The sequence below is a fragment of the Triticum urartu genome, chromosome 3A, assembly GCF_056163025.1.
Source record: "Triticum urartu cultivar PI428250 chromosome 3A, HENAU_Tu73, whole genome shotgun sequence".
NCBI classification, from domain to species: domain Eukaryota; kingdom Viridiplantae; phylum Streptophyta; class Magnoliopsida; order Poales; family Poaceae; genus Triticum; species Triticum urartu.
The window spans coordinates 678,536,080-678,592,942 of NC_141875.1; the positions used below are offsets into that span (position 1 = coordinate 678,536,080).

The 56,863-nt window shown below is 47.2% G+C and overlaps 3 protein-coding genes and 1 pseudogene across 3 annotated transcripts; 1 reads left to right on the top strand and 3 right to left on the bottom strand.

Annotated features, from left to right (window-relative positions):
• Window positions 1-3,959: 3,959 nt before the first annotated feature.
• On the bottom strand, window positions 3,960-6,479 carry LOC147981487 (cytochrome P450 711A1-like). The gene is made up of 3 exons (XM_087517127.1): window positions 5,664-6,479; window positions 5,459-5,554; window positions 3,960-4,295 (listed from the first exon to the last, which is right to left on the bottom strand). Exons 1-3 carry the CDS (start codon window positions 6,453-6,455, stop codon window positions 3,960-3,962), a joined length of 1,224 nt encoding a protein of 407 aa, XP_087373253.1. The 5' UTR covers window positions 6,456-6,479.
• Window positions 6,480-22,839: 16,360 nt separating this feature from the next.
• Window positions 22,840-27,433, bottom strand: LOC125547187 (cytochrome P450 711A1). Its single transcript, XM_048711169.1, has 5 exons — window positions 27,219-27,433; window positions 26,992-27,144; window positions 24,532-25,342; window positions 24,327-24,422; window positions 22,840-23,175 (listed from the first exon to the last, which is right to left on the bottom strand). The coding sequence occupies exons 1-5, from the start codon at window positions 27,431-27,433 to the stop codon at window positions 22,840-22,842; spliced, it is 1,611 nt and encodes a 536-aa protein (XP_048567126.1).
• A 12,937-nt stretch (window positions 27,434-40,370) lies between these two features.
• On the bottom strand, window positions 40,371-41,676 carry LOC147981488 (uncharacterized). The gene is made up of 2 exons (XM_087517129.1): window positions 40,573-41,676; window positions 40,371-40,399 (listed from the first exon to the last, which is right to left on the bottom strand). Exons 1-2 carry the CDS (start codon window positions 41,267-41,269, stop codon window positions 40,371-40,373), a joined length of 726 nt encoding a protein of 241 aa, XP_087373255.1. The 5' UTR covers window positions 41,270-41,676.
• Window positions 41,677-49,958: 8,282 nt separating this feature from the next.
• On the top strand, window positions 49,959-51,087 carry LOC147981489 (F-box protein At5g49610-like; annotated as a pseudogene).
• The last annotated feature ends 5,776 nt before the right edge of the window (window positions 51,088-56,863 follow it).

Here is a 56,863-nt window from a genome sequence, read left to right on the forward strand (position 1 = left end):
TTGAATCTGTAGTACTTTGAGTTTTGAACAATAGTTAGAATTTATTATTAAGCAGCAGGCGATCGTGTTTTTCACAGGATTTCTCGTTACTCGTGTCAGCATTCTCACTTCTGATATCTCCAGGTCTTGTCACCAAAAACCTTACCGATTGACAGAACGACGGAACGGAGCGGTTATTTTTCCTGACTAGCAAGTGGACAGGCTCAAATGGTGTAGCTGATGTCTTGCTAGGTATCTTTTTTGGCCAAGTCAGGCAGGATAGTCAAGTCCATCTGAGCCAGAACGAATCCTAGTCAAATTAATCTCTAAATGCTTTTGGCATTCTTTTCCCTCGCATTTCCCTAATTATTTTATTAATATGAGGATGGGAGCAAATGAGGAGGCATCGGGTCGAAGAAATGAATTGCTCTTTCAGAAGCGAATGCTTTGGAATATTCCATTCTTGTAGCAGCCACCACTTCGGATCCTGCTCCTCTGCAATTTCTGGCCCCATATTCAGGGTGTGCCATGGGGGAATATTTCCACGAGCAATCCGGACCGTATTGAAAAGGTTCCTAAGACACAGCCTCTAGAGTGGACGAGAAAGAAATGATTTTTTCTCAGAGCAACCCCCAGGTTCCAGACCCAGGAGTTCACTTTCCCGCATGAGCATTTGGTACATATATAAGTTAGTGGAAGAGTCAAAGGGTCACCACTACTGAGGATCTCCCCCCTTATCTTAGAAGGGTCGTCTGAGGGTTTGCCACGGTTCATTGTTGTGCTTACACACTAGGCTACCCTTCTCCGAAAGCTCCGCAGAATCTGCTATTGGATTAGCCATTTTTGTTATTACTTTTCGATTCTGATTTGGGTCCTACATTCTTCACTACCTTAACTACTATATTTATTGAGGTGAAGGTCTTACTTAGTAGGCAAATTCGAGCTGTTATTTTAATTCAGAGACCAGCCGACTTCAATACTGTTGCTTCTATGGCCTTGACGCAGACATAAGCACATTTATATTATGAGTTATTAGGCGTGCAACTTCCAGCTCTATGCTATGTATGGTAGTCATTTGACTGAGAATCCCTGATAAAAGCTTTTAGTCCGTGCCTGGCAGTTTCAGCCGTGGTCCAGTCCAGCACCCTCTTTTCGATCCAAGAGTCGCATGAAAAGAAAGCTTCCAGATTAGCTTCAGTTAGTGTTAATTAAATAGAACGGGAACCTCGTAACTATGCCAAGCCCGATCTTGGTTCCAATGCTGCAAGAGATAGAGCCGCCTCGCTATGACTCAAAGATGGTCAAAAAGCTAATAGATGGGCCACAAAAGGTAGAGGAGAGGGGGAAAGAAGAGTAGACTTACTACTGGATACAAGATAGGGTATACAGCTAAAAGGGTGAGATAGAGGAATGAAATGAGCGTATGGCAGGGCCAATGATATATATGCCCTTCTCTTCATTGCTTTCCTGAAATGCGTAAGTAATCACCTTCGAAATGGTACCAAAAGGCCGGATCAAATTGTCTATTACAGCCTAGTGGAACCTATTCTTTGACTACTTCTTCCTTCGACTAGTGTGCTTAGATAAAATACAACGGTACCTATATCGCTCGCTGTTGAAATTGTAGTTTAGGTGGACTGTATGTCTTTACATCTTCTCCGGCCGATCGGGATCTCCAAAGTAAGCAAAAAAAGGAGTATTGACAGCCATCTTATGTTGTTTGTCGGGATTCATTCTAAACAGAGTGAGCTCACGGGCCACCTTTGAACGAAAGTGAACTCTCTTCCTCCGATCTCCATAATGGGTCTAGTAACTGCTTTAGCTGCTCGTCTCACAATTAAGTTGGTGGGTGGTTGGTCCATCTTCTTATTCCAAACCTATTCACAGCTACCACCTTAACACCAAAGAAGAGTTCGACCCGATGCTTTATTTCTGTCTTAGTGAATCCCGGCAAGGTCGGCTCAAGAAATGGAAGTTGTGAGATGGAAAGAAAACCACGAAAAAAAGAACTGAATTAGGGATCAATCCATACGCGACTTGCCTTCTCCCCTTCCCTTACGTAAGGATTATATAACCCCCAATTTTTATGAAATACAAGATGCTCATTGAATGATAAGAAATTCAATTATACTTGGAGCAGATTCAATTAAGCGAGATTCGGAAGCTATAATTTCGCCTTTCCCATCAATAGGTTTAGCCAGAGCATTTACAACACGACCCAAGTAAGCCTCCATACCATTCATCCTCCACCTCCTCGTCCATGAAGTCCGTTGACTTTCTTTTTCCGGTAAAGACAACATATGCCCTAAGAGCCTATTTTTTCACATCAAGAGGAAAGTCCCACACACAACCCCAAAAGAATAAACTGGATGGACCCCTATTCGCGCGGACTCGAAAAACGGATCTGAATTTGACTGAAATGCATGATCTTCACAGGGTCCCAAGGAGAGGACATCACCATGATGTACGCAGTAAACTTATAATACAGTTGGAAAAAAGCAAGTCAAATGTACATGCTGATATATGACTGGTTATCATTATTCCATGTAGACTATGTGCTAATTGCTCAAATTTAGGCTACTCAATAGCCCATTCTCTACCGTATATGACCCTTTCAGGGTTCCTGGGTACATTTTGCAGCATCGACATCATAGTGTGCTTGGTATATGGACCACATTTTGTGCTCCTGGATCCGGGGTTGCAGTTCTACCAGTGCAAAGCTGGCTGCATCATCAATGTAATATAGAGGGAATGGTAGCCTCAGAAGAGTCAGACTTGTTCACCATTACATCGCCAAAATAGTTGTACGCGCATCACCGTTTCTTCCACATTGACGCGGACTGTTGATCTCCATGAGCTTGCCAAGGATGTGTAGGAGCCAATCCGTTCTGGTAGGTGGCCTCTTGGTCACATCCGGTAGCCTACAGTGTTCTGCCATCGCCTGCCACAGAGCCACCGCTCACAGACATATGCAAAATGCACGGAACATGTCGTTGCACTTGGTCGCACACACTGTCTGAGAACGTGTCCACAAAATTCATATATCTGCTAATAGCTTGAGCCAGACCAGTTGAGCTGAACCCGACTGCGCCCGGCGTAGCAGGCCGAGTGCTATGTAAAGGGAGGAGAGGCATGCGGCTAGGTATCGATGATCAACTGAAGCATGGCTACATTCCCCTCCACCCTTGCTCTTCATCCTTGAATTCCCTTTTGGATTTGTATGCCTATTGTATCCAAAGTGTAATCTGAATCCGGTGTGAAAGAATGAGTCGACGTGAACACAAGCCGAATCCGATGCTACAACTCCAAATGGCTTTGTACGTTGCTGACTGGACAGAGGAAAGGCGGTGATCCATGTCGACGGCGACTCTACGCGGTTAAATGTGTAGCCAGAATGGTAGAATCTCCTGCCCGTGACCCGCGTGCACCACGAGTTATGTTCTCCTACTCCCTCCCATGGTCTCACCGTCCAGCTTGAGGATGCAAAATTCACTAACATCACTTGGTTCGGTACAAGAAGGTTTCCACTTCTATATAGATTAGTGGAACTATTGATTTAGGGTTTAGGAAAAGTTTACAAATTAGCAAATTTTAATGGAGGTTAAAGGTGGAGGTTAGAAGTTACCTTTTTCTATCAAAAGGGTAATATTGTTTAGCTTCCAAATAAATCTATTCAAAACGTTTGATTTGCATGCTAATATGGCGATAGCCTTTTAAGTAACTTTATTATTCCTGCGAAATATTTAATCAGGGCCCGGGTAGACCCCACTAGAAAAAAGGCGTCACAAAGTCACAGTACATTTCACCATACTTTGAGTTTCGTCGTCACATTCTCAATGTTGATATTCCAATAAGTTTTACACATAAGGACGCATCTCAGGTCAACTACGCAGTAATTATACATATTGATTTTGCACAGATTCATATACATTGGACCATTACCTATCATGAAGAAGTAGAGATTCATCACCAAACCATATTTAATCCTTGTCCCTGTGGATGACCTGAAGCTTGACCCCATGTTTGAAGTTGAGCACGATCCCATACTGAAACTCTAGCGGTGACTCCATGGCTTTTGAGTGACGAAACACGTAGTGGCTATACAAATGAATGATGGCGAGCTTGATCTCTTGGATCGCAAACTTCTCCCCGATGCAGGCCCTTGGACCAATGCCGAAGGGGATGAAGGCGTAAGGATGCCGACACTTCTCCTCATTGCCAGCAGGGTCAAACCGCTCTGGCCTGAATTGCTCTGGCTCCGGAAAGTTAATGGGGTCCTTTGCAAGTACACCAGGTGCCAACCACACCCATGTGCCCTACATTCATAGAAAGAGGTTGAAACTTTTGGTTCTGTTAGTATCTAAGAATTCGATCACATTCTACATGTCAACAATTAAGTAACATATAAATTGAGTATTGTAAAAAAAACTATATACAGGGAAAAAGGAAAATGAGTGAATGACAGGTTGAAACTCTAAGATGCATACATACATACATACATACATACATACATACATACATACATACATACATACACTCGTTTTCCTTTTGGTTGCCGCTACACCTCCCGAAAGAAAGGTGTCAGAGTTTATTGGTGACTTGGAGATACTCATTTCTGAGTTGGCTTGGTGAAGGTGAAGAGACCATTATTTTGGTCCGACACCTTTGCTATCAAGGATGGCTGTCAGACCAGGTTATGGAAAAATATATTGTTGGGCAATGCCCCTCTAGGACACCAATTCCTAGTTTGTTTCATTTTATGCACACTAATCATACATGATGCAATCAAGGGAAACCTTAGTGTCTCCTCCTAAGGTTGTCATTCAGGCAGGGACCTAATTGGTTTGAATCTGGCGGCAAGGAATGCCTTACTTCAACGCCTAGCAAATGTTAACTTGCCACGGTGAAACAAAGAGTTATTATGGATTTCCAGCATAATTAGGCAATTTTCAAGCTAATTCTATGTGCCTGACTCTTGTACGTTCTGACGTAATAAGTAATAATAAATAACCTAGAAACTAAAAATCACATTAAAGTTTAAATATATAGGGTAATTTTAACTAGTAGAGAAAATCATGCTAAGTGGATCTATCATGTGAGTAATAAGTAGCTCTTTTTGTTACAAAGACAAAACAATAATTACACGTCTTTTCTTTGAGTGGCATATTGCTCATAATGCATTGCCTGTCACTCATGTTGCTTCTAACCCGCGACGGGGGATTATATGAAGCTCATATCAAAGAGAGTTGTTCATAGCGGCATGTAAATATGCCATTGCTGTGTAGACAGCCAAAAAGGTGTATGCAGCATGAATGGCGGTTTGGTCTTAATTTGGACCAGCTTAGATTTTTCTTTCTCTCGAGGATACATTTGTTCAAGACGTGTATGTATTCCCATATTCCATAGGCTGTGTGCATGAGTTGTATTCAGAGTGCAAAGCTTTGAATCAAATAAAATTGGTTTGATCGAAAATGTATACCTTGGGATGGACATAGCCACCAATCTCCACTCTCTCCAATGTTTCTCGGGCCACCAATGGCGACACCACGTAGAACCTCATTGATTCCTTGACCACCTGAATTTCATGACAGGTGGATGCACCACATCAATCAAACTTAATAAAATGAGCTCATCAACTTCATTAATTAATGAACATGCCAGTGATCACGGCCATGAGTGCTTGCCTGATCGAGGTAAGGGAACCTGGTCTTGAGATCATCGGCCGTGGGCACGCGACCGCGGGGGCCGAACGCGTCTATCTCCGTGAGCAGCTTCTCCTCTACCTCCGGGTGCTTGGCGACGAGGTAGACCACCGAGGACAGCGTGAACGACGTTGTCGCCGACCCGACGAGGAGGTGCTCGTAAGTCAGCGCGCTCACGTAGTCCGGAGTGAGCAGCTCCTGCACTGCCGCGCCGCCCCGCTCCCTCGCCCCGAGGACCACGGACAACAAGTCCTTGCGCTGCTTCGACGCCGGCTCGCGCTCCCTCGCCGCCATCAGGTCGGCGACGATGACGTCCATCTGGCTGCTGAGCTCGTGGTTCACATGATCGATCTTCCAGTCGGCCGTGCCGGGTATCCTCTTGAGCACCTGCCGGAACGGCTGTTGCAGGAACGGCACGAGGTTGCCCACTATGATAGACAGCGACCCGGACAGGTCCATCTTGAGCGACGTGGTCGCGTGCAGGTGCATTTTCACGAACTCCTCCGACACCTTCACGGCCGTTCCGCCGTTCTTGACGCCAGCGCCAGCCTTGCCATCAATGTCTGTCGACACCGGCTCTCCGGACAGGCCAAAGTCTGCGCCAAAGGCCGCGTGCCCGATGACGTCGGTGAAGAGGGTCAAAGCCAGCTTTGAGAAGACGACCTCGTCTCCTTCATCGAGATTCCTCGCCGCGCGCTCGATGTAGGACTCCATGGTCGGGATGAGGCCGGCGAGGTGAGACGGTTGGTAGAGGGAGATGATGATGTTACGCATCGTCGTCCACCTCAAACCTCTGACATACAAGCACACATGCATTATTTCATTTCCTGTGGTCCTACCGGCACTACCGGAACAGGGCTCTAAGCCGACAGCCAAATGTATGCCGACGGCCACCGTCGGCCTAACCTGAGCTATGCCGACAGCTAGGTCCTGGCCGTCGGCGTACAATGGCCGTCGGGCTATCCCCGTCTAAGCCGACAACAGCCGTCGGCACATAGCAGCCGTCGGCTTATCCCAGACTACGCCTACTGCTGCCGTCGGCATATATAGGCCGTCGGCATAGATGCGGGCCCGCCGACAACACTCATCACGGCCGGCTAACGACGTCAATTCTATGCCGACGGCCGTGACGGGTGGCCGTCGGCATAGATACGGGTGACACGTCACCGATCCAGAGCGCACCGACCAGGACATATGCCGACGGCACCCGTCGGCATAGCTGACACGTCATCGATGCGCGGCGCTGTCCATCTGCCCTGGCCGCAGCTATGCCGACGGCTTTGCCGTCGGCATAGTTTTTTTTCTTTTTTTCTTTTTCCCATATAATAATATTATTATTATTATTAAGCATACAGTATGTGTTAATAAGCATACATATAGATTGTGTTAATAAGCATACATATAGTATGTGTTAATAAGCATACATACATTATTTTTCGGTTCTGTACAGAGCGGTGTGACCCTCCTCACGAACGGTGCCGCCGCCAGCCGGCAACTGGAATGGGGAACAACTGCATCGGGTCTATACGAAGGGGACTTTGCTCCAAGTGTTCATATATATCGAATGACCTACCACAATCAGATGGTGTTATGCCATGTCCGAAGAGGCGGCACGCATCTCCGGGGTGTGGCCCCGTCACGGACGGCGCCGCCGCCGGCACCTGGAGGGGGGGAACGGACGCGTCGGGTCTACATGGAGTGGATGTATCTGTGGGTTTGGCCCGGATGTTGCTCCCGGGTGTCCTTATGGGCGGACCTGACACAACCGGGTGGAGAGGTCCACTGGTCAAAGCCCGTCCGTGCAAAGTCAAAGGGCTAGATCCCGTGGTCAAACGCTACAGGGTTAGCCGGGACGGGGGCCCTGGGGGGTAGCAATGCCACCGGAGCGTCGTACCGGGCCCTCATACATGCGGGGTGGTGTTGTGGCATGTCCGAAGAGGCGGCACGCGTCTCCGGGGTGTGGCCCCCGTCACGGACGGCGCCGACGCTGGCACCTGGAGGGGGAAACGGACGCGTCGGATCTACACGGAGAGGATCTTGCTGTGGGTCTGGCCCGGATGTTGCTCCCCGGTGTCCCTTTGGGCCGACCTGACACAACCGGGTGGAGAGGTCCACTGGTCAAAGCCCGTCAGTGGGAAGTCAAAGGGCTAGATCTCGTGGTCAACCGCTCCAGGGTTAGGCGGGACGGGGGCCCTGGGGGTAGCAATGCCATCGGAGCGTCGTACCGCGCCTCATACATGCGGGGTGGTGTTGTGGCATGTCCGAAGAGGCCGCACGCGTCTCCGGTGCGTGGCCCCCCACACGGACGGCACCGCCGCCGGCACCTGGAGGGGGGAAACTACCGCATCGGGTCTACACGGAGTGGATTTAGCTGTGGGTTTGGCCCAGACGTTGCTCCCCGGTGTCCCTCTGGGCCGACCCGACACAACCGGGTGGGGAGGTCCGCTGGTCAAAGCCCGTCCGTGCAAAGTCGAAGGGCTAGATCCCGTGGTCAAACGCTACAGGGCTAGGCGGGACGGGTGCCCTGGGGGTAGCAATGCCACCGGAGCGTCGCACCGGGCCCTCATACATGCGGGGTGGTGTGGTGGCATGTCCGAAGAGGCGGCACGCGTCTCCGGGGTTTGGCCCCCCTCACGGACGGCGCCACCGCCGGCACCTGGAGGGGGGAAACGGACGCGTCGGGTCTACACGGAGGGGATCTTGCTATGGGTCTGGCCCGGATGTTGCTCCAAAGTGTTCCTATGGGCTGAGCTAACACAACCGGGTGGAGAGGTCCACTGGTCAAATCCCGTCCGTGCAAAGTCAAAGGGCTAGATCCCGTGGTCAAACGCTACAGGGTTAGGCGGGTCGGGGGGCCCTGGGGGGGTAGCAATGCCACCGGAGCGTCGCACCGGGCCCTCATACATGCGGGGTGGTGTGGTGGCATGTCCGAAGAGGCGGCACGTGTCTCTGGGGCGTGCCCCCCTCACGGACGGCGATGACACGGTAGTAGACGGATCAGGCACTCGCATAGTTACCGGATCAGGCACTCGGTAACGGTACCCCTCAGTCAGTTGCTTTCCTATGTATCACCTTTCACGAGACCATAGAAAAAAATATATGTGATATTTTAGAAAATTGTTGTACAATATAAAAAAAGATCATGTCATTAAAAATAATGTTTCAAATTATTAAAGAAAATGTATGGTACATTTTAAATAATGTTCTGCATGTAAAAAATATGTATAAGAAAACATTAAAATATTTATAAAAAATAAGAAAACATTACAAAATTTATACAAAATAAGAAAAGTAAAAATAAAAATATGCCGACGGCAAAGCCGTCGGCATAGCTGCGTCCATAGGGAAGCTTATACGCGGATCGGTGACGTGGCTAATAAAAAAAAGTATGCCTATGGCTAAGCCGTCGGCATAGGTGCCACGTGGCGCCCTGAGCTATGCCGACGGTGTTGTCTATGTATCCACATATGTATCTGAGTTTCCCATCAATACAATTATAGCATGGATAATAAACGATTATCATGAACAAGGAAATATAATAATAACCAATTTATTATTGCCTGTAGGGCATATTTCCAACACCTACGGGCGACACCGAAATGTTGTCCCAACAGGTTCCAAACAGGGAGGAGGTGGTCCTGGAGGCGCCGCAGGGCGACCTCCCGGACTCCAGGAGTAAAGGGGAGGAAACACCCCAGGGCTCCAAGTCCGGCTTAAGGCCGGGCACAGCTCCAGAATCTTCAAGGGTTCCAGAGTCTGGCAGGCGACCTCCTTCCAAGAGGAGCAAGCCTACCGTGCCGGTGACCTCCGTCCAACCGGAGGCGCCGGACAATATGTTGGAGGCGCTCCAAGGTGCCTCCATCGACGAGGGGCACCGCACATTTATGAGTGCGGTGATCCAGAAGGTTCAGTCTGCCAAAAGCGGACTGACTGAAGCTTGTACAAGCCTTTTAACAGGCTTTGAGGTAAGTAAAGAATGTTTGAATAATGTTACCGCATAGACAGTAGCCCCTGATGCTCTGTTGGGCATTCGGGAAGAAAAGACGAATAGAGGATCAAAGCATTCACAGGAGTCTAACAAAAGGAGTCCATATGCGTATGCAGGCTTCTCTGCTAGCGTCCGCCGCGCTGACTGCGGAAGTGGACGTGCTGAAGCAGAGCCTCGAGAAGTCTGAGCAAGAGCTCTGGCGTGCCAAGAAGCAGCTCAAGGAGAAGGAAGGTAAGAAATACCCTGTTTGAATATGTATATAAAAAGGTGCAATTGCGAAAAATGACAGGAGTATCGTGGCTATTGTAGGGGCCACGTCGGAGGTGGCGACCCTGAAGCAAGCGCTGCTCGAGGCCGAGAAGAGGTCGGCCGCGGAGCGCACTGAGCAAGAGAGGTATGAGGCCGAGGTTGGCAAGGTGCGGCAAGAGCTCCAGGCTCTCATGGAAAAACATGAGAGTTTGGAGCGTGACTCAAGGACGCGAGCGTCCGAGCTCGCGGAGGCTACTGAAAGTGCCAAGTCTGCCAAGGCCGAATCCCAGAAGACCCTCCAGGAGTTGGATGAGGTGAAGAAGATAGCGGCGGTTAAGGCATTCTTTATGCAAAGTAAACACATAAGCGTGAGTTACTTGTCACTTAACCGAATCCGGAGTTCTCCAGGCGTGTTCGTAGATCTTCCCCGGAGTATATCTGATGCCGCCGCATTCTATCGAGTCGAGGAGGGCAGCTCGACGGAGAAGGTGTTCTGGTCTCAGTACGCTGAGGCCGGACACCCCGTGCCCCTGAGCGACCAGTTGAAGCAACTGGTCGAGCTCCACAAGGCGGCCGAACAGGCCATGAAGGGCCTCATAGTTCAGCTGTGGCCTGGAGAGGCTCAGTCTGGGAGCTATTTCGGGCTGGTGCGGCGGATGGTGGAGGCCTGTCCAAGGCTCGAAGTCATCAAGCGCTCCGTCTGCATTGAAGGTGCCCGTAGGGCCCTTGCCCGTGCAAAGGTGCACTGGGGCAAGCTGGATGCTGAGAAGCTTGTGAAGGACGGGCCACCGCCGGGGAAAGAGCATCGCAAGCCCGAAAATTATTATAAGGATGTTCTGAAGGGTGCCCGCCTTGTGGCGGATGAATGTTCTATGGATGTGATTTTTGAATAAAACTCGCTCGTTTTGTCCCGTGCGCTGAAAAACTTGTTCATATGCGCTTAAGCAATGCTATTTGAATTTAAAATATTACCTTCTGTGCGGCTGTTTATCAATACTGAGAGATGGCGAGTCGTCGGCTTCTGCCCCCTTGCCGCTAGTGCTGGGGTGTTCGGGGATAAACCTGGGCGCTCTTTTTCCCATATTTGGGTCCTTCGAGGGAGGCGCTCAGCCCAACGAACGAGGCAATCGAACTATAATGCATGAACACTCTCACTTAGCCATAGAATTCTATAATTTTAAATTTCGGCGAAGCCCCTAGTATTCGGAAGACCGAGTTCGGGGCGCTATCTACGCCTTGGCCGGACAGAGCCGACTCCTCGCCCTAAGCGGCATAAGTCTTTAAGGACTCGAAAAGACCTCTCGAACAGCGACCAGCTCTCGCCTCATCATGACGGTCAGTTTTAGCTTTCTCCACTGAGGTGCTCGACCCAGCTTAACTGGGGCACAATCGCAGTGGTTCTCCTAGTGCTACCTTAGCCGATATAGCGGAACGTAAGGCACCAAAACATAGGAGCCGGGCAAACCCAACTATTGACCCAAGACATGATTCGGAGCCGATGCATATAATGCTATAAGTTCGGGGTGCCGCACTTGTTAAAGTGTTCAGACTTCTTACACCGTGTTGAGGGGTACTGAAGCCCCTGGCGTATTTTGGCCGTACCAAAGTGTACGGGTGCAACATGTCATTAGGGATAAAAGCTATGCATTGTTCATTAAAATAGCTGCGATCAAAGCAGAACGATACAAGTAATGCGATAAACGAAAAGCTGGACTATTTAACATGTCTGCTCCAGGGGCAAGCTACGGAATAGTATGCGAAACAGGTATATTGCTCGTGATAGAGATCACCTGTGATTTCCGTAATGCGGCATGGCTTGTCTGCTACCCTGGTTCTTGCTTCGTTTGTGCGGCAATTAAACTGCCGAACAAGCCTTCCGAAGAGTAGAGTCCTGGAAGTAAGAGAAAAGTAAAAAAAGTTCGGCAGCCCCTGGCGCGGTTTAAGCCGTGTTTTGGGCATGCCGTGATGGTGCCCCTTCCCTTATGCCCATGGTATTTCCAGAGCGTAGTTATGGACGTGAAGTACTGGCGTTGCCTTTTTGCGGGGGTTGGGGTTGGGGCCGCATTGCTACACCTGCTCGGAACATGCCAGGCGGTCTTGTTGTAGGTTACTCCGGGCGCGCTTGACTGTGTCCGGACGTTTAATGGCCGGACTAGAGAACTGCCTGGAGAGGCTGCTTTGTACTTCCGCTGCAAGGGCCGCCGTGTGCTCCTCCGTTCGGAGGGAGCGTTCGGTGTTTCCATTGACCGTAATTACTCCTCGAGGGCCTGGCATCTTGAGCTTAAGGTATGCGTAGTGCGGGACCGCATTGAACTTGGAGAATGCGGTTCGCCCGAGCAGTGCGTGATAACCACTGCGGAACGGGACTATGTCGAAGATTAACTCCTCGCTTCGGAAATTATCCGGAGATCCGAAGACCACTTCAAGTGTGACCAAGCCTGTGCAGCTGGCCTCTACACCGGTCATTTTGGTGGGCTTAATCCTCGAGGGATCTATGCCCATTTTCCGCACTGTATCCTGGTAAAGCAGGTTCAGGCTACTGCCGCCGTCCATAAGGACTCTAGTGAGATGAAATACGTCAATGATTGGGTCGAGAACCAATGCGGCGAATCCGCCATGACGGATGCTAGTGGGATGGTCTCTTCGATCAAAGGTGATCGGGCAGGAGGACCATGGGTTGAACTTTGGGGCGACTGGCTCTACCGCGTATACGTCCCTTAACGCGTGCTTCCGCTCCCTTTTGGGGACGTGGGTGGCGTATATCATGTTCACCGTCCGCACTTGTGGGGGAAAACCCTTCTGTCCATTGTTGTTCGGCGGTCGGGGCTCCTCGTCGTCATCGCTATGCAGCCCCTTGTCTTCATTGTCGGCACTTAATCTGCCTGCCTGCTTGAACACCCAACAGTCCCTGTTGGTGTGATTGGTCGGCTTTTCGGGGGTGCCATGTATTTGGCACAAGCGGTCGAGTATTCGGTCCAAGCTAGACGGGCCCCTAGGATTCCTTTTGAATGACTTTTTCCGCTGACCGGATTTAGAGCCTCTGAATCCGGCATTAACTGTTGTATCCTTAGCATTGTCGCCATTGATGCGGCGCTTCTGCTGGTTGCGACGCAACCTGCCACTAGTGTCCCTGGTGTCCGAACGACCAAGGTTCTTGGTCATATAGTTGCTACGAGCAAGCCAGCTGTCTTCTCCCGCGCAAAAGCGGGTCATGAGTGCCGTGAGTGCTGCCATAGATTTCGGCTTCTCCTGTCCTAGGTGCCGGGCAAGCCACTCATCACGGATATTATGTTTGAAGGCTGCTAAGGCCTCTGCATCCGGACAGTCGAGTATTTGATTTTTCTTTGTTAGGAACCGTGTCCAGAATTTCCTGGCCGATTCGTCTGGCTGCTGAATTACGTGTCTTAGGTCGTCAGCGTCTGGGGGTCGCACGTAAGTGCCCTGGAAATTGTCGAGGAATGCGGCTTCCAGGGCCTCCCAACAGCTGATTGACCCTGTTGGCAGGCTGTTAAGCCACTGCCGGGCTGGTCCTTTAAGCTTGAGTGGGAGGTATTTGATGGCGTGGAAATCATCGCTGCGGACCATGTGGATATGAAGGAGATAATCCTCGATCCATACCGCGGGATCTGTTGAGCCATCATATGATTCGATGTTTACGGGTTTGAAACCCTCGGGGATTTGATGATCCATTATTTCGTCTGTGAAGCACAAAGGGTGTGCGGCGCCTCTGTACTGGGCGATATCATGACGTAGCTCCAATGAGCTTTGTCTACTGTGTTCAGCCCTACTGAATTTGTGGCTGGCGTGACGGTTACCATTGTTGGAAATATGCCCTAGAGGCAATAATAAAAGCATTATTATTATATTTCTTTGTTCATGATAATTGTCTTTATTCATGCTATAACTGTAGTATCCGGAAATCGTAATACACGTGTGAATACATAGACCATAATATGTCCCTAGTAAGCCTCTAGTTGACTAGCTCGTTGATCAACAGATAGTCATGATTTCCTGGCTATGGACATTGGATGTCATTGATAACGGGATCACATCATTAGGAGAATGATGTGATGGACAAGACCCAATCCTAAGCATAGTACAAAGATCGTGTAGTTCGTTTGCTAGAGCTTTTCCAATGTCAAGTATCTTTTCCTTTGACCATGAGATCGTGTAACTCCCGGATACCATAGGAGTGCTTTGGGTGTATCAAACGTCACAACGTAACTGGGTGACTATAAAGGTGCATTACAGGTATCTCCGAAAGTGTCTGTTGGGTTGACACGGATCGAGACTGGGATTTGTCACTCTGGATAACGGAGAGGTATCACTGGGCCCACTCGGTAATGCATCATCATTATGAGCTCAAGGTGACCAAGTGGTTGATCACGGGATCATGCATTACGGTACGAGTAAAGTGACTTGCCGGTAACGAGACTGAACAAGGTATTGGGATACCGACGATCGAGTCTCGGGCAAGTAACATACCGATTGACAAAGGGAATTGTATACGGGGTTGATTAATCCTCGACATCGTGGTTCATCCGATGAGATCATCGTGGAGCATGTGGGAGCCATCATGGGTATCCAGATCCCGCTGTTGGTTATTGACTGGAGAGTTGTCTCGGTCATGTCTGCTTGTCTCCCGAACCCGTAGGGTCTACACACTTAAGGTTCGGTGACGCTAGGGTTATGACGATATGTATATGCAGTAAACCCGAATGTTGTTCGGAGTCCCGGATGAGATCCTGGATGTCACGAGGAGTTCCGGAATGGTCCGGAGGTAAAGAATTATATATAGTAAGTGCTGTTTCGGCCATCGGGACAAGTTTCGGGGTTATCGGTATTGTACCGGGACCACCGGAGGAGTCCCGGGGGCCCACCGGGTGGGGCCACCTGTCCCGGGGGGCCACATGGGCTGTAGAGGGTGCGCCTTGGCCTTCATGGGCCAAGGGCACCAGCCCTACTAGGCCCATGCGCCTAGGGTTTCCACCACGGAGGAGTCCAAGTGGTGGAAGGCACCCCGAGGTGCCTTGGGGGGGGGGGGAAACCCTCCCCTGGCCGCCGCACCTAGGAGATTGGATCTCCTAGGCTGCGCACCACCCCCCTTGGCCCTCCTATATATAGTGGGGGAGAGGAGGGATTTCATACCTCAGCCTTTGGTGCTTCCTCTCTCCCCGTTACGTCTCTCTCTCGTAGTATAGGCGAAGCCCCGCTACTGTGACGCCCTGCATCCACCACCACGCCGTCATGCTACTGGATCTTCATCAACCTCTCTTCCCCCCTTGCTGGATCAAGAAAGGAGGAGACGTCATCCGTTCCGTACGTGTGTTGAACGCGGAGGCACCGTCCGTTCGGTGCTTGATCATCGGTGATTTGAATCACGTCGTGTTCGACTACATCATCCCCGTACTTTGAACGCTTCCGCTCGCGATCTACAAGGTACGTAGATGCATCTAATCACTCGTTGCTAGACGAACTCCTAGATGGATCTTGGTGAAACGAGTAGGAAATTTTTTGTTTTCTGCAACGTTCCGCAACAATCATCTCGAGCCATGGGGCGTCTACGCGATCCTTAGATCGATCTTGTTTGCCTTGCCTTGTCCTCCAACATGTCTCGTAAGTCCGGCACATATTCCCGTGCCTTGGTACGGGGTGCGGCTTGGGTGGAGGGCCATGAGGCCTCTCTGTCGCGGCCACGAGGTGGCCTGTCGGCCGCGTCGAGTGCTTCCTCCTCTAATCGGGGTAGCAACCTGCGCTTCGGGTAGCACTTGGAGGGGTGTTCGGGTTTATGCTCTTCGGCCGCAAGGACTTCAGTCCATCTATCGACTAGCCAATCTTGATCAGCTTTAAGCTGTTGCTGTTTTCTCTTGAGGCTTCCTGCCGTAGTCATAAGCCCGCGTTGAAAACGCTCTTGTTTGATGGGACCCTCCGGCACGGCGAATTCGTCGTCGTCGAGGCTTGCCTCGTCTTCGGAGGGAGACATATAATCATCGTCCTCGACCTCTCTGTCGGCCGCTCTCTCATGAGGGCTGGTTTCTCCATCCTCCTGTGCTAAATCTTGCCTGGGGGGATGTTCTTCGGCGCTTTCCGGGGTATTATTATCTCCCGTGCTGGAATCGCCGTTTTTGTGTTGGCGGGATTTTGAGCGGCGCCGCTGACGCCGGCGCTTTTGCTGTTTCTTGGAGGGGTCATCCTCCGCTGTTCCATCGCCCTCTCCCTCTTTTGGGGTGTCCACCATGTATATGTCATATGATGAGGTGGCTTTCCAGGGCCTAGTAGGCGCTGGTTCTTCATCATCTCCTTCATCGGTGTCCATACCGTCGATGTCTTCGGAGTCGAAGTCGAGCATGTCTATTAAGTTGTCGACAGTGGCTACAAAGTGGGTGGTGGGTGGGTTTTGAATTTCTTCATCGTCCGTACCCCAACCTTGCTGACCGTAGTCCGGCCAGGGCCCTCCTGATAAAGAGAGAGACTTCAGTGACTTCAGGATATCGCCGAAAGGCGAGTGCTGAAAGATGTCTGCGGCAGTGAACTCCATGATCGGCGCCCAATCGGATTCGACTGGCAGGGGCGCGGAGGGTTCGGAGTCCGGAGAGGAGTCCAGCTCCTTGGAGTCACGAGCCTCGCAGAGTACGGGGCTGGTGTTCGGCTCAACTGCCATTGGGATCACAGCCCCCGAGGTGGCGTCCAACCGCCCATCCTCGATCGATGCGGTTGGCTCCGAACTAAGGGTCGGAGCCGATGCGGGTGCGGCCTCCAGGGCACTGTTCGGCGGCAGAGCTAGATCATGCTCATCGTGACAGTGCGGCGCGCTCGGTAGTGGTTCGAATCCGTCGAAGATCAAATCCCCGCGGATGTCGGCCGTGTAGTTTAAACTTCCGAATCTGACCTAACAGCCAGGGGCGTAGCTTTCGATCTGCTCTAGATGGCCAAGTGAATCGGCCCGCAGTGCAAAGCCGCCAAAGACGAAGATCTGTCCGGGGAGGAAGGTCTCACCCTGGACTGCATCACCATTGATGATCGTAGGAGCCATCGGGCCTGACGGCGACGGCAGAGAGGAACTCTCAATGAAAGCACCAATGTCGGTGTCAAAACCGGCGGATCTCGGGTAGGGGGTCCCAAACTGTGCGTCTAGGCCGGATGGTAACAGGAGGCAGGGGACACGAAGTTTTACCCAGGTTTGGGCCCTCTCGATCGAGGTAAAACCCTACGTCCTGCTTGATTAATATTGATAATATGGGTAGTACAAGAGTTGATCTACCACGAGATCAGAGAGGCTAAACCCCAGAAGCTAGACTATGGAATGATTGTTGATGTGTATGTCGTCCTACGGACTAAAACCCTCCGGTTTATATAGACACTGGATAGGGTTAGGGTTACATAGAGTCGGTTACAATGGTCGGAGATCTGAACATCCGTATCGCCAAGCTTGCCTTCCACGCCAAGGAAAGTCCCTTCCGGACACGGGACGGAGTCTTCAATCTTGTATCTTCATAGTCCAGGAGTCCGGCTTGAAGGTATAGTTCGGCTATCCGAACACCCCCTAATCCAGGACTCCCTCACCCACCACAAGCAGAGAACAAAAAGCCACCCAATCCTGCTCTTCAAATGAATCACTTACCTCCCCCAGTAAATCTTGAATTCCGAATTCGGAAGGCTTGAAAAGGAGCTTACTTTTCCCACTAATGCTACTTCCGCTATCTCGTAAGGAGGATACGACTCATAAACCTCCCTTGGTATTTGGGTAGGGAGAAAGGGAACCCTGAACAACACCTCACCCTTTTCAAAGCTACATGCGGGAATACTGGGGGTTAGTTGCCTCACCCTATTGGTTGTTGGTTTTCTTTCTCCTCCGCGTTCGTGAAAAGCTAGTATGCTCGCAGAAATTGTCTAAAGGAAACTACTCGCTAACAAGATGGTCTTACTTCTTTTCCAGTTTACGCTTGTGTCCCAAGCTTGCAAGTTCGAAGAAGAGTATTGTATTGACCTGAATCAAGTTGTTTGCCTACCCGCCATTACGTCTTAGCTAGGAATGAGCTGTGAACAAAATCGCTCCTATTACACTCGTAGTCTCTGAAGGATGAGAACCCACTATGTAGCATCTACATCGATAATTGAAGCATTGTATACGTCATTAGTACGATTCTTTGTAGGGCAGCTCCGGCTAAAGCAATTGTAGCAGCTCCGGCACCTATTGGTTTAGCACCTTCTAACATCTCGATCTCGAAACATAGGAAAGATCTCCCTCCAAGCTGTACATACGACTTTCATCGAATACGGCTTTCCACAAAATTCTATAGGCCGCTACTATGGGAATCGCTTTCGCTTTATTTTCCTCTAGCTATACTAAGATGTTTCAAGTTCGCCAGGTTGGTACTCTTAAACTAAAGAGGGGTAACTAGTAGATAAAAGAGGGTTGGATACGCCCCTCTACCAATATCTATACAAATAGAATAGTCCATTTATACAGAATGGTAAAGAGCGCGAAGTCGAGATATTGATGAGAAAGGGGCTTTTCTCAAGGTCAAAGAGTGCTCTTTGAAGACTACTATGCATTCTTACGAATACAAGAGTGTTTTTTTGTTTTGGGTATAGGACTCATGAAGCTATCCTTCTTCTTGGATCTCAAGATTCAAATGGAATTTTATCACCCCGGTTTGTTCGTCCTATTCTGATATTCAGGACGAAGAGGTACTGGATTCTCTTTCAGAAGGCCCTGAAGGAGAAGAAAGGCTGAAATGCCAATCTTTTTCTTCACTCTTTAGAGGGGAAGTATGCTTTGGATTTGCTCAGTGATACAAGTATGCTTGCCAACCCTGCTGCATTGTCTTGATCTCTCCCTGGGATCCGGAACTTGGATCTGGGAAAGGAGGCTTAAGAAGAATATGACTCCATATGAGTAGCTCCTTGTTTATTACTCCGCTTTTTCACTCTCTCATTATTAGTTAACCATTTCATTCTATTGAATCTGTAGTACTTTGAGTTTTGAACAATAGTTAGAATTTATTATTAAGCAGCAGGCGATCGTGTTTTTTACAGGATTTCTCGTTACTCGTGTCAGCATTCTCACTTCTGATATCTCCAGGTCTTGTCACCAAAAACCTTACCGATTGACAGAACGACGGAACGGAGCGGTTATTTTTCCTGACTAGCAAGTGGACAGGCTCAAATGGTGTAGCTGATGTCTTGCTAGGTATCTTTTTTGGCCAAGTCAGGCAGGATAGTCAAGTCCATCTGAGCCAGAACGAATCCTAGTCAAATTAATCTCTAAATGCTTTTGGCATTCTTTTCCCTCGCATTTCCCTAATTATTTTATTAATATGAGGATGGGAGCAAATGAGGAGGCATCGGGTCGAAGAAATGAATTGCTCTTTCAGAAGCGAATGCTTTGGAATATTCCATTCTTGTAGCAGCCACCACTTCGGATCCTGCTCCTCTGCAATTTCTGGCCCCATATTCAGGGTGTGCCATGGGGGAATATTTCCACGAGCAATCCGGGCCGTATTGAAAAGGTTCCTAAGACACAGCCTCTAGAGTGGACGAGAAAGAAATGATTTTTTCTCAGAGCAACCCCCAGGTTCCAGACCCAGGAGTTCACTTTCCCGCATGAGCATTCGGTACATATATAAGTTAGTGGAAGAGTCAAAGGGTCACCACTACTGAGGATCTCCCCCCTTATCTTAGAAGGGTCGTCTGAGGGTTTGCCACGGTTCATTGTTGTGCTTACACACTAGGCTACCCTTCTCCGAAAGCTCCGCAGAATCTGCTATTGGATTAGCCATTTTTGTTATTACTTTTCGAGTCTGATTTGGGTCCTACATTCTTCACTACCTTAACTACTATATTTATTGAGGTGAAGGTCTTACTTAGTAGGCAAATTCGAGCTGTTATTTTAATTCAGAGACCAGACGACTTCAATACTGTTGCTTCTATGGCCTTGACGCAGACATAAGCACATTTATATTATGAGTTATTAGGCGTGCAACTTCCAGCTCTATGCTATGTATGGTAGCCATTTGACTGAGAATCCCTGATAAAAGCTTTTAGTCCGTGCCTGGCAGTTTCAGCCGTGGTCCAGTCCAGCACCCTCTTTTCGATCCAAGAGTCGCATGAAAAGAAAGCTTCCAGATTAGCTTCAGTTAGTGTTAATTAAATAGAACGGGAACCTCGTAACTATGCCAAGCCCGATCTTGGTTCCAATGCTGCAAGAGATAGAGCCGCCTCGCTATGACTCAAAGATGGTCAAAAAGCTAATAGATGGGCCACAAAAGGTAGAGGAGAGGGGGTAAGAAGAGTAGACTTACTACTGGATACAAGATAGGGTATACAGCTAAAAGGGTGAGATAGAGGAATGAAATGAGCGTATGGCAGGGCCAATGATATATATGCCCTTCTCTTCATTGCTTTCCTGAAATGCGTAAGTAATCACCTTCGAAATGGTACCAAAAGGCCGGATCAAATTGTCTATTACAGCCTAGTGGAACCTATTCTTTGACTACTTCTTCCTTCGACTAGTGTGCTTAGATAAAATACAACGGTACCTATATCGCTCGCTGTTGAAATTGTAGTTTAGGTGGACTGTATGTCTTTACATCTTCTCCGGCCGATCGGGATCTCCAAAGTAAGCAAAAAAAGGAGTATTGACAGCCATCTTATGTTGTTTGTCGGGATTCATTCTAAACAGAGTGAGCTCACGGGCCACCTTTGAACGAAAGTGAACTCTCTTCCTCTGATCTCTATAATGGGTCTAGTAACTGCTTTAGCTGCTCGTCTCACAATTAAGTTGGTGGGTGGTTGGTCCATCTTCTTATTCCAAACCTATTCACAGCTACCACCTTAACACCAAAGAAGAGTTCGACCCGATGCTTTATTTCTGTCTTAGTGAATCCCGGCAAGGTCGGCTCAAGAAATGGAAGTTGTGAGATGGAAAGAAAACCACGAAAAAAAGAACTGAATTAGGGATCAATCCATACGCGGCTTGCCTTCTCCCCTTCCCTTACGTAAGGATTATATAACCCCCAATTTTTATGAAATACAAGATGCTCATTGAATGATAAGAAATTCAATTATACTTGGAGCAGATTCAATTAAGCGAGATTCGGAAGCTATAATTTTGCCTTTCCCATCAATAGGTTTAGCCAGAGCATTTACAACACGACCCAAGTAAGCCCCCATACCATTCATCCTCCACCTCCTCGTCCATGAAGTCCGTTGACTTTCTTTTTCCGGTAAAGACAACATATGCCCTAAGAGCCTATTTTTTCACATCAAGAGGAAAGTCCCATACACAACCCCAAAAGAATAAACTGGATGGACCCCTATTCGCGCGGACTCGAAAAACGGATCTGAATTTGACTGAAATGCACGATCTTCACAGGGTCTCAAGGAGAGGACATCACCATGATGTACGCAGTAAACTTATAATACAGTTGGAAAAAAGCAAGTCAAATGTACATGCTGATATATGACTGGTTATCATTATTCCATGTAGACTATGTGCTAATTGCTCAAATTTAGGCTACTCAATAGCCCATTCTCTACCGTATATGACCCTTTCAGGGTTCCTGGGTACATTTTGCAGCATCGACATCATAGTGTGCTTGGTATATGGACCACATTTTGTGCTCCTGGATCCGGGGTTGCAGTTCTACCAGTGCAAAGCTGGCTGCATCATCAATGTAATATAGAGGGAATGGTAGCCTCAGAAGAGTCAGACTTGTTCACCATTACATCGCCAAAATAGTTGTACGCGCATCACCGTTTCTTCCACATTGACGCGGACTGTTGATCTCCATGAGCTTGCCAAGGATGTGTAGGAGCCAATCCGTTCTGGTAGGTGGCCTCTTGGTCACATCCGGTAGCCTACAGTGTTCTGCCATCGCCTGCCACAGAGCCACCGCTCACAGACATATGCAAAATGCATGGAACATGTCGTTGCACTTGGTCGCACACACTGTCTGAGAACGTGTCCACAAAATTCATATATCTGCTAATAGCTTGAGCCAGACCAGTTGAGCTGAACCCGACTGCGCCCGGCGTAGCAGGCCGAGTGCTATGTAAAGGGAGGAGAGGCATGCGGCTAGGTATCGATGATCAACTGAAGCATGGCTACATTCCCCTCCACCCTTGCTCTTCATCCTTGAATTCCCTTTTGGATTTGTATGCCTATTGTATCCAAAGTGTAATCTGAATCCGGTGTGAAAGAATGAGTCGACGTGAACACAAGCCGAATCCGATGCTACAACTCCAAATGGCTTTGTACGTTGCTGACTGGACAGAGGAAAGGCGGTGATCCATGTCGACGGCGACTCTACGCGGTTAAATGTGTAGCCAGAATGGTAGAATCTCCTGCCCGTGACCCGCGTGCACCACGAGTTATGTTCTCCTACTCCCTCCCATGGTCTCACCGTCCAGCTTGAGGATGCAAAATTCACTAACATCACTTGGTTCGGTACAAGAAGGTTTCCACTTCTATATAGATTAGTGGAACTATTGATTTAGGGTTTAGGAAAAGTTTACAAATTAGCAAATTTTAATGGAGGTTAAAGGTGGAGGTTAGAAGTTACCTTTTTCTATCAAAAGGGTAATATTGTTTAGCTTCCAAATAAATCTATTCAAAACGTTTGATTTGCATGCTAATATGGCGATAGCCTTTTAAGTAACTTTATTATTCCTGCGAAATATTTAATCAGGGCCCGGGTAGACCCCACTAGAAAAAAGGCGTCACAAAGTCACAGTACATTTCACCATACTTTGAGTTTCGTCGTCACATTCTCAATGTTGATATTCCAATAAGTTTTACACATAAGGACGCATCTCAGGTCAACTACGCAGTAATTATACATATTGATTTTGCACAGATTCATATACATTGGACCATTACCTATCATGAAGAAGTAGAGATTCATCACCAAACCATATTTAATCCTTGTCCCTGTGGATGACCTGAAGCTTGACCCCATGTTTGAAGTTGAGCACGATCCCATACTGAAACTCTAGCGGTGACTCCATGGCTTTTGAGTGACGAAACACGTAGTGGCTATACAAATGAATGATGGCGAGCTTGATCTCTTGGATCGCAAACTTCTCCCCGATGCAGGCCCTTGGACCAATGCCGAAGGGGATGAAGGCGTAAGGATGCCGACACTTCTCCTCATTGCCAGCAGGGTCAAACCGCTCTGGCCTGAATTGCTCTGGCTCCGGAAAGTTAATGGGGTCCTTTGCAAGTACACCAGGTGCCAACCACACCCATGTGCCCTACATTCATAGAAAGAGGTTGAAACTTTTGGTTCTGTTAGTATCTAAGAATTCGATCACATTCTACATGTCAACAATTAAGTAACATATAAATTGAGTATTGTAAAAAAAACTATATACAGGGAAAAAGGAAAATGAGTGAATGACAGGTTGAAACTCTAAGATGCATACATACATACATACATACATACATACATACATACATACACTCGTTTTCCTTTTGGTTGCCGCTACACCTCCCGAAAGAAAGGTGTCAGAGTTTATTGGTGACTTGGAGATACTCATTTCTGAGTTGGCTTGGTGAAGGTGAAGAGACCATTATTTTGGTCCGACACCTTTGCTATCAAGGATGGCTGTCAGACCAGGTTATGGAAAAATATATTGTTGGGCAATGCCCCTCTAGGACACCAATTCCTAGTTTGTTTCATTTTATGCACACTAATCATACATGATGCAATCAAGGGAAACCTTAGTGTCTCCTCCTAAGGTTGTCATTCAGGCAGGGACCTAATTGGTTTGAATCTGGCGGCAAGGAATGCCTTACTTCAATGCCTAGCAAATGTTAACTTGCCACGGTGAAACAAAGAGTTATTATGGATTTCCAGCATAATTAGGCAATTTTCAAGCTAATTCTATGTGCCTGACTCTTGTACGTTCTGACGTAATAAGTAATAATAAATAACCTAGAAACTAAAAATCACATTAAAGTTTAAATATATAGGGTAATTTTAACTAGTAGAGAAAATCATGCTAAGTGGATCTATCATGTGAGTAATAAGTAGCTCTTTTTGTTACAAAGACAAAACAATAATTACACGTCTTTTCTTTGAGTGGCATATTGCTCATAATGCATTGCCTGTCACTCATGTTGCTTCTAACCCGCGACGGGGGATTATATGAAGCTCATATCAAAGAGAGTTGTTCATAGCGGCATGTAAATATGCCATTGCTGTGTAGACAGCCAAAAAGGTGTACGCAGCATGAATGGCGGTTTGGTCTTAATTTGGACCAGCTTAGATTTTTCTTTCTCTCGAGGATACATTTGTTCAAGACGTGTATGTATTCCCATATTCCATAGGCTGTGTGCATGAGTTGTATTCAGAGTGCAAAGCTTTGAATCAAATAAAATTGGTTTGATCGAAAATGTATACCTTGGGAAGGACATAGCCACCAATCTCCACTCTCTCCAATGTTTCTCGGGCCACCAATGGCGACACCACGTAGAACCTCATTGATTCCTTGACCACCTGAATTTCATGACAGGTGGATGCACCACATCAATCAAACTTAATAAAATGAGCTCATCAACTTCATTAATTAATGAACATGCCAGTGATCACGGCCATGAGTGCTTGCCTGATCGAGGTAAGGGAACCTGCTCTTGAGATCATCGGCCGTGGGCACGCGACCGCGGGGGCCGAACGCGTCTATCTCCGTGAGCAGCTTCTCCTCTACCTCCGGGTGCTTGGCGACGAGGTAGACCACCGAGGACAGCGTGAACGACGTTGTCGCCGACCCGACGAGGAGGTGCTCGTAAGTCAGCGCGCTCACGTAGTCCGGAGTGAGCAGCTCCTGCACTGCCGCGCCGCCCCGCTCCCTCGCCCCGAGGACCACGGACAACAAGTCCTTGCGCTGCTTCGACGCCGGCTCGCGCTCCCTCGCCGCCATCAGGTCGGCGACGATGACGTCCATCTGGCTGCTGAGCTCGTGGTTCACATGATCGATCTTCCAGTCGGCCGTGCCGGGTATCCTCTTGAGCACCTGCCGGAACGGCTGTTGCAGGAATGGCACGAGGTTGCCCACTATGATAGACAGCGACCCGGACAGGTCCATCTTGAGCGACGTGGTCGCGTGCAGGTGCATTTTCACGAACTCCTCCGACACCTTCACGGCCGTTCCGCCGTTCTTGACGCCAGCGCCAGCCTTGCCATCAATGTCTGTCGACACCGGCTCTCCGGACAGGCCAAAGTCTGCGCCGAAGGCCGCGTGCCCGATGACGTCGGTGAAGAGGGTCAAAGCCAGCTTTGAGAAGACGACCTCGTCTCCTTCATCGAGATTCCTCGCCGCGCGCTCGATGTAGGACTCCATGGTCGGGATGAGGCCGGCGAGGTGAGACGGTTGGTAGAGGGAGATGATGATGTTACGCATCGTCGTCCACCTCAAACCTCTGACATACAAGCACACATGCATTATTTCATTTCCTGTGGTTCTACCGGCCGGCCAGGTGGCCTCTACTTATGTAAACCGTCCATCCGTTTATTGGTCGTAGTCGTACTGTGGCTGCATTAATCATGTGTGCAATGTGTTCTCATTGTATTCTAGTTTACTATATATGTGACTTGGTCATATGGAACTACATAATTACCGATGTAGATTTATGAGAATTTGCTAAAATGTTGTCTCTCTCTACTCAATCTATTCTGAATGCAGCATATTCTCTCTCTCTCTCTCTCTCTCTCTCTCTCTCTCTCTCTTGTCTGTGTGTGTACGAAAACACATAAGAGCCAACACAGTCTACCATGTTGACATAGAGCTTCTTTTAATGCAGTGTGACTAAATCTTATAATATATGTATGTTTTAGAAGGAGTTGAGTCTATTGGGTATTTACATTGTTCGCCAAACTTTGGAAAATACAATTGAAAGAATCACATAGCATATTAAATTTGTGAACGGATTCATGAATGAACAAACTTGGAATCATCGCTACATGCGACTGATTGAAACGGTCAAAGTTTAGCTATTCAAACTTTTGAGTATCTATGCAAGAACAAACCCAATAACTTATTATGTTTACATGCCGATGTAAATGGTGATACCAGCCATGTATTGGAGACGGTTTTAGATCCAATTGTCTCTATCTAGTCCATTGTCACTGCATCATACCAGACATGGATATTTACATATGTACATATTTGTATCTATAATCTCAATCACTATAATTAGGATCCACCATATAATTAGTTAATGAAGTGAAGAACATAATTTAAACTTTTTTTCTCTTGTTCAATAATATAACATAATATTATCTAATTAATTAGTTGGCCACCCTCGTTGGCGTCTCACATGTTTGTCCTAACTTTGCATTTATCTTAATTTTTAGCATTTATTTACTAAATATGTTTAACTTTGACACGTCTTTAAACTAATTGACTAGTTTTCTCTCTTACTAGAATTTATAATTGATTTACTGTTGGTTTGAGTAAGCCCGATGGCGAGGTGGAGTTGTGTATGCTTGTTGACGTCTCATCGTGTTTCCCCAACCTTGTAATTTCGTAAGAATTATTATGTTAGAAATGTAATTTTCCCTTTTAGTTTTGATAAAATTGATCATATTATAAACACTGATTGACTCTAACTTATATCAAACCTTCTGATGAATTCATCAATTTATGTATGGTTACCCTGGTCTAGAGTGAAGAGAAAAACTCATGCAGTCTGAATTGTGCTGATTTGCTGACATCAGCACTTATGTTAGCTGTGACTTCCGGCTACCTTCAGCTCTGATTATCGATATTGGTTTTATATTTTTTTGCGGGTGATATTGGTTTTATATAATAACCTATGAATTCTTGGGCACTATAATCAGGACCTAGCATATTAGAATAATAACAATAATGATGATGACGATGATGATAAAAACAATAACAACAACAATAAAATAGACATGAAGATGAATGCTGCGGTTTGTTTATCTTTTTATTCTTTGACCGCAAAGGCTCTTCACCTGAATATTTTTTGTTTCTTCAGAAAGGTCCAATTTTACAAGATCACGTGGAACGCGAGGAAAGGAAGTCAGATTACCCATAGTTAGTTACCTGGAGAAGAAGAGGCCTTTCTGATGTATGGGGGAGTTTGCAATGGCCGAAGGCATGCTCCGGTTAGAAATGCTCTTGAACTTCTTGATGCCTGCTTCCTTGCAGAGCTCGGCATCTGCCACCACGATGAGCGGCTGCCTTCCCATGTGGAACCTGCATATGAACCCAATCAAAACCACTGGTACTATATTTTTACTTAATAGTAATTGCAATAATACGTGGGTCACCTGAAGACCGGGCCATGCTTCTTGGCGAGCATGGAGAAAACGTCGGGGCCGTGCTCGGCGAGCAGGTGGACGTGGCCGATGAGTGGCAGCAGCACGGGTCCTGGCACATGCCGGACTCTCCAGTAGGGCTCGTAGAGATATGCCACCACCAGGAAGCCGACGGCCATGGCCACCAGCGTGAGCGCGTACTCCTCCACGACACTGACCATCTCCATGGATCTCTCTTCCACGCCGGCCGTATTGCTGTGCGCGTCAGCGCGTGTGTGTCACACAGGACAGAGGACACCCTCGTTGCGTGATACCTGGCTACATATATGTCCATGGCATTGGTACTATCGAACGTATTTTATGCTACCTGTAACTGCCAGAGCACCGATTTTCTACCGCTGTTATCCTCTTCACTGATTGCCTGATTGGTGGTATCAGTCAAGCTTAGGAGTAGATGCCAATGGGACGGCCTGGTGCTATCAGTCCCTTGTCTTTGCCTTTTTGCACTCTACTGGTGGCGGGGGCAGGACGAGATGCAAGTTGCCAGCTCTTGCCCTCATCTACATCGGTTGATATATACGAGGGCGCCTGAAGCGCAGTGCGTCTCAATCAAAACATACGTGGGCGATGAGGCAAACATACACTACTACGTACATTGCTCATATGTCAGGTGCCTGAATTTTATTTATGTTTCAGTTACTTTTTTCTAGACCCTTAGATTAATATCCAACGGAGAAAGTGACGTGCTTCCCAGGGGTGAGTCTGCACGGTGCACGCTGCCTCTCGAGTCGAACAAAAGCTTCATGACAGGTCCGTTTCTTGTTGGCATTGACCCATCATACAACGAACCAACCTGTGGTTGGATGGTTAGAGGGATAGTAGTATCCCGGCGATGCACTTTCAGTGGGAAGAGATGTTCCTGTCGAGGACGAGGCGCCTACGGTGACTTCGTAAATCTCAAGATGATATGCCGGCTCAGTCTCTCGGAAGCGTTCATAGAGGTAGGGTGTGCGTGTGTATGTTCATAGGGGTGAGTGTATGAGCGCTTGCGTCTGTATTGTGTTACGAAAAAAGACACACTATACATGCACGTAGTTGCATGCAATGCAAGTTTTCTTTCCGGGATGTGGATGCATGCAAGTTTTGCATTTCTGCTGATGCTACAACATGTACGAGCGTAATCTCATCATATCTTGGAATGCATGATTGTGCTGCTGCATCTTGATTGGAAAGAATTTTTAAACATGACTGGTAACTACGCATATTGACTCATGATGTGTACAAATCTCCATATTCTTTAGTCTTGCACCAGAAAAAAATATAGTCGTCTTCTTGTTCTCCACAATGAAACAATATAATTTATAATTACTAAAAAATACATTTAATTTATGTCTGCATCTAATATCTCTGGTTATATCTGAACTACACATGTCCAAATCGTACCTCAAAGAAGAAATGCACAAAGCAAAAATCAAAGAGGAACATGTTTCTTTCTAAGAAAGAAAGTGATCAAAGTCATGTTACTAACAATAGAAATGAACAAAGACAAAAAAAATAAGAAACTATACCTTACTAAAGAAAATCGAATTATGGAGACGGCTTCACCCTATGAAATTTAGAAAATGCAAGTTAATTACACACGAAATTAACAAATCATAAATACTTGTTGTCAAACTCTTCTCATATACACACAAATTGAATATATTGAAAATTTGCACGCAAATTACACAAAACTGGCAGTTTTTTCGTACTGTGCAATAAACAATTGTAAACTAGTAGAACTTCAGTACTAATTATTATTTAAAGAGACCAATTGTAGAAATGAGTTTCATTTCAAGTCCCTAACATAATATTAAATATTGACACATGACTGCAAAAAAAATCATGATGGACAAATATAGGAGAAAATCCGACAACCAAAGTTTCACTAAGCAACAACAAGAAAAAAAGAACCATTTTTTTTCTTGTTGGACACTTTTTCCTTATTGGTAAATAAATAAATAAACTAATGAGAACATAAACTAACAACAAAAACATATATTATTCTAAGGTAGAATGAATTAAGGGCATCATTATTAGCCTTAATGAAAAGCAAATGAAGAAATAAAACTTAAAACAAACGATGACTAAAACTTGCGCACGTGTTTCATAGAACTTCCACTGGTCAACGTTATGCTAGAAGAAACATATATATTATGGAGATTGTTTCAACCCCAAAATAAACAACAAGAAAATAGAAAAGGAAGTTAATATTATACAACTATGCCTAAAATGAACAAATCATAAAAGATTATTTACACTCTTTTCTTATATTCAATAATTAGACTATATCTCTTTGTATTGTCCAAGTGTAAACTATTGGAACTTCAATACAACTAATGATTTAAATATATAAATTAGGAAATGAATTATATTTTAAGTTCATCGCAAACTTAAGCAAGGACATATGACTGCTACATCAAACCACCACAACATGCACAAAAATAGGAGAAAATCTAACGGCCAAAAAATCAACTAATCCACAACAAATAGCGGAGAAAACATTAGTGTATATGAGAAAATAAACAGTTTTTTTATTTTGTGTCAGTCATTTTTTCCTTGTCATCAAAGAAAGCAATATATTTTAGGAAACAAAATATTTTTCTGAGGTAGAATGAATTAAGGATTTAGGTGTTACCCTAAAGGAGGAAATTTTTGAAGAAAGAAACATTAATGATGAGAAAAACTTGCACATAGGTTCATAGAATTTGCATTGTACCACAATATGCAAGAAGAAACATATCGTTGTGCAATTTTCAAATAATTGTATGATTTGCACACATATTGCATAGAACTACATGTATATATCCATGTGTATACTGAATGTTCAGATAGCATAATAACAACACTAAAGATTGACATGAATGAATGGGCACACACACACACACACACACACACACACACACACACACACACACACACATGGAAACACCTACGTGTGTGGTGCGCGCTCACAGAAGAACAATAAATTGATCGAACTTGGACATAATAACCTCCCCCCCCTCCACCACGCGCTCATAGAAGAACAATAAATTGATTGAGCTTACATACGATGCCCCCCCCCCCCCCCCCACACACACACACACACACAGACACGCACACATGTAATGGCAGAAATCAATTGAAACAAAAAAAGGCAAACTAAAACTAAAAAAAGGAACAATATAAAACAAAAAAGACGAAAACAAAAAAAAGTTCCAAGGAAGAATGGATCAAGCAGGGCATTGGTATTACCATACCAGAAGGAAGAAACTGGAAATAAACACTTAAAAAATATGATCACATAAAAAACTGCACACAATTGATACGAAAATTGCATTATTTCATATATGCAAAAGTACATGCTACCATCGGCCGGTGGATAGTTTTAAAAGATCCGTCGCCTTGCGAGCCACTCATTAGATATGAGACAATCTAGTGGCTGTGTGCCGTCCTTTACTTTGCAACAAAAGCCTTGTTGCGGAACCTTTTGTAATAGAGATCATATTACAGAAATTTTTGCAACAATCATTGTGCTGCAAAATGTTTTTCAGCAGAGATCATGTTCATAGACGTCTTTAGAATCTTTTTGCAGTAGAAATCTTGTTGCAGAAATATTTGCAACGGAGGTTGTGTTGTAGATTTTTTTTGCTGCAGAGATCATGCTGCGGAAATGTTTGTAGACATTTTTTGCAGTAGAAATCATGTTGCATAAACATTTATAATTCTTTTTTGCAATGGAAGCCTTGATGCAGAAAATTTATGCAACGAAGATAATGTTGCAGGAATTGTAGTGCGGCGGCACCAGAGGTTGCGAATGAGCTCAAGGAGGCCACAGCCATGGATGCCGGTGCTCCTTTGGAACGCCGCGACGTGGAACGACAGGAGATGGCGGTCGAGGCTCCAGCGACAGCGGGCGACGGCGGGGCGGTACAGTCCGTGCGTTGGTGCTGCTCGAGTTAGAGGCGACGCTGATTGAATCGGTGTGTGTGTGTGTGTGAGAGAGAGAGAGAGAGAGAACATGGAGGAGGAAGGAAATGAGGAGGGACACGCGCGGCCGAGCACTTGCTCACCCACGACGGTGATAGGGCCTCAGGAGGCATGGTTCAGTTGGTTGTGGCTGCGCACGTAGGCCATGGGCGTGTTTGGTTGCCCGCATTAGGCCCAGCCTGGCCCGCGCGGGAAGAAAGTGGCCCGTTTGATTGCCTGCATTCACTGTGCGGCCTGCATCGCACGAACCTTAAAGCACGTCCAGGCCAGGCCCAGGAGAAACGCCCGAATCGGCAATAGCTCGCGAGCCTGGCTGAGGCGAGCGCACAAGGTGGGCCACTTGCACGAGGGGAGATGGGAGGGATACGAGCTGGTATGCAGCCTGTGCGTGCTTATCTTCTTGTACCTCGAGTAACCTTCCCTCTAATTCTGTTCTTCCTATCACCTTTCGATCTACACAACGGTGCTTCGATTCGAGGTAAGCTCTATACGGAAAAGATGCACCTCGATGCTACGGTTCCATTCAGTCGATCGGTTCGTAGTTTCGTCGACCGTAAGTTCTTAATTTCATCTTCCCGTTTGAAGCTGTTCTTGACGAATTTTGTCAGATTCATCGCGCACGATCGATCGTTTGAATTTTCCTTTGACCAGCAGCCTAATCTCGCAGTTCCTCACAACATTCGTGTTGTAAGTTTTTGGTTTCGACGATCGTAGCTTCATCTGTCCTTGAACATCAGCTTACTGTACTCACCCCGCCATGTCGAGATCCTTTGTCCACGTCCTCATCCTCGCCTTCTTCTACTGCAATGCCACAGCGGTTGCCGCGTCGCTCGTCGTCATCGTCCTCATCCTCGTCCTCGCCATCCGCCATGACAAGAAGGGGAAGGACAGCCGCTGGGTCGTCGTGCCCCTGCGGCTGGTCATGGTGTTGGACCTGCTCAGCCTCATGGGCGCGTACAGCGCCGGCACCTGTCGGGACAAGATCTCAACCGTCTACTCTGCGGTGCTGGTGGCCATCGTCTTCCTCTACATCCTCATTCTCAAGACGATGGACTACTGGGACAAGAACTCCAGCACCGGCACCGGCACCGGCTCCTCCTCTGTCAAATGTCTTTGCGCGATCACCACAACTAGTTCGCCGACGGTGTCACTCGCCGTGCCGCCGACGGGGTCATGTTGGGGAACGTAGTAATTTCAAAAAAATTCCTACGCACACACAAGATCATGGTGATGCATAGCAACGAGAGGGGAGAGTGTTGTCCACATACCCTCGTAGACCGAAAGCGGAAGCGTTAGCACAATGCGGTTGATGTCGTCGTACGTCTTCACGGCCCGACCGATCAAGCACCGAAACTAAGACACCTCCGAGTTTTAGCACACGTTCAGCTCGATGACGATCCCCGGACTCCGATCCAGCAGAATGTCGGGGAAGAGTTCCGTCAGCACGACGACATGGGGACGATCTTGATGTTCTACTGTCGCAGGGCTTCGCCTAAGCACCACTACAATATTACCGAGGACTATGGTGGAGGGGGGCACCGCACACGGCTAAGAGATCAATGATCAACTGTTGTGTCTGGGGTGCCCCCTGCCCCTGTATATAAAGCAGCAAGGGGAAGGAGGTGCGGCCAGGCAAGGGGCGCGCCAGGAGGAGTCCTGAGTAGGACTCCCCCCCTTTCCATGTTGGACTAGGACTTGGGGGGAAGGAGATGAGAGAGGGAAAAGGAAAGGGGGGGGCGCCGACCCCCCTCCTTGTCCAATTCGGACTTGGGGGGGGGGGGGGAAGGGCCGCGCGGCTGCCCCTTGGCCTCCTCTCCACTTCCTCCACTAGGCCCATTAAGGCCCATTAGGTTACCGGGGGTTTCCGGTAACCTCCCGATACTTCGGTAAAATGCCGATTTCACCCGGAACACTTCCGATGTCCAAACATAGGCTTCCAATATATCAATCTTCATGTCTCGACCATTTCGAGACTCCTCGTCATGTCCGTGATCATATCCGGGACTCCGAACAACCTTCGGTACATCAAAATATATAAACTCATAATGAAACTGTCATCGTAACGTTAAGCGTGCGGACCCTACAGGTTCGAGGACAATGTAGACATGACCGAGACATGTCTCTGGTCAATAACCAATAGCGGAACCTGGATGCTCATATTGGCTCCTACATTTTCTACGAAGATCTTTATCGGTCAGACCGCATAACAACATACATTGTTCCCTTTGTGTTCGGTATGTTACTTGCCCGAGATTCGATCATCGGTATCTCAATACCTAGTTCAATCTCGTTACCGGCAAGTCTCTTTACTCATTCCGTAATACATAATCCCGCAACTAACTCATTAGTTGCAATGCTTGCAAGGCTTAAGTGATGTGCATTACCGAGAGGGCCCAGAGATACCTCTCCGACAGTCGGAGTGACAAATCCTAATCTCGAAATACGCCAACCCAACAAGTACCTTCGGAGACACCTGTAGAGCACCTTTATAATCACCCGGTTACGTTGTGACGTTTGGTAGCATACAAAGTGTTCCTCCGGTAAACGGGAGTTGCATAATCTCATGGTCATAGGAACATGTATAAGTTATGAAGAAAGCAATAGCAACAAACTAAACGATCAAGTGCTAAGCTTATGGAATGGGTCAAGTCAATCACATCATTCTCCTAATGATGTGATCCCGTTAATCAAATGACAACTCATGTCTATGGCTAGGAAACATAACCATCTTTGATCAATGAGCTAGTCAAGTAGAGGCATACTAGTGACACTCTGTTTGTCTATGTATTCACACATGTATTATGTTTCCGATTAATACAATTCTAGCATGAATAATAAACATTTATCATGATATAAGGAAATAAATAATAACTTTATTATTGCCTCTAGGGCATATTTCCTTCAGTCTCCCACTTGCACTAGAGTCAATAATCTAGATTACACAGTAATGATTCTAACACCCATGGAGCCTTGGTGTTGATCATGTTTTGCTCGTGGAAGAGGCTTAGACAGCGGGTCTGCAACATTCAGATCCGTATGTATCTTGCAAATTTATATGCCTCCCACTTGGACTAAATCCCGAATGGAATTGAAGCGTCTCTTGATGTGCTTGGTTCTCTTGTGAAATCTGGATTCCTTCGCCAAGGCAATTGCACCAGTATTGTCACAAAAGATTTTCATTGGACCCGATGCACTAGGTATGACACCTAGATCGGATATGAACTCCTTCATCCAGACTCCTTCATTTGCTCCTTCCGAAGCAGCTATGTACTCCGCTTCACATGTAGATCCCGCCACGACGCTTTGTTTAGAACTGCACCAACTGACAGCTCCACTGTTCAATATAAACACATATCCGGTTTGCGATTTAGAATCGTCAGGATCAGTGTCAAAGCTTGCATCAATGTAACCATTTACGATGAGCTCTTTGTCACCTCCATATACGAGAAACATATCCTTAGTCCTTTTTAGGTACTTTAGGATGTTCTTGACCGCTGTCCAGTGATCCACTCCAGGATTACTTTGGTACCTCCCTGCTAGACTTATAGCAAGGCACACATCAGGTCTGGTACACAGCATTGCATACATGATAGAGCCTATGGCTGAAGCATAGGGAACATCTTTCATTTTCTCTCTATCTTCCGCGGTGGTCGGACATTGAGTCTTACTCAATTTCACACCTTGTAACACAGGCAAGAACCCTTTCTTTGCCTGATCCATTTTGAACTTCTTCAAAACTTTGTCAAGGTATGTGCTTTGTGAAAGTCCAATTAAGCGTCTTGATCTATCTCTATAGATCTTAATGCCCAATATGTAAGCAGCTTCACCGAGGTCTTTCATTGAAAAACTCTTATTCAAATATCCCTTTATGCTATCCAGAAATTCTATATCATTTCCAATCAATAATATGTCATCCACATATAATATCAGAAATGCTATAGAGCTCCCACTCACTTTCTTGTAAATACAGACTTCTCCAAAAGTCTGTACAAAACCAAATGCTTTGATCACACTATCAAAGCGTTTATTCCAACTCCAAGAGGCTTGCACCAGTCCATAAATGGATCGCTGGAGCTTGCACACTTTGTTAACTCCCTTTGGATCGACAAAACCTTCTGGCTGCATCATATACAACTCTTCTTTTAGAAATCCATTCAGGAATGCAGTTTTAACATCCATTTGCCAAATTTCATAATCATAAAATGCGCCAATTGCTAACATGATTTGGACAGACTTAAGCATCGCTACGGGTGAGAAGGTCTCATCGTAGTCAAACCCTTGAACTTGTCGAAAACCTTTTGCAACAAGTCGAGCTTTGTAGACAGTAAAATTACCGTCAGCGTCAGTCTTCTTCTTGAACATCCATTTATTCTGAATTGCTTGCCGATCAATGGGCAAGTCAACCAAAGTCCATACTTTGTTCTCGTACATGGATCCCATCTCAGATTTCATGGCTTCTAGCCATTTTGCGGAATCTGGGCTCACCATCGCTTCTTCATAGTTCGTAGGTTCATCATGATCTAGTAGCATGACTTCCAGAACAGGATTACCGTACCACTCTGGTGCGGATCTTATTCTGGTTGATCTACCAGGTTCGGTAGTAACTTGATCTGAAGTTTCATGATCACTATCATTAGCTTCCTCACTAATTGGTGTAGGTGTCACAGAAACCAGTTTCTCTGATGTACTACTTTCCAACAAGGTAGCAGGTACAGTTACCTCATCAAGTTCTACTTTCCTCCCACTCACTTTTTTCAAGAGAAACTCCTTCTCTAGAAAGGATCCATTCTTAGCAACGAAAGTCTTGCCTTCGGATCTGTGATAGAAGGTGTACCCAACAGTTTCCTTTGGGTATCCTATGAACACACATTTCTCCGATTTGGTTTCGAGGTTATCAGGTTGAAGCTTTTTCACATAAGCATTGCAGCCCCAAACTTTAATAGATATGCAAATTTATTCGTATTGCAGAACCGCGGCTATATTTTGAGTGTTCAGACCTCACGATATTTACTATGCTATATGCCTACATGATTGTCTCTTATACGATTGCGATTGACTCTTCTAGTCCAAGCCCCTGCCCCCCTATCGCCATTTTCTGGCTCCGTCCCTGTACATGCAGGAAGAATAAAAAAGACACCTGCACTGGCTGCATGCTGCTTCGGGGACTTCTCTACATGTACTGCCTGCATGCCAGTTTGCCTACTTTTCAAGCTAACTCAGCAATTGCCGTGCGTTGTTGTTATGGGAGTCGAACAAATATCAACCAAATAAGAGGAGCACAAAGAAACATGGTGCTCCGAGATCACGGGACACTACAATCTTTATCTATCAACATGTTATTTTAAGCTACGTTTTAATCAATTGCAGAGAGACACAAAGGAGACTCGTGCAGAGATTTGTAATTTGTGGCAGTTTCTTTGATCAAAATCGACGATGGCCGCCCAAGCTCCTCGTAGAAAATAGTACCAGCAAAAGAAAATGTGTGATACTTCAATAACTGTGACATTGTAGCAAGCGATTGACAGACAAAAAGGACAGAGTAGCAGAAAACAATGGCAACCACGACCTCTTCAATGCAGAAATCCTCTGAGCCAAACGCCATTCAAAAACTCCTAGTAGTTCAGACCATCATAGCTACTATGCAGAGGCCAGCGTGTTTTTGTGTGTGCGTGTTTGTGTTGGGTGTGTGATTCCCAGCTATGTAGAGGCCGGGTGTGTGCTTATTATGTTTGTATCCACTTGATAATCCATTGTGAGACAATAAAGTTTGTAAGAGAATAAGCGTTTCTACTCCCTCGAGGGGAGCCGCGATCTGTATATATTGATGATGGCCGAAGCCAAGCCTTGGCGTACAAGGAAGATTACAAGGAGTTTGAGTAGAATACATAAAAGGAAAGGAGTCGGAGTTTACATGGAACAATATTCTCTAACACCCTCCCTTAATCTTAACTATCTTAGATTAAGATTACTCTTGAACTCCTCAAATGGTCTTGCTGGTAAAGCCTTTGTAAAGCCGTCTGCCACTTGATCCTTAGAGGGAATAAACCGTATTTCAAGTTTCTTTGCTGCAACCCTTTCTCGCACAAAATGAAAATCAATTTCTATGTGCTTTGTCCTTGCATGAAACACAGGGTTTGCAGACAAGTATGTTGCTCCCAAGTTACCACACCATAAACATGAGATACGATTTTTCTTGATCCCCAATTCCTCAAGAAGTGATTCGACCCAAATGATTTCAGTAGTTACATTCGCCAAGGACTTGTATTCAGCTTCTGTGCTTGATCGTGACACAGTAGCTTGCTTTCTAGCACTCCAAGAAATAAGATTGGACCCGAAGAACACTGCAAAACCTCCAGTTGATCTTCTATCATCACTGCATCCTGCCCAGTCAGCATCAGAGAATGCACTCACAAGAGAGGAGCTAGAACGTTTGAAATGAAGTCCTGTTCCCATAGTATGCTTCACATATCTTACAATTCTCTTGACAGCTGACCGATGTGCAGAAGTGGGAGCATGCAGATATTGACAAACCTTATTAACAGCAAATGAGATATCTGGACGTGTGAGAGTTAAATATTGTAATGCTCCCACAGTACTTCTATACCTTGTGCTCTCTTCTTCTTGAAGTGGCTCACCTTCATATGCTGAGAGTTTTTCTGAGGAAGATAAAGGTGTAGGTACTGGCTTGCAATTCTTCATTCCCATGCGAGACAAAAGCTCAATGATATATTTCTCCTGATTTAACACAATACCATGTTGAGTCTTTCTGACTTCAATCCCGAGGAAGAAATGCAAGTCACCTAGGTCTTTCAAGGCAAGCTCTGAGCTCAAGTCATGTAGAAGTGCATTAGTAGCATTTTGTGAAGAACTTGCAACTATGATATCATCAATATATATAAGCACAAAGATGACTAATCCAGCCTTGTTATAAGTAAACAAAGACATGTCAGCTTTAGAGGCAATGAAACAAAGATATTTCAACTGTAAGCTTAATCTGGAGTACCATGCTCTGGGTGCTTGTTTTAGACCATAGAGTGCCTTATCAAGCTTGCAAACATACTGTGGTAACTTCGTATCCTCATATCCAGGTGGTTGTCTCATAAACACTTCCTCTTCCAGAACACCATGCAAAAACGCGTTTTGTACATCTAGCTGTCTTAGGCTCCAACCCTTAGATACCGCGACGGCTAGCACAAGTCTGATAGTTGCAGCTTTCACAACAGGACTAAAAGTGTCCTAATAATCAATACCATAACGTTGCTTAAAGCCCTTTGCAACTAGACGTGCCTTATACCTGTCAATGGAGCCATCTGCCTTCTTTTTAACTCTGTACACCCATTTGCAATCGATGATATTTTTGCCTTTTTGGTTTGGTACAAGATGCCAGGTTTTGTTCCTCATAAGTGCAGAATACTCCTCATCCATTGCCTTCTTCCACTTAGGATCGTCAAGTGCACTACTCAACGTTGTTGGTTCTCCTGAAATACACAACATTCCATATGGTATAGTTCCATCTTTTCTTATTTTAGGATTCCGAATACCTTTCTGTAGATGTGTCATAACTCGTGAAGAAGCTACTGGCTGGATCTCAGGAATACTGACCATAGAAGATCCTGGCGAGTCTGCATGCGCTGACACAGGAGAATCTGTCGCCTCCTGCGCAGATGATCCTGCAGCCGCTGGTGCGGCCGCCTCCCCGATATGCACATGAGGGCCAACCACCCGGGCCGGCACAGCAGATCCACTGCCCGACTGCGGTTGCAGGCGCATGCGAGGCGAGGGGGATCCGGCCCCGCTGCTGGTCCTGCCTGTTGCTGAGGTGGCGGAGCGGGAGTGGCCCTCCCTTGATTCGTTGTCGCAGCTGACAGAGGCGCGATCCGAGGCGGATCCCGTGCACGATCCGAGGTCTGCACACGCAGAGGAGTTTCAGGTTCCGCCGGATCGCCTTCGTTGTCCGTGCCAGGTTCGTCTTCTTCCTCAGCTTGCAATATAGGATCAATTTGAGCTATATTTTCAGGATTTTGATCATTTTGAGCCCTGTTTTCTCCAGAGACCTGCACAGGCAACAGAGAGGAGCAAGTACCAGTAGAAATATCGTCACTTTGATTAGTACAATTGTCGCCCCCATGATCAAAGGACCGAAGATGTGAAGGAAGAAGAAGAATCTCCTTGCGAAGAAGTGCACCGGCATTTGGATGAAGTGATACAAGCGGAAACACGGACTCATCAAAAACAACATCTCGGGATATGTAGACCCTACCACTAGGAACATCAAGACATTTGACCCCTTTATGCATGGGACTATAGCCTAAAAAGACACACTTTTTTGAGCGGAAAGCAAGTTTGCGTGTATTGTAGGGTCTAAGGTTGGGCCAACATGCACAACCGAAAACACGAAGAGATGTGTAGTTTGGTGTGACACCAAGGAGTCATGTAATAGGAGTTTCAAATTTGATAACTTTGCTTGGAAGCAAATTGATAAGATATGTAGCAGTTAAGAATGCTTTATCCCAAAATTTAAGTGGCATGGATGCATTTGCGAGCAATGCAGGCCCCATATCAACTATATGACGATGCTTTCTTTCAGCAGATCCATTTTGTTGGTGAGCATGAGGACAAGAAACATGATGTGATATGCCAAGTTTTTGGAAGAAAGAGTTCAATCTTTCATACTCACCACCCCAGTCACTTTGCATAGCAATGATTTTAGAGTTCAGTTTGCGTTCAACAAGATTTTGGAAATTGATAAAGACTTGGAAGACATCAGACCTTTTCTTTAACAAATAAATCCAAGTAAATTTACTATAGTCATCAATAAAGCTTACATAATAAGAAAATCTCCCAACTGAAGTAGGGGCTGGCCCCCATACATCTGAAAATATAAGTTGTAGAGGAGCAGTAGACACACTAGTAGAGATGGGATAAGGTAATTGATGACTTTTTGCTTGTTGACATGGATCACAAACTGACTCAACACTATTCTCATAAGAGAGTTTATTTTTGCTAAGAACGTATTTAACTATGACTGAAGATGGATGACCTAAACGACTATGCCACCTTGATGATGATGGCTTGGTGACAATGTTGGCTTGTTTGTTGGACCATGAAGATGATGATGATGATATGAGTGGGTAGAGGCCTCCCACGCACCGTCCTCTAAGAATGACTCTCCTTGTTCTCAAATCCTTAACCAAGAAAAAATAAGGGTAGAATTCTATGAGAACATTGTTATCAAGGGTGAATTGATGAACGGAAACAAGATTTTTTGATGTTTGAGGAACATGCAAGACATCTTTCAAGTGCAAATTTTTCATGGGGTTTTTAACAATTGAACTACCAATGTGAGTGATATTCATACCAGAACCGCTTGCCGTGCGAATTTGGTCACCTCCGTTGTACTTCCCCCGTGTTGTCAACTTCTCAAGTTCACCTGTAATGTGATTTGTTGTTGCACTGTCGGCGTACCAGTTTGTATCTACGCCATAGGAGACAGCATGCGCCTCCTTCTCTTCCTGATAGTTCTCTTCATAGCGCCACCAGCAAACATGTGCGCCTCCTGGATGGTGCCTGTAGCATATCTGACATTCAGGGTAGTCGTGCTGTTGTTCACGCACCTGCTGTTGTTGTTGTTGTTGTTGTTGTTGTTGTTGTCGTGGGCGTCCTCTGAATCCGCCGCTTCTGTTTGCAGGAGAGGGCTGGCGATCACCGCGGTCACCGCGATCACCACGGCCGCGCCCCCTTCCTCCTCGCCCACGGGATCTGCCGCGGGACTGGCCACGACCTCTATAGACTGCGTTGGCCAATGAATGAAATCCTCCTGAAGACGAATCACCCAGCATCTCCATCCTCTGATCAAAAGCGGAGATCTGAGCAAAGAGGTCGTCGGCGGTGATAGTGTTCTTGACAGCGCCGATCGCCGCCACCACAGAGTCGTAGTCGCGGTCGAGTCCTGCCAGGATGTAGTCCACCATCTCCGGGTCAGAGACGGGGCGCCCAGCAGCAGCCAGTTCGTCCCCAAGGCTCTTCATCTTCGCCATATACGTTGAGCTCGACATGGTGCCCTTCTTGGTGTTGGTGATTGCGATCCTCAGATTGGTGATCCTTGCGATTGCGAGGCGAAGAGATTTGTCACCGTCGTCCAGAGCTCGTAGGTGGAGTCCTTCCCGACGACTTGTGCAAGGATTTCTAGAGACATGGAATTGAGTAGATATGATAGAACCTGTTGATCTTTGGCGATTCAGGGCCCGTACAGAGGATTCGGCTCTAGGGCCGTGGTTTTGTCCGCCTTCGTGACCTCCACCATCTTCGGCGGAGCGGCGTCGGAGTTATCCAGGAGCCCAGTAACCTGCGCACCTCGCAGGGCTGGGAGAACCCGCGTCTTCCAGAGGATGAAGTTTCCTCTTGCGAGCTTCTCTGACGGCGGCGATCCAAGGTTAAGAGCGACACCGGCTGAGGAGGCCATGGAGACGATGGTATGTGGTTTAGGGTTTTGATTTTTGGCTAGATGTATGGGAAGAGGTGGCTCTGATTACCATGTAAGAGAACAAGCGTTTCTACTCCCTCGAGGGGAGCCGCGATCTGTATATATTGATGATGGCCGAAGCCAAGCCTTGGCGTACAAGGAAGATTACAAGGAGTTTGAGTAGAATACGTAAAAGGAAAGGAGGCGGAGTTTACATGGAACAATATTCTCTAACAAAGTTCACCCTTTGTCAAGAAAAAAAAGTTCAAAAGATCATACTCCATATACTATAACAATTTTTGTGCAACCAAAACACGAACTCCTCCGAAATGTCAGTCGTGTTTGCATGTATCAGTGCTCTGTGCTCACGAACAAATTACAATGCTACCTAGGACTCGCACCTGCCCGTGCTTTGAAATGGAGGACATACAGGATACAGCCGTCTCCTTTCTTGGCGTACTCGACGTAGCAGTTGAGCTGCTCTCCGTCGTCCGCTAAGTCGAGCCCGAGTTGGTCGGTCAGCAACCATCTCGAAGCCCTTGGTCATCTGGTTTGGCTGAGCAGCGCCAGAGCCGCTTTTCCTTGTCCCCTTTTTTCACCACCTCGTGGTGGAAGAATGGCATCCCGAGCAGACATACTCTTTCAGCACAGCTTGCGACCTTGTCCTTCAGATCGTCCAGCTCCCAGCTGGCCTTGCCGGTGCCGCCGCCGCCCCAACACTGCAGGACCCGTTCCACGCAGAGCTTTGCTCAAGCATAGTGTGGGCGTTCCCCAGGACCATCATGCCTGGAAGCCCGCGGCCTTGCGGCGGCGGGCCTCCTCCTCCATCGCCTTCAAGTCCAACCACGCTATCAGCTCCTCGACCAGTGACCTGGCAAAAACATGGCCAGATCATCGACGATGGCGGGGTTGGCCATTGCGACGTCCTCGGCAGAGTCGATTAGAAGTTGGAACCCTCTCACGACGTGCTCCAGCCCCATGCATGGCGAGGGCATCAGTATGGAGGTCATCTCTTTCGGTCCATGGCTGCACTGATCGATCAGCTTCTTGACGAAGACAAGCTGTTCTCGCCCTACATGTTGCTGACAGACTCGATGATGTACCCTGCAAAGCAGTACTCATGTATGATCAGGAGTGCATCAGCCATACTATAACTCGTAATCATATATCACGCATTCTGTACAAGCAGTTCAGCAATTGCATCCATTCTGGGTGCAGTTTACAAAGAGGGAGGGAACCTGAGAAGAGTAGAGGTGAGTACCTCGTTTTCTCGCAAAAAAAGAGCACCTCGTTGCAGGCGGGAGCGACGGGAAAACTGCGTCACTACTGAAATTTTCCTCTTTGCCGAGTGTTAGGCTCTTTGCCGAGTGCATTATGTCGGACACTCGGCAATAATATCTTTGCTGAGTGCTTAACTCGGCAAAACTGCAAAACTCGGCAAATAGGCACTTTGCCGAGTGTCGTGGACAAAACGCTCGGTAAAATAACAAAACTCGGCAAACAGGGCTTTGCCGAGTGCTACACTCGGCAAAAAGGGGTCTTTACGAGTGTCACACTCGGCAAAAGGGTGTCTTCGCTAAACTGCATGGTTTTGGTTGTAGAGGTTGCATACGACCTCGGATGAAGATGGTCCAAAAATCAAAGTTGTTCATTTTGAGGAGACGGACAATTTCCGTGTTGAAAACCTTTTCATTTCAGGCCATATTAATTACACTTTTTGGCCTGCCGAGTATTTATATAGTCTCAAATGACCAAGGTTATGGCCATATTAATTGGATAGTTTATTATAATGTTCCCAAATTAGACACATAGGTGCATCTTGACATTACAAACAATGTTGCCAAATAGAGTTTCCTACTTTTTTCTATAAAAATCAATTTTCATTTTCTAAGTGTAAAAAATGGGTGTTTTCTGTGAAGCAAGTACAAAAATCGAGGTGCAAAATGGCATCACTCCAATTATCACAGTAAGTAGACCATATTTTATGCACAATTCCCAAGTTTCATGGATTTTCTAGTTTTCTAGCTATTCGCACATTTAAATGACTTTATGTCATTTTCCCGAAAGTAATTCAAATTTGAACTGCAAGTATGTGATAGCTTAGTCATAAAAGTTAGCAAAAAAGGTTTTTAGGTACACAAATAGTCATTATATGGGAGAACCACTTGATTTTTGAGAGATTCAACCCCTTGTGATGAATAGCCATGTCGACCATTTTAACCCCATTTTGGGAAAAATGAAAGAAAAAGAATACAACTTCAAAAAATGCAATCCTTTCACATGGAGTGCTTTTATGTGTATTAGTTGGGAGGAAAAATACCAAACTTTCAATATAACAAATTTGAAAAAAAAATCCTTCACAAAACGGACTATCATGTATGAACATTAATGGCTTTCAACTTAAAGGACCAAGGTGATGGTCATATTCATTGCATAGATTATTATAATGTTCCCAAATTAGACACATAGGCGCATATTGACATTACAAACAGTGTTGCCAATTAGAGTTTTCTACTTTTTTGGATAAAAAATTAATTTTCATTTTCTAAGTGTAAAAAAATGGGTGTTTTTTGTGAAGCAAGTACAAAAATGGGGGTGCAAAATGGCACCACTCCAATTATCACAGTAAGTAGACCATATTTTATGCACAATTCTCAAGTTTCATGGATTTTCTAGTTTTCTAGATACTTTCACGCATTTAAATGACTTTACATCAATTTCCCGAAAGTGATTCAAATTTGAACTGCAAGTGTGTGATAGCTCTGTTATAAAAATTAGCAAAAAAATATTTTTAGATACACAAATAGTCATTATATGGGAGAACTACTTAGGGTTTTGAGAGATTCAATCCCTTGTGATGAATAGCCATGCCATTCATTTTGACCCCATTTTGAAAAAATGAAACAAAATGAATACAACTTCAAAAAATACAATCCTTTCGCATGGAGTCCTTTTATGTGTACTAGTTGTGAGAAAAAATACCAAACTTTTCATATGACTAATTTGGAAAAAAATCCTTCACAAAACGGGCTATGTCTACGAATATTCATGGATTTCAAGTCAAATGACTAAGTGATGGCAATATTCATTGCATAGTTTAAGTATAATGTTCTCAAACTTGGTGCCTCAATGCATCTTGTTATTACAAACAATGTTGCCAAATAGAGTTTCTAACTTTTTTGTAAAATAAGTTATTTTCCATTTTCTAAGTGTAAAAAATGGCTATTTTTTATAAAGCAAGCACAATAAACAAAGTGTAAAATGGCACCACTTCAATTTTCACAGAAACTATACCATATTTGATGGACCATTCCCAAGTTTTACAAACTTTCTAATTTTTTCTGACTATTACCGAGTGTTACGCTCGGTAAAAGTCATCCTTTTTTCTGATTGGTCGAGAGAAAGCACATTTTCAACCAATCTCAGAACAGACACAGATCGATGATGTGGCGTGGTGGCAGCTACACATCTCATTGCCCTCTCTTCTATCTCTCTCTCTCCCCCTCTCTTCTAAATCACGAGCATGTGTACATCGGCATCTCATTTTCTCATCTCTCTCCTTATCTTCTCTCACGGCCACCACCAGCGGGCGGCGGCCGACCACCAGCACCGCCGCGACATCGCGAGCGCGCCATGGAGGACAAGGCCCGCTGACATTCGTCTCCTCCGGCCGCTGACCTCGCCCTTCCGACGACGCGCCAGATCGGCCGGTACGTCGAGGTCGTGCGGGACGACCCACCGGACTCCCGCCTGCACTCGCTCGCCTCCGCCGTCTTTGCTCCTCTTCCCGGCCTAGCTGTTGTTCCTCTTCCGCGGCTCCGTCTCTTCTTCGACCAAGCAAACAGCAGCACCAGCGGTGCAGCTAGCTAGCTAGCTAGCACGCTGGTGTGTCTAGCTAGCTAGTACGCCGATGTTGTGGCTAGCCGGTGCACTAGCAGCTCAGGAAGACAACAAGGATCAAGAGCAGCAACAGCGCGCGCGACAAGCAGCAGCGGGCGCGCGATGGCAAGCAGCAGTAGCGGTCGGCGCCTGCAGTTGACCATCAATGGATCTCGGTGTTAAACTATGTATAGCTTCTGTATTTGTGTACGTATATTGTACCTATTGCAACACACTCATTATATATATGAGATAAGCCACCTCTAAAGGATTGAGCTGGTTCCCCTAAATTATTGTCTTACATGGTAACAGATCTAATTACGACCCACGCTTCCGCAAAACCCTAACCCCGCCGCCGCCCCCTCCATCGCGCCGCCGCCGCCGCCATGTCGGGTGGTGCCGCCTCCAGCTCCTCCTCTGCCGGGTTTCTCCCGGCCTCGCTCGCCACCCTCCTCTCGCTCCCGCTTGACTCGGCCACGATGCGGCCGCCGCAGCTCGGGACCAGGAGCGTTGGCTCGTTTTTCTCCAACAACTCTCCGGCTCCTTCATCGCCGGGGCTTGCGCTGACGGTTCATACGTCGAGCGCCTCTTCACCCGCCCCATCGTCCGGCGTCATCGCGCCTCTGGCCTTCGTGCCCGAGGCCACCTCGTCTGCTGTCACGGCGGGCCTCATGCCATCCGCGCCTCAGGCGGGATTCACTCCGGCAGTGCCCGTTGCCTCCCTCTACGGGGCATACTCGCCGCCGCCCGCGGGTTCCAATCCCGTGGTCCCGCCCGCGCCGCCCGCCCCTGCCCCCATGGCGTACGTGCCTTCGGCAGGTGCCTCCACGGGATCGTTGCCTCCACCGTTTCACTTCGGCAACCTCATCACCGTCAAGCTCTCGTCCGACAATTATGTCTTCTGGCATGCGCAGGTTCTTCCGCTCCTTGGGAGCCACTACTTGCTTGGCTACGTCGACGGCACTTTTCCTTGCCCTTCTGCGCTGGTGGACAGCGTGAACGGCCCGGTTTGAACCCGGCACACCGTGTCTGGACGGGGCAGGACCAGGCGAAGCTCTCCTTCATCCAGGGTTCGCTCACTCCGGCTATTGCCGGGCTCATCGTCTTCGCGAAGACTTCTCATGAGGCTTGGACCATCCTTGAGCGCTCTTTTGCGTCACAGTCGCAAGCCCGGATCAGTGCCCTCCGTCACGAGCTTGGCACCTGTGAGAAGCTTGATTCCACGGCAACGGAGTTCTACAACAAGGTCAAGGCTCTTGCTGACACATTGGCATCCATTGGACAACCGCTTACCGATTCTGAGTTCAACTCCTTCATTGTCAACGGCCTCGACGAAGAGTATGATGGCTTAGTTGAGATCATTAATGAGCGCGGAAACACGACCCCCGTGATGGCGCATCAGGTCTACTCTCGGCTTCTTCTTGCTGAGCAGCGCGTTGAGGCGTGTCGTGCCAACCGCAGTTGCGGCTCCTCCTCCGCCAACGCGGCCTACCGAGGTGGTCGCCCCTCCGGCGGCGCCCAGTCCTCCGCCTCGGGAAAGGGGCCCGCGCCGCTCCCTCCGGCCTCATCCACCCCCACTCTGACGCTACCTGGTGATGAGGGTCGGCGGGTCTGCCAGCTCTGTGGTCTTGACGGACATTGGGCCTCCAAGTGCCATCGTCGTTTTCAGAAGAGTTTCCTCGGTCTCGGCAACGACGGCAAGGATACGCGCAACACTGCGCATCAGGTGGCTATGGCCGACCGCCCGGCACCGCAGAAGCCTCAGGGCCATACTCAGTCCTACGCCATTGATTCGCACTGGTACATGGATTCTGGTGCGACGGAGCATCTGACGAATCAGATGGGGAAGCTTCATCCTCGCGAGCCCTATCATGGTTCCGATAAGATCCACACCGCCAACGGAGCAGGTATGCACATCTCCCATATTGGTCAAGCATCCCTTCTCACTAGTCATGCCACTAGGAGGCTTCAGCTTCGTGATGTTCTTAGAGTACCATCTGTGATGTGTAATCTCCTTTCACTTCCTAAACTCACTTATGACAATAATGTGTTTTGTGAATTTCACCCGTTTGATCTTTTTATTAAGGATCGGGACACGAGGGCCGTTCTACTTAGTGGGCGTCTCTACCAGGGCCTTTACCGTCTGGAGCATCCTGGAGTCTCTCGGGTTTTCAGTGGAGTTCGCGTCTCGTCGTCACAGTGGCATGCTCGTCTTGGTCATCCTGCCACACCTATCGTTCGTCATGTTTTGCGTCGTCATGAGCTTCCTAGTGTCTCTAGCAATAATGATGTAGCAGTGTGTGATGCTTGTCAACAGGGGAAGAGTCATCAACTTCCTTTTTCGGAGCATAGCCGTGAGGTGAAACATCCTTTAGAACTTGTTTTTTCGGATGTATGGGGCCCTGCCCAAACTTCTGTCAGTGGTCATAACTATTATATTAGTTTTGTGGATGCTTACAGTCGTTTTACTTGGCTCTATCTTATTAAGCGTAAATCTGATGCGTTTTATATTGTCGTTCAGTTTCAAAAACATGTTGAACGTCTTCTCAAGCATAAAATTGTTCATGTTCAGTCGGACTGGGGTGGCGAGTATCACAACCTCAACTCCTTCTTCCAGTCGCTTGGGATTGCTCATCGTTTAGCATATCCACATACTCATCAGCAGAATGGTTCTGTCGAACGTAAGCATCATCATATTGTTGAGACTGGTCTCACTCTTTTGGCCCATGCATCGGTTCCTTTCCGGTTTTGGAGTGATTCTTTTACCACTGCTTGCTTTCTTATCAACCGTACTCCCACACGTGTTCTCAACATGAAGACTCCCCTCGAACTTCTCCTTAATGAACAACCCGATTATATTTTCTTTAAAGTATTTGGGTGTGCTTGCTGGCCGCATCTTCGACCCTATAATAAACGCAAGCTGGAATTTAGGTCCAAAAAGTGTGTCTTTCTTGGCTATAGTTCCCTTCATAAACGTTACAAATGTCTTCATGTTCCCACTAATCGTGTCTACATTTCTCGGGATGTAGTGTTTGATGAGCGTGTCTTTCCGTTTGCCAATCTACCTGTGTCCACGGATGCTCCTCCGTCCATGCATTCATCCTCTCTTGCCTCTGACCAAATTTGATGATGTTGCATACTCTCCTGTGTTATTGCCTAACCATGGTGCAGGAACCGGACGTGGGGCTCGTTTGGAGCTTTTGGAGGACTCCCCATCATCATCATCGCCGCCCTCTGTTGTGCACGTCGATCACACCGCGACGTTGCATGGCCTTGATCCGTGTGCCCATGCACGCTCGGTGGATGCACCTGAGGCACCGGCCTCGTCCTCTGATCGGCCTGGGACGCCTGCGTCTCCCGCGGCTCGGCCCGCTACGCCGGCCTCGCCCGCGTCTCCAGCGGATCAGCCCGCTACGCCGGCCTCGCCTGCAGCTCAGCCCACTATGCCAGCATCGCCTGGGGCTCGGCCTGCTACGCCGGCATCGCCCATGGCTCGGTCCGCTCCACCGGCCTCGCCCGCGGCTCTGTTGGATAGCTCACTGGCAGGTTCTGGATCCACCGAGCCGTCTGCCACGATGGAGGACCTGGTTCCATCGTCTGGCTCCTCGTCGCCCAGGCCCTCGCTGACTGCTTCCTCGACCTTGACGGCTCCTGTGTTAAGTCCACATACACGCAGTAGCAGTGGTATTTTTTGACCAAAGGAACGTATGGATGGTACTGTTGCTTGGTTGGCAGCATGTCTGGCTACTGCTATTGCGGATCCGTCTTCTGAGCCCCGCTCGTATCAGGCTGCCATGCGTGTTCCTCATTGGTGAGAGGCTATGGAGCAGGAGTATCATGCTCTTCTTTGTAACGAGACATAGACTCTTGTTCCTCCCCCACCACGGGTTAATGTTATTGACTGCAAATGGGTGTTCAAAGTGAAGAAGCACTTGGATGGATCTATTGAGCGTTATAAAGCACGCCTTGTTGCCAGAGGATTTCGGCAGCGCTATGGTCTTGATTACAAGGACACCTTCAGTCCCGTTGTCAAGCCTACCACCATTCGGCTTCTTCTTTCTCTTGCTGTCACTCGCGGTTGGTCTCTTCGTCAACTTGATGTGCAGAATGCCTTTCTTCATGGTTTCTTGGAGGAAGAGGTTTATATGCGACAGCCGCCTGATTTCTCTGGTCCTGATCGTCCTGATCACATCTGCCGTCTCACCAAAGCGCTCTATGGTCTGAAGCAAGCTCCTCATGCCTGGCATGCTCGTCTTGCCTCAGCTCTTCGTGCTCATGGGTTTGTGTCGTCCACTGGAGTACTCCGTTCTATATATAGAGTCCAAACGACACTGCAAGTCCGTGATCCTGAAACGAAAACCTGATCTAAGCCGCCCCAACTCGTCCCGTTCCAGCCGGCGACCATGCCGAAGGCCGCACGGTCGCGAGCGACGCCCCTCCATGCCGGGCTCCCGGATGATATCAGCATATGGGAGATCCTCGTCCGCCTGCCACCTGAAGCCCTACTCCGTTGCCGCTCCGTCTGTCGCGCCTGGCACTGCATCACCTCCACCCGTGACTTTCTCCTCACCCACCACGCCCGGCAGCCCACCCTCCCTATTCTCCGCGGCGACAACAGCATTGGCGCTGGCCGCTACTGCCTAGACATCATCCCTTTCGACCACCGGGACACCGCCGACCAGCGCCGGTTCGTCACGCGACTTGCCAATGACTTCTACCATCTGGAGGCCTCCTGTGATGGCCTCCTCAATCCTCATCCTCTCCATCCAGAGAAGCCACTTCTCCATCTGCAACCCGGCAACACGTGAGTGTGCTCGCCTCCCCATGCTTTCTGGCTTCACGATGTTGGGGATGTATACACATAGCCCAATCAGCGAGTACCGGCTATTGTTGTACTCGACCTCTAGGTCATCGTATGATGATGGCTCCTACATCTTCACATTAGGCTCGGACCAGCCACCGAGGCACATAGGAGGCCTGGAAGAAAAGAAGTTGATAATGTGGGCCCCTAGACCTGTATTGTTCCGTGGTAGCCTCCATTGGAACTCAATGGAAGATGGGAGCAGAAGCAACATGATAATGGTATTCAACACCACTGCTGAGTCATTCAGAGAGATGCCTGCTCCGGTTGTTTTTTGTGGCGTTGACCTGTTTGAGATGGATGGAATGCTAGCTATGTCTAGTTTTAATGATGTAGCGACAACCATTGATATCTGGATGATGCAAGACTACGAAAGTGAGGTCTGGGCCTTGAAATGTCGGGTTGAATTGCTGGTTACAAATCTCGGTGCGCAGTTTGGAATATATACCCAATACCGGAATGTTGTGGCCACGTCTTGGGATGGTGAAGTGCTCGTGCTGGCCAAATTTGAGGATAGGCTACTTCAGATTGACATTCATGGCAAGTTGGTTGCTAGTTTCCATTGCAGAGGCCTTGATTTTAGTTGACTTCGGCTCAAACAAACTTTAGTTCGACATACTTTTTTCCTGACACTAGAAGGTTATGCTGTAAATGCTTTGCCTTTCATCTGACAACGTTTGAGCAAGGTGGCCTCATGAGCTGCGATATCAAGTATGAGCACGTTGGCTTCATTGTTGACATATAAAGTCTTGATCTAGAAAGTCTCAGTCATTTTATTGTGTGCTGGAAATATGCCTTAACTTATCTGCAATCTATCTCTATTTTATCATCATCCTTGCTTTTTTTATGGAACTGGAGAATTATTTTTCTTTTTTTAATCATGATCTTTGCTGTACTATTCAGCAATCTATCCCCTAGTGTCTCTATATGTTGAACTGAATAATTTATTTCATTCAGGTCTTCTTTGTTCATAGATAATTTAGTGGTCTTCTTAATAATCATTATGTAGCAATCTACGTCCTATTTATTTCTTTTGTTCTATGTAACGATGAAATGTGGCAAATTATAATGATTATACCTGGTTTTTGGAAAACCTTGGAGCACTATTCCCTAAATTAAGTTATTACACCATTGTCATTTTTATTTGATGAATCCATTGTCTCTCTGATGGGTACATATGGAGAATAAGCTCACCTTTAAAGCAAGAGTCCATGCTAGCATGCTTGGTTTTATTTATTTTCTTAAAAGTAGTTGTTGCAGTTTTTCTCCCTAACAAAGAAGTGTTGTACTGCCAAGTTAGCAACAATCTCCTTGCAACCTTGGTTGTTCCATTGACAAATCTAAACTGGAAGGATCTCTTTGAGCTTCAATGTCTTTCCGCTGCCTTGACTAATCAAGCACTCTTGGCTAAGCAGACCTGGTGGCTATTAGTATTCCCGGATTTATTATGCGCTTGATGAAGGCAAAGTATTACCCGCAGGGCCACCTTAAAGATACTGTTTTTCCGCATTCTGTGTCGGTGACTTAGTAGGAGATTATGCATGGACTAGAAACGCTTAAAGAAGGGGTGATTTGGAGGGATTTTGACGGTTCTGGTATAAATATTTGGAGAGATGACTGCCCCCAAGGATTTCTAGACTCAAACTTTCAGCTAAAAAGAACATAACTAGAATCAAGTGGGTGTCTGACTTATTCTTTAGTGGGACAAGGAGTTGGGATTAGAACTTAATTAGGCACCTATTTTATCCACACAACGCGGAGGAGATCCCAAAGATGTGTATTCAATTGTCGGGGAGGGTGATTTTGTTGCTTGGTACCATGACAAGAATGGATTGTTCTCCCTTAAAAGTGTGTATAGGTTACCATTGAGTCTAAAGGGTCGAAAGGAAGAGCTAGGTCAATTTAGTGATGCTAATAATGGAGTAAGAAGGCTTTGAAATATAATTTGGAAAGCCAATGTTCCCCAGAAGTTCAGAATTTTTGCCAGGCGAGCCGCTTCTAACAGCTTGGCGGTACATGTTAACAGAATTGCGCACCACCAACACTATCCTGTTATGTGTTCTATTTGTGGTGAGGAAGATGCGAGCACTTTTCATGCTCTTCTGAGTTTTCCAAAGGCGAGAGCTCTGCATTCGACCATGAGAGTATATTGGAATATTCCTTAGTATGAGATCTCCAAGTATACCGGCCGAACTGGCTGCTTATTCTAATGGCAAGTTGAGTTCTCCTCTTCATGAGAAAATTATTTTTATTTTTTGGAGAGCATGACATTTAAGAGATGATTTGATTTTTGGTAAGGGGAAGGAATCCATGCTTGGCTCAGCTTCTTTTGTGAAAAATTATGACTTTCACCACTTGTCACTCTATTGAAGAAGTTTAGTGTCAAACCACAAAGGTAAGGTAGTGGTACATGAGATTAGCCTCGCCGCTACTTTGTCGAAGACCTAGGTGGTGTGGAAGCCTCCCCTATCTGATATTGTTAATATTAATGTCGACGACTATTTTGTGGAGAGTATCATCGCCGCTAGCGTGGGAGTTGTCGCGAGGGATTCTGCTGGAGAAGTCATCATGTATTCGTGGGACTTTATTGGGTTATGCACAAGTGTGGAAGAAGTGGAATTAAGGGCCTAGTTTGTCGGTCTCTACATAGGTATTACACTTCATATGCCTATTATTTTGGAGACTGATGTTCTTTTGTGGCATCCTCTCTTGCGAAGGATAACTTTACCGAAAAAGGCTGGCGCCCCACTTTATTGATGAAGCAACAACTAATCATACATCCAAAATATACAACTCGACACCAAACCCACACACTAAAGACAAGATACAAGGGTGAGAGGAGAACAACTAAACTACCCTAAACCACCCCAAACAAACTACCAGAGGAAGCTACTTGAAGTCTCTGAAATAACTTTGCTTGAAAGGATAACTTTGATAGGTCCCCACTCGTGGATCTGAAGAAGGATGCGTAGAGCATCACCAAGCTTCTCAAAGGATTTGAGGTGTCTAAAATTAATCGTCAAGCTAATGTTGTGGCTCATGGAATTGCTATGTTTACCAGGACAGATGGTGTTCTTAATAGATTTCCGCCCAGCTGCATGGCGTATGATGTAATGAATGATTGTAATAACGTTTTAATTAATTAATATATAGTGGTGTTTTTAGAAAAAAGAATTATCTCCATCATTTCACTTTAGGTGCAACGCATGTTAAGGAATGCTTCATCAGGTAAATGGCTGGTTATTACCAGGCTCAGGTCCACATTGTATTCCTCTTGAGGCGCTGCATAATTACCATCCATGGCCCATGTTCATTTTCATCGTGCAGGATCATTTCAATTAGCAATAATCAGAAGCAAAATCGCCATGTCTTTGTTGGGCAATAAGCCACGGCAGGACGCGTCGGGTGCCTGTGTGTGCGCGCGCCAGACATGTCGGATGCGGTCCGGGCCGCGTTGGGTCCGTGGCATGCTTGTGTCAGTGCGTGAGTGTGGAGCACGGGGGTGTCCTAGTGCGTGTACACCGTGCGTGTGTGAGTGGGGCCAATCTGTTGGCGAGTGAGGAGGGTGCGATGAGCTGGTTCGTTGTGAGCTCGCTACGACCGGTACGCGTGTGTGCGCGTTGTGAGGGCGGCCAGAGCAGGCTGGACCGAGTGCTCCGAGTAGATGGGGACGTGGGTTCGTGCCCTGGGCGTGTCCATGGTATAAAACCCCCCATGTGTGCATTGTAGCAGTGTGGCCGGGGTTTGTGCTTGGAGAAAATTAACCGTTGGTGCAGCGGGCGTTCGGGCGCCAGATAACTCCCTGTGTCCACCGTGTCTCCTTCTCCTTCCTTCTCTCGTGCAGTGTGCGCCAGAGAGAAGTCCAGAGAGAGGGAGAGGACTCCGGCGAGCTAGGGCAAGTGCTTCGGCTCCAACAATTGGCATCAGAGCCACTTTGCAGAGGTGATCGCCGGCGGCCATGGCGCTTGTCCCACACGGTGCTAGTGGCGGTGACGCGATGTCGTTGCCCGTCACGCCATTGAAGCCGACCAACTACACCTCCTAGGCGACCAAGGTGGAGGCGATCCTTGATGCCCAGGGGTTGTGGGGCATGGTTGCGCCGGCGGAGGGCACGGCGATCAACGCCAAGAGCAAGACGATGTGTGCAATGCTGCTGGGCGCGTTGTCGGAGGAGGTGTTGATGCTGGTGGTGATGAAGCCCATGGCGAAGGAGGTACGGGACTCCCTCAAAGTGCGTTTCGTCGGTGCCGATCGGGTGAAGGCTGCACGGCTGGCGACATTGCGCGGCGAGTTCCATCGCCTTCAGATGGACAACACTGACGAGCTGGATGTCTACGCCAGAAAGTTTAGCAGCATGGCGGTGAGGTACGCGGTGCTCGGGGCGACTCTCGACGATGCATCCATGGTCAAGAAGCTGCTCAACACCGTCTGTACGACGCGGTGGCTGACATCGAGCAGTTCTATGATGTCGAGGAGATGCCCTTCGAGGAGGCCCTCGGTGGTCGAAAAGCCTTCGAGGAGTGGACTCGGCGGCGCACGCAAGTCGGCGGCGAGCGGGCGGGCGAGCAGCTCATGCTCATCGCGGCTCAGTGGGCGGCGAGGCGGCGACAGTAGGGCGGAGGCGGCTTAGATCACGACGACGACAGCGCTGGCAGCATGACATCAGGCGTGGAGGGAAGAGGCATGGCTGCTGCTACAACTGCAGTTGGCGCGGCCACTTCCAGCGTGAGTGCACGCGGCCACGGAAGGTGCAGGTGGCGGAGAAGGCACTTCTTGCCGACGTCGACGTCAAGGGGCCGACACTCCTCTAAACCGTGGCTTAGGGGGTGAGTGTTGGGCAATAAGCCACGGCGGGACGCGTCGGGTGTGTGTGCGCGCGCGCCAGGCGTGCCTGGTGCGGTCCGGGCCGCGTCGGGTCCGCGGCATGCGTGTGTGCGGAGCACGGGGGTGTCCTAATGCGTGTACACCGTGCGTGTGTGAGTGGGGCCAGTCTGTTGGCGAGCAAGGGGGCACGATGAGCTGGTTCGTTGTGGGCTCGCCGCGACCGGGACGCGTGCGTGCTCGTCGTGGACCGAGTGCTCCGAGTAGATGGGGACGTGGGTTCGTTCCCTGGGCGTGTCCAGGGTATAAAACCTCCCTTTGAGCGTTGTGACAGTTTGGCAGGAGTTTGTGATAGGAGAAAATTAGCCCTTGGTGGGCGTTCGTGTGCCGGAAAACTCCCGTGTCCACCGTGTCTCCTCCTTTCTTCTCTTCTTCAGTGTGCGCCAGAGAGAAGTCCAGAGAGGGAGAGAGGACTCCGGCGAGCTAGGGCAAATGCTTCGGCACCAACAATCTTTAGAAAAGGATTGCACCAGGAATTGTGTGGGCAATGCCGTTGCAGAAGCAAACTGTCATATCTGTCGATATGTAAGCTGTACCTGATTCTTATAAGAGCTTGGCGCACTTTTCCTTAACTTAAATGTCGGTACCATAGTCAGTTTTTCTTTTCATGAATCCATTGCATATGGATGGGCATGGGACTAAGCTCACCATATTATAGGGAGACTCCATATATGCAGACATGCTTATAATTTTCCTAAGAATATTTTTTTTTTGTAAAGAAGTAATACCCCGGCCTCTGCATATCTTAATGCACACAACCATCTTATTAAAAATCCGGGTCCAAATCAAAGTCTCAAAGTCTTAAGCAGTAGTATAAACCATAAAAATAAATAAATGTGACACAACCGGGGAAAATAGGGTAAGATGACTAAACACCTATCCTATTAATTATTGGACCGTCATCTAAACCGGTTGTATGTATCCCGTACAACCGTCTCACATCGGTTGCATCCAGTAGCCATATGCTTCTTGTGGTCCACATGGCTGTGTAACAACCACGTACGGATCTAAGTAGATGCCCTGAAGATGACCTGCAAAAAAAATTGTGTTAGTTTGTCTGTTAAAGGCAACATCATTTCTACAGTTCCATGTGGCCCAAAGTAATGCACACACTTTAACTCGAATATGTGTCGTAGTCTTAGGCTCTATCCCAGTTAACTAAGTTCCAAATAAATGTGATATCATACTGGACGGAACAACGTTAAAAGCCATGTGGATCGTTCTCCACAGTAGCTTAGTAAGTGGACATGGGATAAAAAGATGTTGTATTGTTTCATCCTTATCACAAAAGCAGTATCTTTTACTTCCTTCCCAACTATGCTTGGCCAAATTATCCTTTGTCAAGATTACTCCCTTATGCACAAACCACATAAACATTTTGATTTTCAATGGCACCATAATTTTCCAAATGTGTATGGTCTGCGGGATAGGCCTGGTGTTGATCAAATCTGTATACATAGATTTAACCGAGAAAACTCCAGACACTGACAACTTCCAGTATATGGAGTCTGCTGCATCAACCTACGCATAACCTACACATAAGATGTATCAAACTATCCCATCGAT

Coding starts and splice junctions, on each gene's coding strand:
- LOC147981488 (XM_087517129.1), bottom strand. CDS start 41,269: ATGTCGAGCTCAACGTATATGGCGAAGATGAAGAGCCTTGGGGACGAA. Junction 40,400..40,572: donor TCGCACGGCAAGCGGTTCTG/GTATGAATATCA, acceptor TTCTTGGTTAAG/GATTTGAGAACAAGGAGAGT.
- LOC147981487 (XM_087517127.1), bottom strand. CDS start 6,455: ATGCGTAACATCATCATCTCCCTCTACCAACCGTCTCACCTCGCCGGC. Junction 5,555..5,663: donor GGTTCCCTTACCTCGATCAG/GCAAGCACTCAT, acceptor CATGAAATTCAG/GTGGTCAAGGAATCAATGAG. Junction 4,296..5,458: donor GTGGCTATGTCCATCCCAAG/GTATACATTTTC, acceptor CTATGAATGTAG/GGCACATGGGTGTGGTTGGC.
- LOC125547187 (XM_048711169.1), bottom strand. CDS start 27,433: ATGGAGATGGTCAGTGTCGTGGAGGAGTACGCGCTCACGCTGGTGGCC. Junction 27,145..27,218: donor AAGCATGGCCCGGTCTTCAG/GTGACCCACGTA, acceptor GTTCATATGCAG/GTTCCACATGGGAAGGCAGC. Junction 23,176..24,326: donor GTGGCTATGTCCTTCCCAAG/GTATACATTTTC, acceptor CTATGAATGTAG/GGCACATGGGTGTGGTTGGC.